At 43.6% G+C, this 72,089-nt stretch overlaps 1 protein-coding gene and 2 pseudogenes across 1 annotated transcript; 2 read left to right on the top strand and 1 right to left on the bottom strand.

Annotated features, from left to right (window-relative positions):
* Window positions 1-27,337: 27,337 nt before the first annotated feature.
* Window positions 27,338-28,840, bottom strand: LOC132693353 (elongation factor 1-alpha 1 pseudogene; annotated as a pseudogene).
* A 4,422-nt stretch (window positions 28,841-33,262) lies between these two features.
* Window positions 33,263-36,598, top strand: FGFBP1 (fibroblast growth factor binding protein 1). Its single transcript, XM_060655391.3, has 3 exons — window positions 33,263-33,278; window positions 33,656-33,767; window positions 35,464-36,598. The coding sequence occupies exon 3, from the start codon at window positions 35,484-35,486 to the stop codon at window positions 36,243-36,245; it is 762 nt and encodes a 253-aa protein (XP_060511374.2). The 5' UTR covers window positions 33,263-33,278; window positions 33,656-33,767; window positions 35,464-35,483; the 3' UTR covers window positions 36,246-36,598.
* A 17,000-nt stretch (window positions 36,599-53,598) lies between these two features.
* Window positions 53,599-54,249, top strand: LOC132693354 (peptidyl-prolyl cis-trans isomerase A pseudogene; annotated as a pseudogene).
* Window positions 54,250-72,089: the final 17,840 nt, after the last annotated feature.

Raw genomic sequence — 72,089 nt, 5'->3', positions numbered from 1 at the left:
AGGGTTGGGGACATAGACAAGGATGTAGGGATCAATAACACCAATGAGGAGAAGATGGCATATGAGCTGGATTTTGAAGGATGAGCAAGTGTGTGCCTGGCAAAGCAGCACTGGAAGGGAATTCCAAGTAAGCGGAACAGCAAGATCAAAGGGTGGAAAAGAGCAAGCAAGTGAACCAAGTATTCAGGAGATGTTGGGCGAGAGGTTGAGTGTGGCCAGATTGGAGGGTGTATGCATGTGTGTGGCTGCAAATGAGTTTTGAGAGCAGACTGAGCCAATAGGGAAACAGCTACATAGCCTGGTCTCATATTTTGCCACCTGTTTACAAAGATCAAGGCAGAATTTGGGATGGCAGGAAGGCTGAAGGTCAATGGGAAGCTCTTGAGGGGAAGTTCCATGTTCTCTGCCAAAGCTTAGAGACACTTCTCATAAAAAAGCCTGGAGTCCATGTGTTTCCTGCTAAATTTGCTTTGTGTTCTAACCTACAGTCTTTCTCCTTTGGCAAATATCACATCTAACACCTCAATATCCAGGGGAACTGAGGCCAGAGGGAGAGTCACTTGGTCAAAATCAAATTGGTGACAGAACTGGGGCAAACTCATCAGTGCTATTTAAATTCCCCCAAAAAAATTGCCTTTAAGTTTTTAATACATAAGACTTTCTTATTCACTTTGGTTAATTCAATATCTAGTCTCGTGCATGGCACACAGTAGGTGCTGCATAAGTGCTTATTGAAGGAGTGAATGGAAGAGTCGGTAAGTGAGGGTTGAGAGCTAATTTGGCTCAGAAAATGGTGAAAGAAGTTTTTGACATTCAAGACTCAAGTCAAGGAGAAATGTGAATACATGGGCTGCTGGTCTAGTGATTCCAGGAGCCAGAAGGATTCTTGATCTCCCTAAGCAGGGAGGCATGTGTCAGGGTGGAGGGAGGGTCATCCTACAGCCCTGCATTGCTGAATTACTTCTCAGCACTGACTCACCTGTCCTTGTCATACAGGTTCCCACCAAACTGAAGCCATGAGGATCCATAGCTTCACCGTGCTCTCTTCCTCCTCCTGGCTCTCAGGCATTCTCAGTGGAGGGCCAACAGGAATTTGGGAAAGGGCAAAGCAGCATAGCAACCAAGGATCCCTCTTGGCAAGCCCCCAGTATGTGCAAGGGATCTGGCAACAAAAGTACATGGTCCTTATCATGACTGTCACTCCATACCAGGTTACATGCAGTTTGATTGTGATGTAGCATGAAGAAGGCACTGCCATGAAAACTGTTTTCTCCCAATTGGACTACAAGTTTTCCCGTGTCCTTGCTGGTAATCCAGCTTCCTGCATGGAGTGTTTTAAACCCAAGATGATCTACTGGAGACAAATTGCTCATTCCTTGAGCCACCAGAATAACATCTATGAGGACTCAAAGCATGTTCTGAGGTCCAGCCAGTATGTGGTGGTAGGTTTCCAGAATCCAGTCTCAAATTGGTGTTATCCAACTATATCTACAGTCCCAGCTATGATCATGTGGAGCCTAATCCCTGGTGGCCTATCATAGTCAAAAGAGCTCCCCCAGCAAGTTTTAAAAATGTGAAACATTACTTTCCCAAGAAGCAGATATAGACTATTCCGCCCTTACCTAAAAAGGTGATTTAAGTCCTAAAGACCACCCCCCACAGTGCCCATTTGTAACTGAAGAAACCACAGAGGAGTTGATTGAGGAAGACACCATCACTACACAGCAGACCATGATCAAAGAAAACCACCCCAGAACAGACCACCGCTCCAGAAGTTACTGCCACCAAATCCAATTGTAGGCATAATTCAAATATCAAGATCAAGCAGATTTTCCGTAGATAATCTTCCAGACATACCAGAGTATATATGAGAAGACAGTCCACTAGAGACGCCTGAATTACTATCATGAATCAGAGAGCTCCTTCTGCAAGATCTTCAGCCCTTTATTAAAAGAACAAATAATTGTAATGAGGTCAAAGTAAACGGAGACTATTAGGAGTTGTCATGTTATTATTCCTCTATAGGCTGTAAAGCTCTCCAAGTTCCCCATGAGATAGGAACTTTTATGCTATGGGAATATAGCAGATTTTTAAACAGGATTTGTAATTTTCTGTGTTTGAAAATTGCTGTCACACCTCCTTGTGTGTGATTTTCAGAGGCTGTTTACTTCAGTACATGTTTTCCTAACCCACAAAGTTGTGCATTTAAAGGCACTGAGGATGAGTCTTTGTGCTCAATCATCATAGTGATAATTTCAGTGTGATACAATTTCTGTCGAATTAGTAAAGAAAATACAGCATTTTTCAAAAAAAATATAATTATGGCTGGTGCACCTGGGTGGCTCAGTCGGTTAAGCGTCTGACTTCAGCTCAGATCATGATCTAACAGTTCGTGAGTTTGAGCCCCATATCAGGCTCTGTGCTGACAGCTGGGAGCCTGGAGACTGCTTCGGATTCTGTGTCTCCCTCTCTCTCTTCCCCTCCCCTGCTTGCTCTCTCTCTTTCTCTCAAAAATAAATAAACATTAAAAAATTTTTAAATACATAATTATGGTTTTATTTGGTTGCTCTGCATATGGTTCCAAATGAATTAATAGACAGGTACCATATTTCAAGTGAAAAAAATTTCTCAGGAGTGACTTCCTATTTCTCTAAGTCACCCCAAAAGTGACACATTACAGAATCCCTATCTTTATACTTCGAAGCACTGTTGAAACACTGAGGTGTTTGAAGCTTACTGAGCTGTAATAATTAGGATCCTTGATTTCAAGTGGTACACCTGTGGTATGGAGTGATTAAGACACTTCTCAGGATCTCACAGATGATAAGAGGGAGTCAGAATTTGAGCCCAAGAGGTCTGTAAGCCAAGTCAACAAGTTGGAGGAATGCCTGCCATTGACTCAAGTCAAGGTCCATTGCCACCTTCAATTTGTGGAACCCCTGACCCTAGGAAGCTTTTTTCTGATCTAGGGGGGTAGGGTCCTGGGTGAGTACAGTGTCCTGAGTTTAAGGTTCCTGAGGCAGGGTGGAAAGGCAGCATGGGAAACTGGAGAGAGGAGGTAGAAACTGCTGGAAGACCTCAGGTTGAACCTCACAGAAGAGGTGATATTAGAGCTAGAATTTGGAAAGAGTACCTTTAGGTAAAAAATGAGGAAGAATGGAGACACTTTAGGCAGATGTGTGAAAACAGAGATGAGAAAACCCTAGAACATGGGAGAGGCCATCGCTGGAATATGGTGGGATGCAGGGATAACATTGCTGTTAGTAATTTACATCTCACTATAAAGTATCTCAAAGTGTTTTAATTCAAGAGTTGGGGAGAGAGGATGATGTGCCCCCCAAATGCTTCATCACAATTCCACAAAGAACAAAAAGTGAGGAGCAGGAAATGGTGAAAGCACTGTTCTGTAGAGTCCTTGTGGTGGCAGGGAAGATGGTAGGTGAGGTGGAAGGCTGGACTTTTACACCACCAGCCTACCAGAACTAATGCTGAGGGCCATCAGTGGCCAATCCAGAGTGTGACAGCCTCACAGTGACATTTCGATGTCATCAGCAGCAGCAGCAGCAGCAAAACTACCATTTACTTCTCACTTGCTATTTGCCAGACATTGTGCTAAGCTTTTTCCATGGAGTCTACATACATTCATTCATTCGACACATAATTTATTGAGCACTGACTGTGCCAGACTCTGTTCTAGGTGCTAGAAGTACAATAGTAAACAGGAGATGGATGCTTTGTACCCACAAAACTACCAGTGGGGAAGGTGATAATAAACTCAGATATATACAAGTAATAGAGAGAAAAAAGTAAAGGAGAAAGCAGTAAAAACAATGGAGGGTAGCCAGTATTAGATGCAATGGCAGAAAAGACCTCTCCCTAGAGGTGACTTTTGAGCCTACCATGAGTGAAGTGAGGAATCAACCCAGGTGTCTCTCTAAGGTAAAGATGTTCCAAACAGAGGGAACAATCAGTGCAAATGCCCTGAAATTAATTAATTAGTTTACTTATTGTTTAGTCTGAGCTCCTACTATGTGCCAATCACTGTTCTAAGAAGAGGAAATAGCAGCAAGCAAACAAACAAAAATCCCTCTTTTCATGGTGCTTATAAACATTATAAGCATGCTCCATGAATATAAGCATGCTCATGTTCTGCATGTTCAGAAACATGAAAGGCTGCAGAACCATTGTAGGAGAGGGTCCAGGACCTCTCCACACCACAGAGAACTGAACCAACATCCCTGATCCTCCCCAAGCTTCTCCTAGGCACACCATAGGAAAGACATATTCCTTAAACTCTACACAGACTGTCATCCCTGTGGTTCCCCTCTTACACTCATACATCTCTGTCCCATATAGTTTAGAGATAATAAAAGATGGTTTAATGCTTCCAGGGGTCATTAAATAATAACCCTGGTCTGGTCTGGGTGATGGAAACATTGGAGAACCAACCAGACCAGATCCAAGGATTTCTTAAGATTCTTCCAGTCCATAAAGGTGATGATTCTTCTAGTTCACTCATGGTGTTTGGCCACTGGCAGAACTGGGAGGAGATTTGTTTCCTATATGGTGGAGTCATCTAGACTTGGGCTGCAGTTTTGTCTCTAATACTTCCTGCACAGCATCACTGTGCCAAGTACTTAACTCTTCTGAACTCCAATGAACTCATCTCAACAATGGGGACAATGAAACCCACCTTTAAGGGCTGTTTTAAGACTCACATTGGTCAATAAATCTCAAGCACCTAGTACCCCACTGCTTGCTCAGGAGATGTTCAACACAAGCGACTGTCTAAAGTTCACAGCACAGAACCGGTTGTGGAGGGAGAGCAACATTTCCTGATGTAAACTCTTTAAGTTAATGGGGATCTTTTCTTAGTACAAAAGGGAATGGAAACCACTATATTGATAACCTACTACATGCCACAGTGGCTTTGCCTCTTCTCTTATATAATACCCCCAACAACTCTGTCTGGTAGGTGTTATCATCCTTGTTTACTAGATGAGGAAACTGAGGCTCAGAAAACCTGAACAACTTACCAGGGTTACAAAGCCTGAAGTGGCAGAGCCTGTAAGTGAGAAACCAAGGCTAGAGGTCCCCCAGGCCTTTCTGTGTCTGAAGCTCATGATTTTCTCCACTTGGTAGGAGAAGAATGAAATTTGTGGTTTTAGATGTGGACCAAGCTGTGAAGTGAACAGGATGCCTCAATCTCTTCCATGAGTATATCCCTTTCCATTTTCGTACAAAGAGAAGGTTCCATAAACTTAAGTTTCCCTTCCTGCTCAACCTTCTCATCACGTCCCATCTTGAAAGTTTCCTCTAAAAACACAGTACAAAAAATAAATAAAAAGAAAGCTAAAACACAAACTTTGCATTACCTTGTACAATTTGGCACTCCATATTTTTTCTCTGAAGACTTTCTGAATATGAAGTGAAAAAGACAGTGTGTGTGTGTGTGTGTGTGTGTGTGTGTCCCTTAAAGAATAATTCCCCTGGATACCAAAAGATTGGAGGTTTTCAGGTAGGTAAGAGGTACTGAAGGATGGCATGTCTGCATCTCTCAACGCTGCCCAGTGTTGGAGAGGTCTCTCCTCCCTCCGAAAACCACATTTCAGCACTGGCTTTGCGCAGAAACCCACAACCACGGCAGTGCCAACACATCTCACTGGCCATCCATCAATCCGCCTTCTTCTCCAGCCTCCCTATACAATTGTTTTGGGCCACACAAGCAATAGAGGCCTGTCGTCTAGCTCTTGGTGGCTGCGGACAAACCTTGGCACACCTTGGCTTGGACAGTATGTCTCCACTCCTGGCCTCTGTCACCACGTGGAGTCATGTCCTGTGTGTCTTGTATCCAGATTTCCCTCTTCTTAGAGGGACAACAATCATTGGACTGGAGTCAATCCTCATCTACTACAACCTCATCTTAATTTGATTACATCCGTAAAGTTTCTACTTCCAAATAAGGTCACATTCACAGGTTCCACACAGACGTGAAGTTTTGGGAGAAAGTATTCAACCCAGCACAGTCACCCAAGAGCAATAGCAAATAGCCAAAAAGAGAGAGAAGTGAGCCTGAAAGAGAGCAGCTCTAAACACTCAGAAAGTAAATTAAGTGAACAAAGTTGGAAAGGGCAGACAATAAGATTTTATCAGGCACATGCAAAATAGTGACTCACTTTCCCTTAATTTTATATTTATCTTTATCTAAGAACACATTAGGAATCTACTGCTTATGTACTTTAGTTGTCTCTCCATTTAGTCAAGTGATGCCCATATTACACAATGAACTTACGTATGAGAACTTTTAAGAACTACTGATGCTTGGGTCCCCTCACCAGAGATTCTGAAGTAATTCGTAGACACGTGGATTTTTAAATTTCTCCAGGTGATTCTAAAGCACATCCAAGGTTGAGAAACACTGCCCTAGATTAATTAAATCAAAATCTCTGGAGTGTACCCCCAGGCAGTGGTATTTTCTTTTAATTTATAGGTGATTTCCACATGAAATCTGTTAAGAAATACTAATTCAACCTGTACATGTATTTTGTCCTTTTTATATTATTTATGATCTGCTATGATGTATCAGACTACGTCTAACATCCTAGGAACTCAGAGTCAGTGGTGGGACCAAGACAACACATTTGATGAGTGTGTAGAGATACAGAAGTATGATGGGTGAGGGATAGAGGGCAGAGGAGGTTTACTGCCATTGAGTTTCTAACAAAAATATACAACCATCTATTATGACACACTTATCAATCCTGTTTATTAAAAAGGCTTTGTAACTTTCACTTGTCCCTAATATAATCCTCATCACATCCTTATGAGGTTAGCAGTTTTATTCCTAATTATAAACTACACTCTAGCAATTTAGAGAGGTGTGAGTCGTGTAAAATCCAACAGATCGTGAGGTTTTACACTAAAAAGGGGAATTAGGTCTGCCCAATTCTATAGCTTGTAGCTTTTAATACATAAACATCACAGTCTAGCATGAGTTTGGGCACCGACTGCTTTATGCCCAACTTCAAACTCACTAGAACAACTCTCAAGGAAAAAAAGTACAAAGAAAAACCACTCTATAGCTGCCTGGTATTTTTTTAAAGATGAAATGCACTTTAAATCAGTGCTACTCAAAGTGTGGCCTGAGGAGCAGACACATCTGCATCACTTGGGCAGCTTGAAATGCTGCTTCTCAGGTCCCAACCCAGACATACTGAACTAAGGTCTTTGAAGGTGAGACACACAAATGTGTATTTTAACAGCTTTACAGGCGAGTCTTAAGTACAATGAAGTTGGCCAAGCAATATTTTAAATCACCCTAAACAGAAAGGTCCTAATCCTTTTAAAAATTAGTATTTGTCCCAAAGCTGTGGCTCAGCCCAATCAAAAACGACAGATTGCTGACAGAGCGATCTATGCATATATAACTTTCGTACAAGAAAAGGGAAAAGGGGGAGGAAATCCTAAGAGTGTTTCCATGGGAGAGCTTTACAGGACTAACCACCATGATCAAAGCCCACTCTCAGTTGGAAATGTCTGTCTCCATTCCCATCTTCCTGTATACAAGTGTTTCCGCTCCATCTTGTGCCTTTCCTGAACTACTGCTCTGCTTCCCCAGGCCAAAGCACTTGTTCTATCACTTCTCTCTCTTCCCTAAAGAAGCACCTATTTCATAATCTTCTCCCCCAACAAGATCTCAAACGCTTGTACACAAGGCTTATATCTTAAATTTCTTTGATGCTTTACCATTAGAGGCAGTATGAACAGATGCTAGATTCAGAACCACGTTTTAAATGAGTCTCCCATGAGAAATTACACAAAATCCTAAGTCTTGTTTCCTCTTCTGAAAAATAGAGAGATGATTGCACCCACTTCATTGGGTAGATGTGATGGCCTACGTGATGTTGGGCACAGAATAAGGCTTAATAAATATGGGCCAATACCACTTTCCTATAGTAGGCTTTCGATAAATAACAGATCGAGGTTCTCTGTGATGTAGTGAAGTCCTTATTATTGGAATTACTGGAAGATTCATAGGTTGGCTAACCTATCATGACATATAATGAAGAAGTGTCCTCATTCAATTCAGAAAGGAAAGGGAAGGGAAGATGGCAGAGTGGGAAGCACCACATATCTATCTGTCTCTCCACCCAGTCAACAATTATATTAGCAGAATCTGTCCAGTGTACTATTTTGACACTCTTTAGTCTATTGAGAACTTACAAATTCTAGGGGATGGCTTGGACAGTCAGTTGTGATTGATTGAAATCAATTTCCTCTCTTAGCTGAGATTTCCTCTCATAGCAGAGGCTATGCATCTTCTACCTCAGTCTTGTGGCAGGCAGGTCTAAACATGTTCATGAGCCAGTTTGCATGCAGCTTGTGACTATCAGTTGGGAAATAAGGATTCTATATTCCAAATATATGGGTTTATGTTTTGATCACAAATTGCTTCTTCTAATTACAGAGGTACAAACACAGAGACACCAGCCATTATTTCACTTCTTCCCCATGGTTGCAATTCACTGCATCTCTGGCTTGAGAAATTTCCAGGTGCTTAGAGAACCAGTGCCTTTTTTGTATTTTTTCATTTTTTCATTTTTCCCTTTTTCTCCTTTTCAAAGCCAGATATTAAAAACTAGGACATTCCAAAGCAACCGCACATATAAGAGGAAATTACAAAGTCATTGGCACACCCAGTTAAAGATGTAGATTCAGAAAAGAACTGAGAAGATCTTAGATTTACACCCCAGGCTGATACATGGCATGAAGACAGGCCACAACATTCAAAAAGAACAACAATAAAAACAGCAAGCCTTGAGAAATGAGAATAATCTAGATTCCACAGTTACTACATTATTAGATTGAAATGTCCAATTTTCAACATAACAACAACAAAAAGGCATATAAAGAAACAGAAATTATGTCCCATTCAAAGGTGGGGGGGGGGGGAATAGGCAACCAAAACTGTGCCTTAGAAAGAGGAGAGGACAGATATCCTAGACAAAGACTTAAAACAGTTGTCTTAAAGGTGCCCGGGAGCTGAAGGAGGTTATGGAGAAAGTCAAAACAATATATGAGCAAAATAGAAACACCCAAAAAAGTGATATAAAACCTTTAAAAAATCCCAAATAATTCTACAACTTAAATATAACTGAAGTGGGAATTTTGCTGGAGAGAATCAAGGCAGATTTGAGTAGGTAGAAGACAGAATCAGCAAACTTCAAGATAGGACAATTGAAACTTCAAGATAGGACAATACTCAACAATTGAAATTGTTGAGTATTAGAAACAGGAATAAAAACTATTTTCAAAAAGTTAACAGAGACTAAAGGACCTATGGGATCAACAAGTGGACAAACATACCTTGTGGGAGTTCTAGAAGAAAAGGAAGAAAAGAAAAAAAGAAAAGGAAGAAAAGAGGAAAAAGGCAGAGAGATTATTTGAAGAAAAAATGGCCAAAATGCATTTGATGAATGACATGCATACAAACATCCAATAAGCTCAACAAACTCCAAGTAGGATGAATTAAGAGACATACACTTAGACACATTATAATCAAATTGTCAAAAGACAAAGACAGATCTTGAAAGTAGCAAGAGAGAAGCAATTTTTCACATACAAGGGATCCTCAAAAAAGATTATTTACAGATTTCCTACCAGAAACTTTGGAAGCCAAAAGGCAGTAGGTTGATATCTTTGAAGTGCTAAAAAGAAGAAAACAAACACCCTGTCAAGCAAGAATCCTATATTCAGCAAAACTATCCTTCAAAAGTGAAAGAGACATGAAGACTTACCCAAATAAACAAAAGCTGAAGGTGTCCATTACCACTAGATCAGCTCTGCAAGAAATGTAAATGGAAGTCCTGCAAGTAGAAATGAAGGACACTAGATGGTAACTCCAAGCTATATGAAAAAATAAAGATCTCAATTAAGGTAAATAATCGAGCAATTATAGGAGCTAGTATAATTGAAAGAAAATTGTAAGTCTACTGTCAGTTTTTCCTACATGATTTAAAAGACTAGTAAGTTTAAACAAAAGCAATTATTTGTCTAAAATCTAAACAAACATTTGCAAATAGTATGTGTGATAAAGAAGTAGTATCTAGAATATATGAATATTCAGAGCCAGAATGCATAGAGAACTCCTAAAACTCACAACAACAAAAGAACAGTACAACACAAAAATGGGCAAAGATCATGAACAGACATTTCCCCAAAGAAGATACGCAAATGGCCCATAAGCACGTGAAAAATGTCCAGTATCACTAATGAAAACCACAATGATTTACAACCTCACAACCATTAGGATGGTTACTATGTCAAGAAAAGATAGAAAATGACAAATGTTCATAAGGTTGTGGAGAAATCAGAACCCTGTGTACTCTTCATAGAAAGGTTAATAGTACAGTTCTGTCAAATACAGTATGATATTTCCTAAGAAATTAAAAATTAGAATTACCATATGATCCAGAAATTCCTCTTCTAGATACATGTTCAAAATACTTGAAAACAGGATTTTTGAGCATTATTTATAATGGCCAAAATGTGGGAGCAACTCAAATGTTCATCGACAAATAAATGGACAGCAAAATGTAGTATATACATGCAATGGAATATTATTCAGTCATAAAAAGGAAATTCTGACCTATGCTACAATATGAATAAACCATGAAGACATTTACTAAGAAAAATAAGGCAGGGGCAAAAAGGCAAATATTGTATTTTTCCACTTATATAAGGTACCTAGAGTGGTCAAAATCATAGAGACAGAAAGAGAATGGTGGTTTCCAGGGGCTACAGAGAGGTGGAAGGTATTGTTTAATGGTCATAGGTTTTCAGTTTTGCAAAAAAAGGAGTTCAAGAGATAGAAGTTGTGATGGTTATATAACACTATGAATGTATTTAATACTACTGAACTGTTAAAAATGTTTAAGATGGTAAATTTTATGTTATGTGTATTTTACCAAAATTTTTTAAAAATTAGTTTTTATGTAAATGTAAAGGAAAAGAAATTACATTGGAACAACTAGATATATATGAGGAAAAAAATAAAAATTTAACATTATTTTAAAAAAATAAAAATTTAAAAATAAAAATTTACCTCACTCCACACATAAGCGTTAACTGAAAATGAATCATATGCCTAAATGTAAAAGGTGTTCCTTCCCCAGGAGTTAGGTACGTGCTTTCCCTTCATAATTACATAATCTGTTTGTCCTAATCTAGCAACTACTACATCTCCCTTTGCCAACCCATGATTCACTCACCCTCAGACTTTTCATCCAGATGGGTCAGAACCATAGGGGCTAGGGCACCATAGTAGAACTTCCATTGTTCAATGGAATCACCTATTGCTTCACAACTGAGCCAATGTAAGAGTACTCCAGGCTTTACAAATTTTGTCTACTGATTATAATTCTCATGCTGTGTGATGCTTTATATCCAGTTACCAAAACCAGGTAGTGTAGAAGCAACATCCTCTCCATGTTTTCACCAATGATGACACCTGATGATGAAAAGAGTCATGCTTCCCACACTTTAGGGTTAGTTGGAAAAAAAAAAAAAGAGCAGTGGTTGGGTTATTAGGGTGGATTCATGGATATGAAGAGCCAATTTTCCCATACCCCAGTATCTTCTGCTTTAATCCTTTCCAAGCAATAGCTTCAAAGGGAATGTTCCTTATAAGCATCACCTGAATTAATGCTCACACTGTCTGGCTATATGAGTAGTGTGCAGTACTGATAACATGGTTTATCTAGAAAACTCCTCCAATCATTTCTTTTAAAGTTTATTCTACTTCTCGATGATGCCACCAGCGTCAGAATGAAAAAGAACATGAAATGTCCATTGAATTAGCTCACTGTCATTAGCTCACTGTCAGAGCCTCTTTGCTATGAATGGAATGACATCATGTGACCAGAAGTGATTCCCATATCTAAAATATATGGCACAGTTTAATTTCCAGTGCTACTCTGGTGTGGCCAGAATCCACCCCATGCACCGGGATGGCAACTCCTTATAGGGTTGTTAAAAGCCGAGAGATGCCAGAGTAGCCACATGATGGCAGTAGAGGACAAATGTGTTCAATTTGCTAGACATGGGCGGGGCCAAGCAGAGACCTGAGTCCTGGTTCACCTTCAGACAGACAGATCAACTGCTGACAGGAGCCAGACCTGATAAGCCATTTCAGTCTCCTTGGCAAGAATAGGGAGGCCCATCTTTACAGCCTGTTGGGTTATGGCAGATTAGTATGCCCAGTCCAATAATGGGTGGAGATACTGATGCTGCCACATTGCTCCAGTGAGTCTGCTCCAAGCTTGCACCTTCCCATGGGCATCTGCCTGGGGGCACAGAAAATGTCATCCAAGCTTGCAGCAACAGCTTTCCAGAGCACTTAATTCCACAGAGGGGTGCCTACTGAAACTGTTATTGTCACCTACTGACAAGATTGCCATGCCAACCAGAGCCTAAGAAGAGGGGATAAAATGCTTTCCTGGTAGTTGAGTGTTGCCTAAGGGCTGTGGCTTTGAATTTAGCTGCTTGGCTGATGGGCTTCTACCACAGTAGGTCTTACAGAATTGTCATTGGCTTTAAAGGGCTGCTGCTACACCGTGGACACATCATCTTATAGGGGATGAGCCTTCAGTGACCCAGGCCCAGGCATCCTGAGACCTTCCTGGGAGCCATCTCCAGGTAGCAAAAAGCTCCCGTGTGAGTGATCAAGGGAGATACAATGGTCCCTAAAGATGAGGCACTATCCCCTTGTGTGAAGAGCACTGTCTGTGGGACCTGACTTGCTGTTCTGGAATGTTCCATTTCCATTTTTTATGAGAAATGTTTGCCTTCCCAGAAGGCAATGGGGAGGGAGCAATGCAGGATGGGGACACCTGGACACAATGATAACTGGCAGTCCTCCCTAAAGCCACTCGCTCTCCACAAGTGCCCAATAGTGGGCCACAGCAGTGTGTCAGGTACAGCACAGCAGGGAGCCATATGGGCAGGAAGTCAGAGCCCAAGAAGTGACTCTAGGCAGAGGTGCCTCCACTGCCAGAGGTGCCACTCAACACACTTCCCAGAGTCAGAATCCTGGATTCCAGCATGGTCCTTGGGGTTTACAGGCCCCGGGGTAGGTGACCTGTGGTGCTGCCTTTAACACACCTGCTACTCAGGTCCCAGGAAAACTTGGCAGATTTTCTGGTCCATTTGTACACAGGGCTCAACCTCAACAAAATACCAGGATGAAGCACATATTGACTCCTCTCCCCAAACAGTCGAACTAAGTCCAGGCTTCCCACTTGGCTTGTGGGGGCTGTAGGGGGAGTAACTTTTCCTTTCCTGTATCAGGACCAGATCTTCAAGCCTCAGTCCACAAGTCCTCCTAAGACTGATTAGAGGCTGGTCCCTCAGGACTCTTCTCCTAAGTGGTTTCCACCTGCTCTTCCTGGGAGCCCATCAGCTTGAGGTCATCAGTGCAGTCACCCCTGAGGGAGGAAGACCTGTCCCATTACTGGCCCTGCCTTGGTGGCACCGAGTGTGAGCATCCAGGGTCCCTGTGGCAGGACAGGAAACATGTTTGCTGGTCCAGATGAGCTTGCACACAAATGATCTTTGACACTTTGGGCCAAAAAGATCGAGCAAAAGACATTAGCCATATTCGAGACAGAATCCGCCAAAATGCGTAATCTGTTTAGCTGCAGTCACAAAGTCTGACAAGGCCATGGTTCTAGAGAAAGCAACTGAATTTAGCTCATGATAATACACCATGGAAACCCCCATATTGGATTCTTGTGAGGAAGAATAGACGTTTCCGTGTGTGAAGCCTCCACCGTTTGGGTGCTACTGTTATAGCAATGGGCGGTACTCAGCTACTACCCTCTGCTGCTTCACAGACTCTAGGACCTCGTGAGTGGCGCATAATCTGTCTGGGCTTTATATAGGAACATCAGTAAATATTTGTCAAATTAACTGAATTGATAAATTTAAACTGATGACCTTTAACTACATTATCTCTGATACATATTCCTTCTCTCACGTTCAATGATCTAAACAGTATTTGAACATTGGGCACTGGGACAATTACTGACCTTTTGAACCACCATCCCAGTATGTGAGGAGCATTTAATAAATGTCTGAGAGAGGTATAGGATCATGGATAGATGTTACTGCTTTGAATAAAATGGCTAAGAAAAGTATAAGCATGAGAAGTCCCTTGCTATTTGTCTAGTTGCAAATATATTCAGGTCTCTGAGTTCCAGAACGATTGCAGTTTATAATCAGCTAAAGAAACCCTTTGAAAGATTTTTTTTTAATTTTAATTCCAGTATAGTTAACATAAAGCGTTGTATTAGTTTCAGGTGTAGAATGTAGTGATTCAACTCTATACATCACCCAGTAGTGTTCATCATGATACGTGTATTCCTTAATGCCCTTCATCTATTTTACCCATCTCCCACCCATCTCCCCTCTGGTAACCATTTGTTTATTCTCTATAGTTAAACAGCCTGGTTTTTTGGTTTGTCTCTTTTATTTCCTTTGTTTGTTTTGTTTCTTAAATTCCACATGTGAGTGAAATCCTATGGTACTTGTCTTTCTCTGACTGACTTATTTCATTTAGCAGAATACTCCCTAGCTCCATCCAGGTCATTGCAAATGGCAAGAAATCATCCTTTTTATGGCTGAATAATATTCCATTGTGTATACATAACACATCTTCTTTGTCCATTAACTTATTAATGGACACTTGGGCTGCTTCAATAATTTGGCTATTTGTATAATGCAGCAATAAACCATAGGAGTGCATATATCCCTTTGAATTACTGTTTTTGTATTCATTGGGTAAATACTCAGTAGTGCAATTACTGGATCATATAGTAGTTCTATTTTTAATTTTTTTGAGGAAACTCCATACTGTTTTCCACAGTAGCTGCACCAGTTTGCATTCTCACCAACAGTGCACGAGGGTTTCTTTTTCTCCACATCCTCACCAACATTTGTTGTTTCTCACGGTTTTGACTATAGCCATTCTGAGGTGATATCTCGTTGTGGTTTTGATTTGTATTTCCCTGATAACAAGTGATTTTGAGCATCTTTTTATGTGTCTGTCGGTCACCTGTATGTCTTCTCTGGAGGAAATGTCTGTTCATGTCTTCTGCCCATTTTTGATTGGATTATTTTCCTTTTTTGTGTGTCGAGTTGTATAAGTTCTTTACTTATTTGGGATACTAACATTTATTAGATATGTCATTTGCAAATATCTTCTCCCATTCTGTAGGTTCCTTTTAGTTTTCTTGATTGTTTCCTTTGCTGTGCAGAAGCCTTTTATTTTGAAGCCATTATTCCATTTTGAGTTTGTTTTTATGTATGGTGTAAGAAAATGATTTAGTTTCATTCTTTTGCATATAGCCATCCAGTTTCTCCAACACCATTTGTTGAAGAGACTGTCTTTTTCTCCATTGCATATTCTTGCCTCCTTTGTTAAAGATTAATTGACCATACAATCATGGGTTTATTTCTGGGCTTTCTATTCTGTTCCATTGAGCTATTTTGTCTGTTTTTGTGCCAGTACAACACTGCTTTGATTATTATAGTTTATAGTGTAAGTTGAAGTCCAGAATTATGATACGTCCAGCTTTGTTTTTCTTTTTCAAGATTGTTTTGGCTATTTGAGGTCTATTGTGGTTCCACAAACATTTTAGAATTGTAGTTTCTAGTTCTGTGAAAACTGCTGTTGGTATTTTGATAGGAATTGCATTAAATTTGTAGATCGCTTAGGATACTATAGATATTTTAACAATATCTGTTCTTCCAATTCTTGAGCATGGAATGTCTTTCCATTTCTTTGTGTCATCTTCAATTTCTTTTATCATGATCAAGTGGGATTTATTCCCAGGATGCAAAAGTGGTTCAGTATTTGCAAATCAATCAACATGATACATCCTCATTAACAAGAGAAAGGATAAAAATTATATGATCATTTCAATAGATGCAGAAAATGTATTTGACAAAGTACAATATCCATTCATAAAAACCCTCAACAAAGTAGGTTTAGAGGGAATATACCTCAATATAATAAAGGCCATATATGAAAACCCCACAGCTAATGTCATACTCAATGGTGAAAAACTGAAAAATTTCCCCTAAGGTCAGGAATAAGACAAGGATGTCCACTCCCACCAGTCTTATTAAATATAGTATCAGGAGTCTTAGCCACAGCAATCAGACATGAAAAAGAAATAAAAGGCATCCAAATTGGTAAGGAAGAAGTAAAACTTTCACTATCTGAAGATAACATGACACTATATATGAAGGACTTTTTCCTGCCTGTGGAGCTCAAGTCTGATCCTGGTGGCATCTGGGAGGTCTTGTGACTGGTCCTTTAATAGTATTTTTTTTTTTACATTCCCCTGAAGTCATATATCTATCAATACTTTAGAAAATAGAGTTGGAAAAGACTTCACATTTAAAGACACTGATCATGTCTTTTTTTCCTTTCCATTTCTTTTTTCCTAATAGGTTTTTTTTCATTTTTATTGAAATATTGTTAACATATAGTATTAGTTTTAAGTGTCCAACATAGTGATTCCACAATTATGTACATTACAAAATGCTCAACACAATAAATGTAGTTACCATTCTGCAGCTATACATAGTTATTACAATCTTATTGTCTGCATTCCCTATGCTATGGTGATCATTCTTGTGATCTATTTATTTTATACCTGAAGTTCAAACCCCTTAATCCCCTGCACCTATTTTGCCTATTTCCCCAAGCCCCCTCCCTTTGGCAACCACCAGTTTGTTCTCTGTGTTTGTGAGTCTGTTTTGTTTATTTGTTCATTTGTTTTGTTCTTTGGATTCCACATATAAATGAAATTATATGGCATTTTGCCTTTCTCAGACTTATTTTACTTGGCATTATATCCTCGGTCAATTCATGTTGTCATAAATGGCAAGATTTCTTACTTTTTAATTGCTAAGTAATATTCTATTGTGTATCTATATACCGTACCTTCTTTATCCATTCATCTACCAATGAATACTTAGGTTGCTTCCATACCATGGTTATTATAATTAATGCTGCAATAAACATAGGGGTACAAATATGTTTTCAAATTAGTGTTTTTATTTTCTTTGGGTAAATATCTAGTAGTAGTATTATTGGGTCATATGGAGTTTCTAATTTTAATTTTTTGAGGAACCTCCATGTTGTTTTCCATATGGTTGTACCAGTTTCACCAACAGTGTTTCAAAGGTTCTCTTTTCTCCACATACTTGCTAATACTTGTTATTTTTTTTTGTCTTTTTAATACTAGCCATTCTCACAGGTTGTGAGGTGATATCTCATTGTGGTTTTGATTTGCATATTTCCCTGATTATGAGTGATGTTGACCATCTTTTCATGTGTCTGTTGGCCATCTGTATGTCTTCTTTGGAAACATTTTTATTCTCTGCCCATTTTCAATCAAATTATTTGGTTTTTGGTATTGAATTGTATGAATTTATATATTTTGAATATTAACTTCTTATCAGATATATCATTGGCAAATATCTTCTTCCATTCGGTGGGTTGTCTTTTCTTTTTGTGATAGTTTCTTTCACTGTGCAAAAGCTTTTTAGTTTATTTTTCCTTTTGTTTTCCTTGCTTGGGGAGATATATCTAGAAAAATACTGTTAAGGTCAATGTCCAAGAATTTATTGCTTATGTTTTCTTTTAGAAGTTTTCTGGTTGCATGTCTTAAATTTAGGTTTTTAATCTATTTTGAATTTATTTTTGTATATGGTATAAGAATGTGATCCATTTTATTCTTTTGCAAGCCCAGTTTTCCCAACACCATTTATTTACAAAACTGCCTTTTCCTCCTTGTATATTCTTCCCTCTCTTCTTATACATTAATTGACCGTATATGTATGATTTATTTATGAGCTTTCCATTCTGTTCCATTGATCTATGTGTCTATGTTTGTGCCAATACCATACTGTTTTGATCACTACAGCTTTACTATAGTTTGAAATCTGAGATTGTGATACCTCCAGCCTTGTTCTTTCTCAAGATTGCTTTGGCTATTCGGGACCTTTGTGGTTCCATACAAATTTTAGGATTATTTATTTTAGTTCTGTGAAAAATACTATTGGTATTTTGATAGGGGTTGAGCATGCTCTATTTTTCCATTTATTCATATCACTTTCAATTTCAATTTCAATTTCATTCATGTCTTACAGTTTTCAGAGTACAGGTCTTTCACCTCCTTGGTTAAATTTATTCCAAGCATTTTATTATTTTTGATGCAATTGTAAATGGAATAATTTTCTTAATTTCTCCTTTTGCTAGTTTGTTATTTGTGGATAGAAATGCAGCAGATTTCTGTATATTGATTTTATGTCTTACAACTTTACTGAATGCATTTATCAGTTGTAATAGTTTTTGGTGAGTCTATACTGTTTTCTATATATACTATCATGTCATCTGCAAATAGCTTTACTTTTTCCCTACCAATTGGGAAGCCTTTTATTTCTTTTTCTTATCTGATTGGTGCAGCTAAGACTTTTAACACTCTATTAAATAAAAGTGGTGAGAGTGAACAACCATTTTGTTCCTGATTTTAGAGGAAAAGATTTCAGCTGTTCACTACTGACTATGATGTTAGCTATGTGTTTGTGATATATGGTCTTTGTTGTGTTAAGTATGTGCCCCCCATAGCCATTTGTTGAGAGTTTTTATCATGAACAGATGTTGAATTTTGTCAAATGCTTTTTCTGCACATTTTAAGGTGATCATATGAATTTTATCCTTCATTTTACTAGTGTTTTGTATCATATGATTGATTTGTGAATATTGAACCATCCTTACATCCCTGTAATAAATTCCACTTGATCATATGACTGTTTCTTTTACTATTTTTTGAATTATTTTAGTTAATAATTTATTAAGGATTTTTCATCTATGCTCACCAAGAATATTAGTCTGTATTTTTCTTTTTCTGTAATGTTTTTGTCTTGTTTTGGTATCAGGGAAATGCTGGCCTTGTAGAATAAATCTGGAAGCATTCTTCCTTTTCCTATTTTTTGAAATAATCTGAGTAGGATAGGTGTTTCCTCTTTTTTAAATGTTTAGTAAAATTCACCTGCAAAGTCATCTGGTCCTGGACTTTTGTTTGTTGGGAGTTTTTTGCTTACTGATTCAATTTCATTACTAGTAATTAATTTTTTCAGCTTTTATTTTTCTTCCTGTTTCAACATTGGAATATTGAAATATTATCTATTTCTTCTAAGTTTTATATTTTTTGGCATTTATTTTTTGTAGTCTCTTATAATCTTTTGTTGTGCTCGTGTAACTTCTCTTCATTTCTGATTTTATTTACTTGAGTCTTCTCTTTGTTTCCTGATGAGTCTGGCTAAAGGATTATCAATTTTGTTTCTCTTTTTGAAGAACCAGCTCTTAGTTTCATTGATCTTTTTTATGTGGGTTTTTTGTTTGTTTGTTTGGTTGGTTGGTTTTGGGGTTTTTTTTAGTCTGTAATTCATTTATTTCCGTTCTGATTTTTATTTTCATTCTTGTATTAAATTTGGGCTTTGTTCTTTTTCTGGTTCTTTCATATGTAAAATTAGATTGTTTATTTGAGAATTTTTCTTTCATGAGGTAGGCCTGCTTGCTATAAACATCCCTCTTAGAAGTACTTTTGCTGTGTTCCAAAGATTTTGAACCATTGTGTTTCCATTTTTAGTTTTCTCAAAGTATTTTCTCATTTCCTCTCTTATTTCTTCATTGACCCATTGGTTGGTTAGTAGTATGTCATTTAGAATACATGGGCTTGTGGGTTTTTGAGGTTTTGGGTGATTTTTGTTTGTTTGTTTGTTTGTTGTAATTTGTAGTCTTCTGTGTGTGATATAAGGGATCACATCCTTGAATACTGATGGCCCAGTGCTTAATGAAAAAGGAAAAGAGGAAGATCATTTGGTTCCTGCTCTTCCTGAAACACCTGAAGAGGCTTCTCACCTGGACAAAGTGTTTGGGTACTCCTGAGTTCTCCTGCTTATCAACGCACTAAGAGCCTTCTCTTACAACTAAATTGTTTAAAAATAAACCTAACCAAAGATGTAAAAGATCTGTATTCTGAAAACTATAGAAAGCTTATGAAGGAAATTGAAGAAGATATAAAGAAATGAAAAAACATTCCGTGCTCATGGATTGGAAGAATAAATATTGTTAAAATGTCAATATTACCCAAAGCATTCTGCACATTCAATGCAATCCCAATCAAAATTGCACCAGCATTTTCTCAAAGCTAGAACAAGCAATCCTAAAATTTGTATGGAACCACAAAAGACCCCAAATAGCCAAAGTAATTTTGAAGAAGAAGACCAAAGCAGGAGGCATCACAATCCCAGACGTTAGCCTCTACTACAAAGCTGTCATCATCAAGACAGCATGGTATTGGCACAAAAACAGACACATAGACCAATGGAGTAGAATAGACATTCCAGGATTGGACCCACAAACGTATGGCCAACTCATCTTTGACAAAGCAGGAAAGAACATCCAATGGAAAAAAGATAGTCTCTTTAACAAATGGTGCTGGGAGAACTGGACAGCAACATGCAGAGGAATGAAACTAGACCACTTTCTTACACCATTCACAAAAATAAACTCAAAATGGATAAAGGACCTGAATGTGAGACAGGAAACCATCAAAACCCTAGAGGAGAAAGCAGGAAAAAAACCCTCTGACCTCAGCCACAGCAATTTCTTACTTGACACATCTCCAAAGGCAAGGGAATTAAAAGCAAAAATGAACTATTGGGACCTCATGAAGATAAAAATCTTCTGCACTGCAAAGGAAACAGACAACCAACGGAATGAAAAAAGATATTTTCAAATGACATATCAGACAAAGGGTTAATATCCAAAATCTATAAAGAACTCACCAAATTCCATAGCCAAAAAACAAATGATCCAGTGAAGAAATGGGCAGAAAACATGAATAGACACTTCTCTAAAGAAGACATCCAGATGGCCAACAGGCACATGAAAAGATGCTCAACGTCACTCCTCATTAGGGAAATACGAATCAAAACCACACTGAGATATCACCTTACGCCAGAGTGGCTAAAATGAGCAAATCAGGAGACTATAGATGCTGGCGGGGATGTGGAGAAATGGGAACCCTCTTGCACTGTTGGTGGGAATGCAAACTGGTGCAGCCGCTTTGGAAAACAGTGTGGAGGTGCCTCAAAAAATTAAAAACAGATCTACCCTATGACCCAGCAACAGCACTGCTAAGAATTTACCCAAGGGATACAGGAGTGCTGATGCACAGGGGCACTTGCACCCCAATGTTTATAGCAGCACTTTCAACAATAGCCAAATCATGGAAAGAGCCTAAATGTTCATCAACTGATGAATGGATAAAGAAATTGTTGTTTATACACACAATGGAATACTACGTGGCAATGAGAAAGAATGAAATATGGCCTTTTGTAGTAGTAACATGTAGTAACATGAATGAAACTGGAGGGTGTTATGCCAAGTGAAATAAGTCATACAGAGAAAGGCAGATACCATATGTTTTCATTCTTGTGTGGATCCTGAGAAACTTAACAGAAGACTACGGCGGAGGGAAAGGAAAAAAAAAAGTTAGAGAGGGAGGGAGCCAAACCATAAGAGACTCTTAAAAACTGAGAATAAACTGAGGGTTGATGGGGGGTGGGAGGGAGGGTAGGGTGGGCGATGGGCATTGAGGAGGGCACCTGTTTGGAGGAGCACTGGGTATTGTATGGAAATCAATTTGACAATAAATTTCATATTAAAAAAATAAAAAATAAAAAATAAACTCAGGATTCTGCCACCATTGCTTTCTTTTATGTAGACCCCAGACCCTCTGAGGTTGACTGGGACCCCCTATTAAGGGAGGCTGCCAGTCACAACCGAAGCTACTCAAGACCACCAGGAGCTTATTGGGTAAATACCCAGAGAGGGGGAAAAATGGTCCTCCAGACAAGAGAGGAAAAAAAAAAAAAGACAATTTTAGTCTTCTGGAGATATGTCATTCTAAAATATTTTGTTTAAGAGAAAAAAGAGGGAGTAGAGTGAAAGGGATGATTAATTTGCAGGCAGAGCTGCCACAGGGGGAGGATGCTACCTGAAGGCACTGGCCCCTCTCCTTTCCCCTTTTTCTCCCATAAGCCAGAAACAGAAACTGAAAACTGTGGCTGTAAGCAACTAAAAGTTTAAACAAGCAAACCAAAAAATCCCTAAGTATAAGTAGAGAGAGAAAAAAGGGTAATTAAATAAAAAATATATATGTATTGTTATGTATTGGTGTAATGGGATTTCGAACCCATTTGTTCATGACAAAGACAGAAAGATGAACTTGTTTTTAGAAGCAAAGTTGTTCCGATACAAAAATGAAGTAAGCCGTATGAGATTGTTATCATCTTATCCTTTGCCCTTGATAAGAAGTCAGCAGCTCACGTGGTGAGGGGCCCCACTGGGGTTCTATCAAGAAAACATATGAAGAAACCATTATGGCAAGGGGACACTTTAACTCAACACCAAGAGTTTGTGAGGACAATCTGAGAGTGTTTGGTCTGGGCAAGGCTACACTTTGCTGATATGAGAGAGCTTTCCAAAGACATGGGGCAATGAGTTCCTGCCACAGTAAAGGCCACTATTTACCTGCAGTGGCAAAAGCCTCACAGCAGCCTGGCTCTAAAAAGACACTTTTGCCTGTCAACACCAGCACCATTGTTCCCTAGCAACGTGTCTAGCGATGAGAGACTTTTACTTTGTACTGGCCGTTGAACTTCTCTCTCTAATACCAACTAGTATAAAGGTCCACCCCAACTAAATTCGGACTTTATTCCTTTCATCGCTCCTTGCCTGAAATGACAATATGATTAATCAGTCATTGGCTTGGGGTATGTTATTTCTTTACAGCCTATTAAAAGACATTATCCTGTATGCTTATTGCCTTGTAAAATTCTTGCACCAAACTTGAGTTAAATCATTGGCAAAGACAATCCCAGTCTCTGGAAGTTAATCTGCCTCTCAAAACAAAACAAGGGCCAGAGACTTATTTTAATTTTAATTGGATAAGTGGCTCTATCTTCATATTTGTTATAAACCATTGGCCCATTGCCTAAAAATTGTCCCCTTCAGGTTCAAGAACTCGGGATTCTCTTTTCTCACGGATACCCAAAACATCAATCAAAATCATGACTCTGTGTATACTAAGGCCACAACACCAGGCCATGCCAGGGCATTCTACATTCCCGTCAGAGTTACAGGCTTTACAAATACTAAGACACACATTTTATTTCTCAGAATACACAATGCCAGGCTCCTGGAAATAAATAAATGAATAAATAAATAAATAATAAATCTGCTATGTCCCTGACAGTTCCCAGGTAACCAATGTAATTGAGAGACACTTCTCAAATAACTGGTTTTACTATTCCAGACTAGCAACTAAACCTCTAAAAGAGCTTCTATTTTGTACCAGGCCTTAATCTATTTTAACAGATTTTCTATCTCGCCCCCAGCCCCTAAGGTTTGGAGGTCAGATCCAGGGCGCATATTCTTCTGAAACCCATACGCCATACATTGTTCCAAAGTCAAGTGGTTGCTCATGTGACATAGGACTGATTTGAACCTATACTTGGACGGAACACAAAACTGGTCTAGTGCAGCTGTATACCTTCTATGGATGGTGGTTTTATTACTCCTGGTCTCGGGGTTTTCCTGGGCATAGTCTAGAGGTCCAAATACCCCAAATAAGCCAATTTTTCAATCAAACATGGAATATGCTCAGACCCATATCAATTCAAGTGGGTTCCTACTTAGAAAGACATCCCTGTCCCACATCCCAGACGACATCACCTGGCCCAGCTCATCCCTGGAAATGACACGGCCTCAGTTGACATCACCCTACCCAAGACTTCACCTTAGACTCCAATCCAACCCCTGTGCCACAGACAACTTCATTTTAATCTGAAATCTATGCCCATGGGCTGCCTATCCTAAGGTACAAATTGAACACGGTACATTTTTTGCTTTTCTTCCTTTGATATTAGGGATCTATTGTGTTTCTGAGCTCATGTGTTTAGCTCATGATCCTGTTACACTCCTTGCTCTTTGCCAAAATGAAACCCCTCCCCTCGTATCTAAAGGGAAGTCTGGTAAAGGTTACTACTGCCTGTGCCATTCAAGAAATTAATGAAAATTATGGCTGTCACCCGGAGATACCTGCCTCTTGTCAGTCAATCCCATGACCCACTGGGTAAAGGACCACCCACTCTTCAGTGCCTTCTCCTACTATCCCCGCCAGCTTAGCACCACTGCCTTTTGCCTTGGTCTCCAATCATGATCACCATACGAGTCCTTCCCCTTAGTTACACATAATCCCACTAATATTTACATATACTTTACTAACTTATCAGTTCATACCCTCCAACAACATAACTGCTGGACTTGCCACCTTGACCCAAAAAATGCACCGAGATATTATTGTCAAACTTACACTTTGTAACAGCTCCTAATTCCACCAAGGTATTGTTGTTAGAGACCTCCCAAAACTCTAGATCTATTTTCTTGGATTATGCCATATAATAAAAAGCATATTTATGGGCTGGCCTACAAGGACTCCATATACCTCTACTTGTGTTCCTCCATACTACTTTCATAATAAAATATTTTCTTTGCTATTTGGGGCAACTTATGCCCTACTCCCTAAAAGTTTCCATGACCATCACACCAAGATTTCTTTAATATGATGTCAAAATATCAGATGATAGATTGAATTAAGTATGCTTTAATATTCTGTATTTTATGACGTTTTGATATCTTGGAGGGCATTACAAACTTGAGGATGGACTGCCCCTCCCAGGGCTAGTTATTTCCTGATGACAACAACTGGAAGAATACTTCTCATGTGCAAGTTAAGCCCTTCTTTTATCCCAAGCAAGATGGACCCTCACATAGCAAGCTCATATTCACCCCACCCTAAATCCACCCAAAGCCAAGTACCTGACAGCTAGGAACACCTGTAGCCCCCAAAGCCCCCCTGAAATTATTCAAACTGGCCATTCCAAAACTGTTTACTTTGCCCAGCCTGACCTTTCCCCTGGAAACCATAATAAGGGCTCTGGCTCCAGCTTCCCCCTCCCTCTTGATTCTACTTCCTGACCAAACCAGATGCTTCCCTGTGTGGCCCTGCGTGGCATGGCATGCCCCCTTCTCTTGGGAAATGTAAGCTATAATTTTTTCTTTCAATTCCATTGGCCTCTCCTACAGCCATTTAGTCACTCCCATAAATTAAAATCTCAAAGGTACACTTTGAGACAGTAGTCCTACACAACACTTACCTTCCATGAGTTATAAGAAACTTCTAATGAATTCCCACTTTTGTTTCTGCTTTTTTCAGTTTTCTTCCTATTATTACAATCAGAACAATATGATAAATGCAAAATTCAATTAGAACTAATAAGTATGTACTAAATGTTTTCTAAGCTTCATATTTGAGCTCTGGGCTAGAGATGTCACTTCCCAGGATGACGGTGGCACGTACATGAATGAACCACAACAAGGTGACAAATCAACTATAATAATGGTGAAGTCTGTGAAAAATTTTAAGAGAACCCAGATGAAAGAATATTGAAATCTGTCAAGGGCTCAGGGAGTCAAGTACTGGGAGAATTTGCCAGGTAGATAAGTGTGGGATGGAATCTTAGGCAAAGAGCAGTTGGGCAGAGGTAATGTGTCCTGAAACAGCCTGATATGTGGGGAGAAGAGTGGATAGTAAGATACAACTGAAGCCCAAGGACATGTGTGTATAGTGTAGTGGGTATTGACCTTGAAGCTGACTGGGATCGAGAAGGGAAAGGCCACATATATCAGACTCAAAAATTTGGACCCCATTCTATAAGCGGATAAAAAACTATCAGAGGCTTGAGGCTAGAAGTGACACTATGTCACCACCATAGCAATCATCAGATAGTGAGCCAGAGACTAAGCTGGCAGTCTCAAGAGTAGGAGACTAATCACACTCATCTTGCATTCCCCACCATGACTAATATTGCATTTTGCATAGGGTGGTTACTGAGTGATGATTGAATAAATACTGTTCTTTTTCCTCCAGCTCTTGAGTGTCTCTTAGCCAGTTTCAGGCTCTTAAGAAATTCTCTCTGCCTCTGGCTAGGTTAGATGTCCTCACCCAGATCACCCCAGCTTTCCCTCCAATATAGCAATTACTCTTATATTGTCATGATTGATATCCTTGTCTTCCCCCCATTGTTTGCCATCATTTTAATGAAAAAGACATGTCACTCTGAGCTGCATTCCAGCCAGTGACAGAGAGAGCCTGACACCTTAGACGCTTCGTGAGTGCTCTTTGTGTGAATAGAAGAATGAAGGAATGACAGAATGAATGAATGATTGCATGGCAGAATGAATGATGTTTGGTTAGAGGTCAGCCCTGTACTTCCTAGAGCCAACCAATGTCAGCATGTGAGAGTGTTTGGTTCTCTGGGCATGGGTGCCATTGACCCCAGGTGCCTTAAAGTCCTTTTCAGAGCTGTTTTCCGATGACTTTCATCTAAATATCTTCACCTCTTCATGTGACAGAAGCAGCAATTCCTTTGCCCAAGTTCATGGTGACTCACAGCAGTAACACAGAAAAAGGGAAGCTTGTCTTCTCCCTTTGCCAGCTTTCCAGCGTGGCAACTGGCACGCTTTGTAACAAACATCAGTTAGAGAATGAAAATTTAAAAGGGAGAATTTTCTGCCCCGAGATACTGAGGTGGCAGGTGTGTATACATGTGTATACCCACATGTGATATAGGTGTGTGTGCATGTGTGTGCATGTTTCATAGGTGCACAGCCATCTGTGTACTTTGGCAATTTTATCCAAAAGGATCAGACTTTTTTAAAAGATGTTTGTGATGTTTTGGAGTGGTATTCTGTTTTTTTTTAAAGGTATGAAGAACACGAAAATGATCAATGAACTTTCCTTCTATGGAATATTTGTTATAAGACACTAAAAAAATTTTAAGGAACATATAAAACATTGAAACAGCTCTGTCACTTAAGGTAAAAGCCCTTAACTATTATTATTAGGTCTATCTATTAAAAATTTCTGTTCCTCTGCCAATTTTACCTACCACGAACAGCAATTTCTTTTGGCTTAATTTAATACAAAACCATGAGTTACTTTTTAGATGGATTCAGAAAAAGAACCAAGTTTTGCACATGGGTCTCAAAATTCTGTGACAGGATTTTGGTCATTTCCATTAAAAAGTACTGACTAAAAACTAATAATTTAAAACTGCCACACACACACGCTCACAAATGCTCCACAAAACATTCTCCTTTCTTTTTGAAGGTTTTACAATACATTGTCATCATTAACCAGTCTCTTACTATCAAACTTAAATGGCCAATTGACACAAACATTTCTGAGACCATTCTTGCACCACTGATTAAGACTAGGGTGTCAGGTATGGGGGATAATATTAATTTAGTCTTCTGAGCTTTCTGGGAAGACTTGGTGACCTTGCCAGCTCCAGTTGCCTTCTTTTCCACTGTTTCGATGACACCCACAGCAACCATCTGTCTCATGTCACAAACAGCAAAACAGCCCACAGGAGGATAGTCAGAGAAGCTCTCAACACACATAGGCTTGCAAAGAACCATATCAATGATGGCAACATCACCAGATTTCAAGAACTTGGGACCATCTTCTAGCTTTTTTCCAGAACAACGATGAATCTTTTCCTTCAGTTCAGCAAACTTGCAGGTAATGTGAGCTTTGTGACCATCCAGCAGAGGTACCTATCCAGCACTGACTTGGCCTGGACGATTCCAGATAATCACCTGTGCCACGAAGCCAGCTGCTTCCATTGGTGGGTCATTTTTGCTGTCACCAGTCACATTGCCACAACGAACATTTTTGCAGATATATTCTTGACATCGAAGCCCACGCTGTCCCCAGGAAGAGCCTCACTCAAAGCTTCATGGTGCATTTCAACAGATTTTACTTCACTTGTAACATTGACAGGAGCAAAGGTGACCACCATGACTGGTTTAAGAACACCGGTCTCCACTCGGCCCACAGGGACAGTACCAACACCACCAATTTTGCAGATGTCCTGAAGGGGCAGATGCAAGGGCTCATCAGCTGGACGAGTTGGTCCAGAGCTTCAAGTAGAGTGGTTCCATTGGCATTGCCCTTTGTACGGTGACTTTCCATCCCTTGAACCAAGTCATGTTAACACTCGCTCCAGCATGTGGTCACCTTTCCAACCAGAAATTGGCACAAATGCTACTGTGTCAAGGTTGTAGCCAATTTTCTTAACGTAGGTGCTGACTTCCAGGGGCTCAGTGGAATCCTTTTATTAACACCAACAATATGTTGTTTCACACCCAGTGTGTAAGCCAGAAGGGCATGCTCACAGGTCTGCCCATTCTTAGAGAGACCTGCTTCAAATTCACCAACACCAGCAGTGACGATCAAGACAGCACAGTCAGCCTGAGATGTGCCTGTAATCATGTTTTTGATAGTCTCTGTGTCCCCGCACACCTATGATGGTCACATAATACTTGCTGGTCTTGAATTTCTACAGGGAGATATCAATGGTGTTACCATGATCACATTCAGCTTTCAGTCTATCCAAGACCCAGGCATACTTGAAGGAGACCTTGCCTATCTCAGCAGCCTCCTCAAATTTTTTGAAGTTCTTTTGTGGATCCCACCACATTTGTAGGTCAGATGACCAGTAGTGGTAGACTTCTCAAAACTACACGTTCAAGGGCGATGATGTTGAAATGAGTCTTTTCCTTTCCCATTTTGGTTTAGGTTTAGTGGTGGCTTTCGTGACACCTGTGTTCTGGTGGCAAACCCACTGCAAGAAAGCTAGGATTAATAAACTTTAATAGATTGTCAATTTGCATTCATACCAAATGCTATCCCTTATCAATTCTGCAGGTTCTTATTTTTCTAAAGTAAACCTTTAGCACTATGCACCACCTGATTTGCTAAATAGGAATTCAGAAATCCCATGACTAATGAGCAGTTTAAGCTTGGAATGCCAGTACTGTTCAGCAGGTCTAAGATGAATGTTTTTTGCCACCTAATTAGCTTTCAGCTGATGTTGTTTAGCCAACTTCCTCCTTTTCTGCCATTGATTAAGTTTTCAAAGCACATGATGTGACAGATTAATATCACTTTGATGCAGCAACTCGGCATTTTGTCTAAACATGAGGTCACTTTTGACAAAGGGACTGATTTTCTACCAAGTATGGCCTGGTATCACTGCGGAGTTAAGATTCAGCTCAGAACAAAATCGCACCCAGTAATAGAATGATGACTGCACTTACAGGTGCCAGCCCCCTATGTCAAAGAACCATATTGCAGTACCAAACAAATGAGAGTAAAAAGTAAAATCAGATTTTGAACTTAAAACCACCTGCCAGTGACCAGAATGCATGAGGCATGCATTCAACTACCAGCCTTAATCTGTGGGTATCACCAATTATGTTCAGACTTTATGGACTCCCCCCCATGGAAACCTGACATCCATCATTTAAATCTTTGATGAAAAGAAGAATGACATAACCCCAATCATGAGAAAAACCCCAGGCAAGCTCCAAAAGAGACACAGTCTCAAAACACCTGTCCAGTCCTCCTGAAAACTCTCAAGGTCATCAGAAAAGAAGGAACAGCTAAGAGTCATCACAGGCGAGAGGAACTTGAAGAGTCATGATGTTAACTGTCATGTGGAATCTTGGCTGGGATCATCCATTAGGGGATGAAAACTTATGTTCACATCCAAATCCCCACATGAATGTTTATAACAGCTTTATTCATAACTGCAAAAACATGTCAGAAGAAACCGATATGTCCTTGGTAGGAGAATGGATAAACTGTGGTCCATCCAGACAATAGAAATATTATTTAGTGCTAAAAAGAAATGAACTATCAAGCCATGAAAAGACATGGTAGGAGTTTGAAATCATATTAGTGAGTGAAAGAAGCCAATCTGAAAAGAATAAATTTGGTGTGATTCCAACTGTATATTTGTGAAAGGCAAAACTATGAAAACAGTAAAAAAGATTGAAGATTACCAGGGGATGGGGGCAGAAGAGATAAATAGGCAGCACACAGGATTTTTAGGGCAGTGAAAGTACTCTGTGTGATGCCATAATTGTGGAAACATGTCGTTATACATTTGTCAAAAGACATAGATTTACACCAAGAGTGAGCTATTTTGGAAACTGTAGACTTTGAGTAGTTATAATGTGCCAAGAAAGGCTCATCAACTATAATAATTGTACCTCTCCAGTGGACGATGTTGTCAAGTGTCATTAGCTGTGTCAGAGAGTGACAGGGTATATGTGGTAATTCTCTGGGAATTTTTCTGGAGGGCTGGACAAAGGATGAAGTTCAACCAGTAATAATATATCTATATTGGCTCAATGGTTTTATAAATGTAGCACTATAATGTAAAAGATGAATGATAGAAAAATTTGGGTGAGAAGTGGAGCAAGAGAACCAACTTTACAATTATTTATAAGGCTAGGGGTGCCTGGGTGGCTCAGGCAGTTAAGTGTCCAACTCGATTTCTGCTCAGGTCATGATCTTGCGGTTCATGGGTTCAAGCCCTGCATCGAGCTCTGAGCTGACAGCACTAGGCCTGCCTGGGATTCTCTCTCTCCCTTTCTCTCTGCCACTCGCTTGCTCAGGCATGTGTTCTCTCTCTCTCTCATAAATAAATAAACTTAAAAACATACCAATTATTTTGTAAGGCTAATAATATTCTTATATTTGAAAATACGTGAATTTAGAATGAGAAGAGAAAAAAATGAGAGTTTACAATTTACCAAAGTTTGAGAGCATTAATTTCTTTTTAATAAGAACATTGGAAGTGGCCTCCATTTAATTCTTCTCCAGTGGTGTGCCAGGCATGTGCTCTGCCCACCTGAGCCTCAGCTCCATGTCTATACCTTGAAGATCCACATGTACTTCCTCCTAGGGTTCATGTGGGAAAAAGTCAATGAGCCTCACATATTTCTCCAGGAGTCAGTAATCCCCTTGGTCCTGGGAGCATGGGGAGCTGGAGGGAACTCGTTGTGGATAGCCTTCCTGGGGCCCCAAGCCTCTCCAGTCTCCCCAGGGCACTGTAGTACAAGTGTAACATTTTCTGAGTATATCAACATGTGAAATAATAGCTCAGCCTCAGCACAGTGCTGGCACACTGTATACACTAACTGGCAATGATGGTCTATTTCTCTCCACGAACATCCATGAAAGGGTGGAGGGCATAACTAAGGATGAAGGGACCAATGACTCCAACAGGGAGGAGATGACATTTGAGCCAAATCTTGAAGATAAGCAGGTGTGTGCCTGGTAAAGTAGGACTGCGGGCATTCCATGTAAGGGGAACAGCAGAATCAACAACTGGAAGGAAGAAGCAAATGCACCAAATATTCAGGAAATGTTGGTGGGGGGGGGGGGGGTGTTGAGTGTGTCCAGAATGGAGAGAGAGAGAGAGAGATAGTGTGTGTGTGTGTGTGTGTGTGTGTGTGTGTGTGTGCGTGTGTGTGTGTGTGTAAATGAGTTTGGAATGACAGGCTGAGCCAAAAGGGGAAGAGCTACACAGCTTAGGGTAATATTTTCCATCTGGTTGGAAAAGAACAATCAAGGCAGAAGTTGGAATGAGATCACAGGAAGGCTGAAGGTCCATGCAAAGCTAGTGAGGGGATGTTCCATGCTCCCTAGCAAAGGCCAGAAACAATTCTCAGAAAAATATTCTGGGGTCCATGTTTCCTTATAATATACTTCATGTTCTGACCTACAGTCTCCTTCCAGAAAGAACATGGCTGCCACCCGAGGATCAAGACAAATTTCTTGTTTTGTAGCTCCCTGGGAAACAAAGCAGTTTCATTTTTCCTATTTCCAAATAATCCCCCTAAATACCACATTGTGAGCGTGTGTATATGGAGGTCATGGTTTAATAAGGTGTATGGGGATGGATCTTGGGGTGATCTTGTTTTATAAGAAGCTTGGAGTTTGGGGGAAATAGCCACCTCTGATGGAATTCATGAAGAAACTCTTTGAACCTCTGAGTGAACCAGTCAATATCCCTATCTCTGTGACCTTGGAATTCCCAAACAGGTGGATTTTGAATGGAAGCCAATCATAGTTATGACCTTTGGTATCTTTATTGTGGGCCAGGACAGTGTTTTTAGAAAATTTCTATTAGATGCCAACCCAATTTCATATGTACACGTCTGGGTGTTAATGTACCTCTTAGAAGTACATGAAGTCTCCTCTTTTATTTTTACAAAACTATATGTGAAAAGAATTCATGAGGTCTGAAAATACTGACTCTCATGCCAACATGTTCTTAGTCAACTGTTGCTGTGTGTTAACACTTAGATATCAGGAACCATCCAGTTTGTCACACTCCCTACTGTTTCTATTATCCCTGTCCCAAAGGCAAGGGTCAATTGGCATTTACTATCACTCTGGTGTTATTGTTTCTTTATACCTGACTTATAAAAATAAATAAATAATTTTTTGTGCCCGAATAACATGAAAAGTGGGGTGACAACATGTAGCAATGTCCACACCTTCTTTATGACATGAGTCTCCTTCAATATACTTATTATAAAAACCAAGCATGTCTGTTTTTAACGAATACAACTTGAAACCCCAATATGAGCCAAACTTACTCTGCTTCACTTTCTGTGAATAGCTCAACCCCATAAAATACTTAGCATGTAGCCCCATATAAACTACTGTTATTGTCAGCAATCTGTAGATGAATAAATGGAGATTCAGAGAGGTTATTGTTTGGGGTAGTAAGGTCACAGAGCTAAAAGAATGCCATCTCCGGATTCCACATAGGTCATTCTGGTACGAGACCCTGCCAATAGAAGGCCAACCAGAGAGAAGTCCTTTTGTGGGACCTGAAAGTGAATATTTTCAGCAGAAACCCCCCAGACCAGGAACACACTCTCTATCAGCCTCTCAGAGCCCATGGATTCCTCTGCCCACACAGTAACTTCAGGTGCCTCAGTGAAAATGGGCTCAAACTGAGATGGCTTCCCCAGCCTCAGTTAATCATTCACCAAGTATTTCTTGAGAGAGACAGGTAGGAAAGTTCACACAATGCATGCTGGTAGTCCCAGGGTTCAACTCTGGGTTCCTCATCCTCCCAGCTCTGTGACTTTGGACAAGCCCTGAATTATCAATATACTCCAATTTTCCAGCTGTAAAGCAGTAAGAATCCTAGTTACCATATCTTGGGGGTGGGTGTGATGGGAATTCAGGGAGAGCTTTAGGTAAAATGGGCAGCACAGGGCTTGGAAGCTATGATAGTTTTTGTTATTGTTTATCACTCTCCCACAGATACTGCTACTGGGGTCCTTATCCCATCAAGGAGGGTCTCTGCAAGGCTGAGCTGTCCTCCTATCCTGGGCCTGGGGGAAAGGGGAGCACTTAGAAGAAGCAAGTGTAATGCTCTGCATGTACCCCACTCGCATAGGATTACATCAACCACTTTCCTTGCAGGAACTGGCTCCCTCCCAAGGGGCGTGGCTGGGAGGCGTGCGATAAAGATTGACAGGTGTGTGTGTTATAAAATCCCTTTCTTCCAGGGCTCCCTAAAAGAAGGGCCTTCCGTGGCTGGCACTGCAGACGAGACAGCTGAGGGCCAGCAAGCTCACTCTCACATCTGGGATTGCATTGGATCTGCATACTGAGAGCAAGGTAAGAGCCTGGCTCTTTTAAGAGTTTCATTCTCCACCTTTTTTTCCTCATACCCCTGAGGACATCAGGAGCCTGGGCTATGGATCCCATCAGGGACACATGGAGGCAGAGTCCCAATGCTCTAATAAACAAGGGGGTATTCACGTGGTATACCTGGGCCCCTGTCCGCCCTTCATTCAGGAGACCACACACCTGTGACTGTCTCCCTCTCTCAGTCTTAAGGAGAGGCCACATGCCCAGGGTGGAAATAAGATCTCAACCATTTTCTGGGCCTGCTCCTTATACAAGAAAAATCTGTGTTTTCTTTTAAAACGGAGCAGGGACAATATGAATCATCTTATCATGAACGACACCAAATGAAACCCTGAGTAATCCATAACTTTTCTTATTTGTTGTCAATATTTTCCAAAGGACAGAGTAAAGTTGAAAGGCAAGAGGTGAGCAAAGTTGGTCGTATAAAAAGACCAAAGAGATCAGGTCTGGCTTCTTTCCCAGCCTTTTCACTTGCCCAATATAGGATATTGAGCAATTTATTTGCCAGGATGAGCCTGAACTGTTACATCTGTTACCTGGGGGTGATTTATTTTTACTTACCAGAGACAGCTGTTGAGTGGATTAAACAAGGTGAGAATCAAATAGTGGTTGAGGGCATAGCACATAGTAGGTGTCAAGTAGAAGCACTATTTCTCTTCTCCCCTCAAGATTTTTTTGTAATGCTAACCTGATAAAATCCATGCAGTTTAGTGTAGCATTCAAGGTCATCCTAGTTATTCAGTTATTTATTTTTAAAAGCATTGGTCAAGAGCTTTCTACATGGTCAGCACTGTGCCACAACAAGGCTCAAGAAATCGATTAGGTATCACCCTTCCCTTCAACTTCCTAGTCTAAATGCTGTGGTAGAAATTCACCCCATCCATCTGGTTTACTTTGTACAGTCAAATTGGATTACCTCTGCTCCTTCATGCCTTTCCTTAGGCTCTTACTGCCCCCTCTCACAAACCCATCTATCTCAGAGTGGCCAAACGCCACACATCTTGAACTTTCGGCCAATCATCACCTTTCATGCCACTTTCCATGTTCTTTCTCGTTGTGTGATCACCTGAGTCCATGTAGAACTGGGTTAGAAATCCAGCACATGGAGCGAGAGGCGACTTTGGCAATTATTTCATCTAACACCTCGATATCCAGGGGAACTGAGATCAGAGAGGAGAGTGACTTGGCCAAGATCAAGTTGGGGGCCGAATTGGGCCAGACTACTTGTTAATGCTATTTAAATTCCTCAAAAAGTTTCTTCTAATCTCTAAGATGCGACCTCCTCATTCACACTGATAAATCCAACATCTAGTCTAGTGCATGGTATATAGTAGATGTTCCATAAATGCTTGTTTAGTGAGTGAATGAAGGAGTGAGTGAGTGAGCAAATGCAGGAGAAAAGGACTAGTGAGCGAGGGATAAGAGTTCATTTGGCTCAGGACGTGGTGAATGAAGGAAGGAAGAGTAGGTTTTTGACATTCAGGACTCTGGTCAAGCAGAAATGTGAACAGATGGGCTGCTGGTCTAGTAATTCCAGGGTCCAGAGGATTCTTGACCTCACTCTTAAGCAAGGAGACACATGTCGGGATGAAGGGAGAGTCATCTGCAGCCCTGCATTGCTGAACTATTGCCAAGCGCTGATTCACCTGTTCTTGTCAAACAGGTTCCCACCACACTGAAGCCATGAGGATCCATAGCCTCACCCTGTTCTTCCTTCTTCTGGCTGCTCAGGTGTCACTGGTGAAGAGCAAAAAGGAAGCAAAGAATAGACATGTCAGCAAAGGCACCACAGAGAAGTTGCATACTCTGGGAGAGCCCCAGATTGAGCCACCCAAGCGCCTGACCAAAGGCAAATTTGTCACCCAAGACCATGCCAAATGCAGATGGGAGGTAACTGAGCAAGAAAAGGGCATAGTGCTGAAGGTCGAGTGCACCCGACAGGACAACAAGTTTTCCTGTGTCTTTACGGGCAATCCAACTTCCTGCCTAGAGTCAAACAAGAAGAATGTCTATTGGAAACAAATTGGCCGGAACCTGCGCTCTCAGAAGGTCCTCTGTGGGGATGCCGAAACCATCCTGAAAACCAGAGTGTGCAGAAAGAAGTTTCCAGAATCCAATCTCAAGCTGGTGAATTCCACCCTGATTTGGAACAAGAAACCCAGCCAGGAGTTAATGGAACCCTCATCCAGGGAGCAGAGCAAAGCCAGTGAAGCCTCCCTCATGGAGCCTAACAAAGCCAAAGGGTTATCCCTTAAGGAGCAGATAAAGGTCAAAGAACACATCCCCTCTGGCCCAGCAGAGACCCAGACCACAGCCACCAAGGATCCCAAGTGTGCAGAGGACCCAGACTTGATAAAGCAGAAGATGGCCCTGGACTACTGTGGGGAATCCTGGAGCTCCATCTGCAAATTCTTCATCACCATGATCCAGGACAATACATGCTAATGAGATCAAAAGAGAACAGAGTCCTTTAGGAGGTGCTATGTAAACCTCTTTAGCATGTGGTAAAGCTCTCCGAGTAAGATGAACATTTGTGCTGTGAGAGTGCAGTAGAATATTTAAACAGATTTTATAATTTTTGTTTTTGTGTTTTGGAATTTGCTTTATATTCATTTCCTTAAATTTTACTTTCAGGGGTTGTTTCCCTCAGCATATGTTTCCATGGCCCACAAAGCTATGTGTAGACGAGCAGCAAGGACCATTTTCTGAGTTGAATGAGCCAGAGTGATGATTTCAGTGCAATGCACTTTCTGGTGAATTAGCAAAGTTAATAAAGCTCTGGATGTTTTTCAGAAATATGTTCAGACAATTTTTTTGTTTCTTTATGTCAACTTTCAATGAACTCATAAACAGTCCCCGTATATCCGTGGAAAGAAAATATCTAAGTAATGATGTTTTGTTTCCCACCCATCCTAAGTCATCCCCAAAGATGAGCCATTCAAGAATCCTTATCTTTGTCTTTTCATCCATTGGTCCGTGGGGTTTGTGGCTAACTGCACTGTAATAATTAGGATCCCTGATTTCAAGTGGGACAAATAAGGCATGGAATAATTAAAAACACAAATCAGGGTCTCACAGATGGTAAGAAGGGAGGCAAGATTTGAACCCAGAACTTCTGTACAGCCAAGTACACAGCTAGAGGAATGCCCTCCACTTAGGTCAGGGCTGGACATTACTTCTTGCTATATTTGGGACCCCAGATTTTGAGAAGCTCATTTCTGGCCTGGGGAAAAGGGGCTTGGTTAAGTACAGTGTCCTGTGATGAAAATTCCAAAGGAAAGAGGAAAAGGCAATGTGGAAAACCAGAGAGAGGAGGTGAAAGTTACTGGAAAAACTCTGGTTGAACTTCACGGAGGAGGTATTATGGAGCTGGAATTTGGAAAGAGTATCCTTGGGTAGGAAATAGGGCAGAATGGAAGCACTTTGGACAGATGACAGCATGTGTGAAAGCAAAGAAACGTAAAAATCCTAGAAGCTGGGACAAGACTTGTGGCTGGAATATGGTGGGATGTAGGGATGACACTACTGTTAGTCATTCACATGTTAGTAAGAAGGATCTGAAACTGTTTTTATTCAGGAGCTGGGGAGAAAGGAGGATTGTAGCTCCAATGTCTTGTCACAATTTCACTAAGAGCAAAAGGAGCAAAAATGGTTAAAAAAAAACCCTGCACTTTAGAATCTCTGAAAGTTATAAGGAGGAATGGCATGTGGGATGGAAGAGTAGACATTTACACTCACCAAATTACCAGGACCTACACTGAGCATTGTCAGTGGCCAATCTAGTGTGACAGCTTCAGAGATACGTTTGAATGTCATTATTCACATTATCACCACTAACATCTCTCTCCCACTTGCTATGTTCCAGACACTGGGCTCTTTCCATGGTGTCTGCATACATTCACTCATTCACTCCTTCATTCAACATGTAACTTATTAAGCACTGACTCTGCCAGAGTCTGTTCTAGGCACTGGAGATACATCAGTCCACAGCGTGATATTCTGCATCGTCCCCCATGCAGCTACCAGTAGAGAAAGTGATGACAAAATCAAAAACATACAAGAGACAGGGAAAGTAAAGGAGAACAGGGTAACAGTGATGAAGGGTACCCAGTCTTAGGCAAGACGGTAAGGGAAGACTTCTCTGTGGAGGTAACTTTTGAGACTAGACGTGTATGAAGTGAAGAAGCAAGGCTGGTAACTCTCTGGGGTAAAGAGGTTCCAAGCGGAGGGAACAGTCAGTGCAAATGCCCTGAAATTAATTAGTTTATTTATTGCCTACTGTGAGCTCCTACTATATGCCAGACACTGTGCTAGGGCTAGAAAATGGCAGCAAACAAAAAGGAAAAAAATCTTTCTTTTTCATGGTTCTTATATTCCAATGACTAGCTCGTGCTTGGCACGTTCAGAAACATCAAAGGTTGCAGAACCATTGCAGGACAGAACCCAGGACCTGATTTATGAACCTTACCCCCATTTGCAAGAGAACTGAACCACCATCCCAGTCTGTCCCAAGCTTCTCTTAGCCACTCCATAGGAGGGACACAGGTTGTGAACTTTCTGGATCTTCTCCCCTACTCATACACTTTGGTTCTACATAGTCCTGTTGAACACTTCCAGGGGTCATTAAAAAATAACACTATGTTATGAGTGACATAAACATTGAAGAACTGACCAAACTAGATTCAAAGACTTTTAAGGTCATTTACAGCCCAGGAGGTGGTGGTTTTTCTTGTTCACTAATGGACTTTGGCCACTGGAAAAACTGGGAGGTGGTTTGTTTCCAACATGGTGGAGTCATCTAGACTTGGGCTGGAGGTTTGCCTCTAATGCTTCCTGCACAGCATCACTGTGCCAAGTATTTAACTCTTCTGAACTCCAATGAACTCATCTCAACAATGGAGACAATGAAACCCACCTTTAAGGGCTGCTGTAAGACTCACATTGGTCAATAAATCTCAAGCACCTAGTGACCCACTGCTTGCTCAGGAGCTGTTCAACACAAGTGATTGTCTAAAGTTCACAGCACTAGTTGTGGAGGGAGTTGAAAAGGTTCTTGTCCTTTAAAAGTTAGAGTTTATTTTTTTTTAGTACAAAAAGGGAATAGGAACCAGTATATTGATAACCTAATATGTGCCAGTGGCTTTGCCTCTTCTTTTATGTAATACCCCCAACACCCCCGTCTAGTAAGTGTGATCCATCCTTATTTCCTAGATTAGGAACTTGAAGCCCAGAAAAGCTGAGCAACTTTCCAGGGTCACAAAGCATGAAATGGCAGAGGCTGTAAGTGAGAAAGCCAGGTCCAGAGGTCCCCCCGCCCTTTCTGTGTCTGAAGCTCGTGATTTTCTTCGCTTGATGGGAGAAGAATGAAATTTGTGGTTTTAGACTTGGACCAAGATGTGAAGTGAACAGGATGCCTGTCACTTCCATGCACATATCCCCTTCCATGCTCTACAAAAAGTAAGTTCCAGAAGCTAAAGCTTTTGTTCATGCTCAGCCTTCCTTCATAGTCATATCCCAAGGCTTTAAAACATCCCAATGTTTTAAAAACACAGTAAAAAAAAAAAAAAACAAATTTAAAACACAACAAAGATTTTTCATTAGCTTCCATCCAACTTGCCACTCAATATTTTCTCTCTGGAGACTTTCTGAATGTGAAGCAGAGAGGCCAGCTTGTGTGTGTGTGTGTGTGTGTGTGTGTGTGTGTGTGCACACTTAAGATACGATTCCCTCTTAATAGCAAGAGACAGGACACTTTCAGATAGGTAAGAGGTGTTTCAGGATGGCATGTCTGCATTCCCTAAGCAGCTCAGCAATGGGATTGTCTTGTATTCCTTATAAAACTACCTCTCAGCAGAAAGAGAGCCTCTTCCCTGCCTCCAGCACTGGCTCTGTGTAGTAATTCACAACCATACCAGTACTGACTTGAATCTCTGGAGTCCGGCCCATCTCACCTGGCCTCCTACCCATTCACCTCTTTCCCCAGGCTCCCTCTGGAATTGTTCTTGGCAGAACAAGGAAAGGAGGCAAAAGTGTTTGGAGCCGACAAACGCGAGGATAGCCGTCATCTGTGGTGTTGGTTCTCATAATGCCACATACACAGTACTCCCCGTGAAATGTCTCTCATGAAGTGAGACTTCATGAACAATGTGCAAGAAAACACCCATCAGGAACCCTGCTAAATGAGGGATCGGGATGAAAAATGGAAGAGATTCCAGAAAAAGGGTGTTTCAGAATCTCATGAACTTGATGTGGGTTATCCAAGGGGAATTTTCATCAAGGCAGTTGGATATGTGGGAAATCACACAGCGAAAGTGGTCTCATCTATCACTACAGCCCAGCACTTAGGTCACCGGCCAGCATATAATCGATCCTCAGTAAATACTGGTTGAGTGAATAAGACAGGAGAGAAATCAGGGCAAGGGCAAAGATTATGGGCTTCAGAGTAAATGAAACTGGGTTTGAGTTTCTAGTTGTGTGACCTGAGACAGGTTATTTTTTCTTAGTCTCAGATTCCCTGTTTATAAAAGGGGTCTGAGTATCCATCCAATAGGAATTAGACATGATTTAACTAAAGTCTAAAGTGAGATCCTTACAACATTAGATTTTCACTAAGATTTGGTTATAAGTGAATGAATGAATGAATGAGCCAATTAGTTGAGAGAGAAGACAAGGAGGAAATGTTCTAGGAAGGCTACATGAGACTCAAGACTCACTATGCCGGCCAAATGGAGCCTGGCTGCTCCTTATCACCTCCCAAAGACCACCCTCTACCTAACGGCCCTGGAGGCATCCCACACACATGGACGGAAGCACTTTCCAAGAAATAGGAGGAAGAAGAAGGCAAAGCTGTTCTTTGGGGCAACCTTTGAGACTTTCACAACCTGCCTTTCAGGGACCCACCACGGTGCTACCCCTTCGTCTCACACACGTCTACAGCTTGAGTGCTGCAAGCCTCAGTGCACCACTGGCTGCCTGTGTCCTGTCCCTGGGGGGCGCTGTTCCACATGCCATGTGCACACCAGTGATTCCCACATTTGCATCTCCAGCCAGACCTCTCTCTTGACCTCCGGACTCATTCAGCTTCACTGGTTGAATACCCAAAAGGTGCCTTCAACATCATATACCCAAACACTCTGCCGATCTTCCCCCCACCTCCCCCACTAATTCTTACCCTTCCATGTCCTTCCCAACTTAGTTTATGGTAACTCCATCCCTCCCATGAGTCAAGTCAGAACTGTTGCTGGTCATACTTGACTCTTCTCACTGAGCTCATCTAATTCATCTGCCATCTCCACCTGCAGAGGATAGTCTGAAACAGAGCATTTTGCCACCTAATCGCTGCCGGTCTGGACCAAGCCCCAACCTGTCCTCTGGATAATTGCAGTAGGGTTCTAACCCATCTCCCTGCCGCTGGCCTTGCCTCCTTGGGTCTGTTCTAGCACAGCAGCAGTGATATCCCGTCCAAAGTACTTGTAGGAGCACCCCCTTCTCGGCTAAAACTACCCAGCTCATCATCTCACTCAGAGTAAATGCCAAAAATTTTCACAAAGCCTTACAGAAGGCTATAAGCCAGACCCTCACTACTTTCGGACCTAGTATCCTGATATAATCCCTGGGGTGCTCTGCTCCAGCCATCCTGGCCTTGCTGTTCTTGGAGTTCACTCTGTACTCTCTTGCCTTAGGCCCTTTGCACTTGCTATTCTCTCTACCTAGAGAACTCCCTTCCTTCAGATGTCAACTCAAATGTCACCCTGGTCCTCAATTTTGCTTTATTTTCCCCATACCACTTCTCTCCACCTGACAGGTAACTATATTTACCTGTTTCACTTGCTTATCGGTTTCTTGCTGCCTCCCCTCAGAATATAAGCTCCCTGAGAGCAGACTTTGTTTTGGTCACTGCTGTTCCTCCAGCATTTTGCAAAAAGTGTAGCTCTAGATACCTGTTTAACTCTAGGGCAAAACCTTGGTTTGCGAGCATAATTCATTCCAGAAACGTGCTTGTAATCCAAAGCACTTGTAGAGCGAAGAGAATTTCCCCATAAGAGATCATGGAAACTCAGATGATTAATTCCACAACCCAAAAATATTCATATAAAAATGATTACAATACTGTAATATAATACAAAAGAATAAGAAAATACAAAATATAAAGAAAAATAAACACATTAACATGTACTTGCCTTTGAAAACCTTTGTGGCTGGTATGAGGGAGACAAGAGAGAGGAGGTTAGTGCGTAAAACGACTTTCACTTTCACTAACGGAATCACTGCTATCTATTGGCTCAATGGAATCTTTTTCTTTTTGTGCAACTTTAACAAGGAGTCTATCCAATGACAGTTGCTTCTGCCTCCTGTTGCGGATTTCATGGAAATGTGACATCGCATTGTCGTCAAATAGATTCATCGCTCGCACTGCTACAGCCTTATTCACGTGGTGCTTTTCTACAAAATTTTGCACGGTTTCCTACATTTTACACATCTCCCTAATCTCATTTGAAGTGAGGGATTCCTCTGCCTTTTTCTCCTCCTCCTCTGCAGACGAGGTGCCGACATAGACTTCTTATAAAATCTTGCAATTTCGGCCACTCGCCCACCTCGTTCATACCTCTCGATGATTTCCTTCTTAACTTCCACTGTAAATCATCTCCTTCTTCTTACCACCTTTCTTTTCAAACTTTTTCTGCATGGGGGCCGTTGTGTACTCTCTCATAGATGGTGACCTCACTCCAGTATTAACAAACTCTTGTCATATACTGTTATTTAGTGTAACTGGCAATTAGAGGAAACAGCAGAGGAAAGGGTCTATATCCGCAGGCATCACCTGACCTAAAACGAAGCAAAGCATTCCTAAGCTTCCTCTTGTATGGAAAAGCAAAGGACTGTCCAGAGGTGCTTTGAAGGGACAAAAAATACACCACTGCCAGTTGTGGAAACCTTCCAACGTTCTGAAAAATCACTGATTTCTGCCAAACACTGTGGTCTGAGACTGAGTATCCGAGCACAGAAGATAATCACCCACAATCCCACAGAGAGAGAAGAACCATTGGCTCGGTTGTGATCATGTGATACTTGGCATCAGGTACTACTCATATTGTAAGGCATCGCTCGTTTCTCAAGTTAAAATTTATTAGAAATATTTGCTCATCTTGCAGAACACTCGCAGAGCAAGTTACTTGCCATCCAAGGTTTTACCGTATGTTTGAAAAAACAATGTAACCACAAGAGAATCAAGAGACAAGTTGTCTGTCTGTCGGACAGCCCTCGGCCTCAGTTCCCGTTCAGGTGAAAGGTGATTGAGGTTACAGTGCTTCCATTAATAAGTCTAAGTGTCCTTAACTGGAGAATAATACTTAAGAAACTCTTATGAATTAGATGAGTCAATAAAGGGGTGCCTGGGTGGCTCAGTCGGTTAAGCGTCTGACTTGGGCTCAGGTCATGATCTCACAGCCCGCATCGGGATCTGTGCTGACAGCTCAGAGCCTGGAACCTGCTTCGGGTTCTGTGTCTCCCTCTCTCTCTGCCCCTCCCCCACTTGCAATCTGTATCTCTCTCAAAAATTGCTGGAAGCCGAGCTACCCAGCCTGAGGGGCAGGGCCGGGGCTGTGGATGGATTGGTGACTGCAGGGCGGCCCGCCGACAGTGAAGCTTCTGTACTCCTGCCTTTAGGTAATTTGGCCTTAAAACTACCTGGGGTATTGTCTGTCGGGGAATTGCCCTCGGCAGGCCCCCTGGGAAAAGAACCATTAGGAAGAAAATAAGGTTCCGCAAGAAATTGCGTGGCCTTACGTTTAGCCCTTGCCATCCCCTATGGAGACTCCTCTACTTACAGAAAGGATAGCCTCATCCCTTTGCCAGCAAAGAGGGCCTGTAAAGGAGAGACATATGGATTTGAAAGCCCTACTCTGACAACTAAGGAGTGTATCTCTGGGCACAGGTGACTTCAACCCCTAGGCCCACCTGGCCCCCCGGAGGCATTCCAGATGATGACTGAACCTAGTGGGTTAAGCTACAGAATGGTTCATTGGTTCCTAGATGCATTGTCTCTCTCGGAATGTATGAGGCACGGGTTTCTAAGGTTTTTTCCGGCCCCTTTCTGGCACCTCGGACCGAGGCAAACACATGGTTCTTCTGGCCTCATGGGGTTAGGAGGTCATGTCCCTGTAACTGTTCCACTTGAGGTGTTGAGAAATGGAGGGCCTTTCACGAGAACAGCAAAGCGAATGCTTTGTACATTATAGATAAACGCAGATGCATGATGGGATAATGTGAGAAATTCATCTATAATCAAAGGGTATGCGGGAAAGTTAGGGGAAAATCGCCGTGTTATTTCTTAAAGGTTGTTTACACATAGGAACATTCTCAAAATTAGGTAATGTAGGAAAACATAGATGGCGTATGTTCCAAGGAAATCGCTAGCAAATATAATTTCACGTTTGCTACAATAAATCGGCCAGTTCAACACACTGCTGTTGCCTGTGTCCATTTTATTTTAGTTTTAGATTTTTCTTTTAGTTTTTTATTTTCCACTGTTTTATTTTAGTTTTATTTTATTTTCACCAACGCCGTTCTTCCTTCGGGAACCCCTGGACCTGCTGGAGCTGGACTCGGGCAAAAAATAAATAAACATTAAAAAAGAAAAAAGGATAAGTGAAAGAACACATCGGTGTAGCGTGGACCCCAGATAATCTGATTGCTGAGAACAGGAAAGAAGCTTAGCCGGCAGAGGGGCCAGGACAGAGTGGGGGTCTGCAAGGAGAAATCAGAGAGGACCAGAGCAGGCTGCCTTCTCTGGTAGGCAAGAAGCAAAGGGCCCTGTTTTCCGGAAGGGGTGCCAGTTCTGCCCCGTGGCTCAGAGCTCTTGCCGGGCTTACCATCTCCTCCAGGTGAGTTGAGGGGGGGTGGGGTGAGAGGCTCAGAGGAGCTGTGCATTTGCAGGCAGACCGGCTTGGAGGCAAGAGCCTGGGCGCTGGTTCCTGAGATATGGATTTGGATCCTGACTTTGCTGCTTACTAGCTGTGCGACCCTGGCATGTTCCTCAACGTTTCAGAGACCCCGCTTCCTTCATCCAGCAAGTGCAACTGAGTGCCTTCTGTGTGCTGGCCACCAGGGGCAACGGGATAAGTCACCAGAATAGCCAGCGTTTACGGAGCGTGTACCGCAAGCCAGGCTCTGCTCTACCCACGTGTATTATCTCCTTTAATCCTCAGAATCCCTCACAAGGAGGCACTACCCTTCTTCCTCTGAAGGAGCCGAGGAAGTTAGGAAACTCGCTCGAGGTCATAGTAAGTATCAGACGTGGAAGTCAAGTCGAAGCGTTCTGGCTGCAGGGGCCCTTCATTTGGCCACTAGAGCACTTTCGAAAGCTGGAAGCTCCAGTGTAAACATGCCCTGGGGCTGGAAGCATGGTGTAGGGCCAACTGGTGGGGTGGGAAGTGCAATCCGCTTAGGCAGCAAGTGTAGCCAAAGGAGGGGGAGGAGTGGTCGCAAGGTCAGAGAAGCTTTCCCTAAAGACATGATGGTGGAGATCAGACCTTTAGGGAAAGGGGGTTCCCTGCGCAAACCAAATGTGCACAGAGAGTGGCCCCTGCGGAGCTTGGAGACACTCTCTCAACCGTCATCATAAAAGGACCAAAACATTGCTCAGCAGTCCTGGCCACACGGGGGTCTCTGATTCAATCCCTTGTCTCCTGCAGCCTCGCCTGCACAAAGAGGCAGCACGCCTTTAGGTGTGGGGGTCCTAGGTGCCCTGGGGACAGACTCTCCCCTATTAGAGAACAACTGGACAACAGGGAAATTGTGACACATCCTCAGGGTGCACAGTGCATTCCACACTGCGAGGGCCTGGGGTGGAGACAGAAGTGTCCAGGTGAGAATGCAGCAGGTGGTCCGCAGGGGTTTCCACGCGACGTGGAAGAGGTGACTTGGCTGTTACTCTGTCACTCCCAGTGTTGAGAATTATCCTGTTTTATTTCAGCTTTAAATGCAAACCAATGACTTCTTCTGGCACTCCGCCAAAGAAAGTCCATAAGGGCATTTTGTTTTTAAATAATAATTTTTCAATGTTTTATTTATTTTTGAGAGAGAGAGTGAGAGTGGGGAAGGGGCAGAGAGAGGTGCAGAGGATCCAAAGCAGGCTCCGTGCGGGGCTTGAACTCAGGAACTGTGAGATCACCACCTGAGCTGAAGTCCGATGCTCAACTGACTGAGCCACCCAGGCGCCCCAAGGCAATTTTGACTAAAATGAATTTCTACAAAGCAGGTACTGACCCTAGAACGTGACCGCCATGTGCAATATGACTCGGCAATGGCAGTGGTGTGCTGTATGCAGTCAGAACTGCCTTCCAAAGTCAAGTGACAGCCCCCATAATGACCAGCAGGGGAGGGGGTGTGTCTGCTGGACCACAGAGGGTTTCCGGAGCATCTAGGGTGCTCAAGCCTCAACACCTTCTGCACGCCCTTCTGGCAGCACAAATGCTCTGGAATTGTCTTTCCCAGAACTGGGCAGGGGGGTGTCTCTGAGCCAAGTACTGGGAGCCCCAGGGCAGGCTGGGGTTCAGCAAAAGCAGGAGTCCGAGAACCCAGATGGGTTCCAGGAGGAGCCTAAGAACCCAGAAGAAACACACCACTGTGGTCCGGGAAGCTTGAGCCTGGAACCTCGGACTCTGGGAACGAGGCAGGGCCAGACACAGAAGCAGGTGGGAGGACCAGACAGGGTGCTTTCTGATACTAGGAGCTGTGACTCCCAACCCTGCCTGCAGGTCAGGATCACCCGGGGAGCTTGAGAAAACCGCACTGCCCGGGCTGTTCCCAGACCAGTGTCATCGAAGCACAGGGATTTTTCAAGCTGCGCAGATGATTGCGATGCCTGGTTAAGGTTGAGATCTGCTCCGCCCAGCACTGTTCACCGTGCTTTCCCTGCATGATTTCATTTCATCTTAGTGACCGCCCTGTGGTCAAGACCGTCCTACAGATAGGGAGCCGGGGATGCAGGGAAGTTCACCATTTACCAGGGTCAGAGTGGGAATGAGGCAGAGCCTAGAATCTCCCCCAGGCTGCCTGCCTCCAGAGCCCACACGCACAGGCAAAAATACCGGCACGAAAGCAACTGCCACATAACGGAAAGAGCGAGGACCTTGGTTTGAAACCCACTCCAGCCCCCTAGTGCCTGGGCGGGGTGGGGGGAGGTGCTTGGGGAGGTCAGTTCATTCCTCTGCTTCTTTCAGTTTCTTATCTGCTGAATAGGGGGATGTTGTCACTTTTACAGAGCACTGGTGATTTAATGAGATGGTGTTTGTGAAGCTTCTTATAATCTTTCCGGCGCATCATTTATTTCTTGGTTCTTTATCATTATTAGACTACAAAAATGGGTCAGCAGGTGGGATGGCAGATATCAAGAAGAGAGCATCACTCGAAACAGGAGGCATCATGTGCTGAAGGGCAAGCAAAGGCAAAACCGAAGCCAATCCCAGGCGGGGGGACCAGTAGTCTGATAGACAGAGGCATGTAAGAGGGGACAAGGCCAGCATAGCCAGGATCATGTGATGGGGCCATGCCAGGCAGTGTCTGTCCCTGTCATCCACAGCTTCTCACCCCTGAGTCCCCGATCACAGGTGCCAGCCAAGTGTGGAAGCCACTGTGGTCGCCCCCATCTCCCTTAGCACCCACTGTTCTCTTCCCTCCCTCTGTCCCCAAACTGCTCATTTTCTCCTAAGCCCTGCCTGGCAAAGGTTGACAGATAATTGGCATTTGCTAGAAAGAAGCTAAGGTGTGACCCCCTTCCTCTCCTTATCACAATGAGTGCACGCACACCTTCCATCCAGGGCAGTGTCCATTTGAAAGGGGCCATTAAAAAAAAGAAGGGGCTGGGGTGGAGGGGGGCAGAGAAAGAATGTGCTAGTCATTTTTGGTAATTCCAAAGTAGTACATCATAACAAGAACAATAACAAATGAACCAGAAAGTGCACACAAGTAAGGAAGAAAGAACACAGCCCCATCCATCAAGAGACAATACTGATTGGGGTACCTGGGTGGCTCAGTCAGTTAAACATCCACTTCTGGATTCCAGTTCAGGTCATGATCTCACAGTTTATGAGGTCGAGCCCCACATCAAGAGCTGGGCTCTGTGTTGACAGCGTAGAGCCTGTGTGGGATTCTCTGTCTCTGACCTTCCCGGTCACCCCACATTTCTCTCTCTCTCTCTCTCTCTCTCTCTCTCTCTCCTCTGCCTCTCTCTCTCTCAAAATAAATAAATAAACTTTAAAAAGAGAGAGAGAGAGACAACACTGATCATACTTGGGTATGGATCCCTCACATCCTCCCTTAGACACATGTAAAAATATTTTCATTGGATTACAATATCTCATGCTTTTATAACTTGTTTTTTTTTTTTTTTACTTAAATTGTCATGAACCAAAAAAAGGCATGAACATCTCTGATGATAGACTTGTTTCTGCAACATCTTTTTTAAGCTTAAACAGTTTGCGGTATGTGATATATTAAAATTACCGTAGAACCTTTCCACTGTTGAAAAATTAGATTGTTGCCAATTGTTTATTATAAACAATGCTGTTAAAAACTATCCTTAGAGGCGCCTGGGTGGCTCAGTCTGTTGAGCACCAAACTCTTGATTTTGGTTCAGGTGATGATCCCAGGGTCATGGGATTGAGCCCCACAACTGGCTCTGTGCTGAGTCTGGAGCCTGCTTGAGATTCTCTCTCTCTCTCTTTCTCTCTCTGGCTCTCTCTCTCTTCCCCTCTGCCGCCCTCCCCTAGTCTCACTCACTCTGTCTCTAAAACAAACAAACAAAAAGCTATCTTTAAAGATATTTATTTGTCTTTACATTGAGGAACTTGTTTTCTTTAGGATAAATCCCTGGAAAGTAGACTGCAATGCCCAAGATTTGGCTTTTGAAAGACACTTTTTACTATTGAAAAATTCAACATTCACAAGGAAGGAGATGGGCGTAATGAATGTCTAAGTATCCTTCACCCAGTTTAAACAACTATCAACCCAAATCTCATTTGGTCTACACGATGTCCCAATTATTCTCCCCCCTGGATTGTTTAGAAGTCAGTGACAGACATACATCATTTCATTCATAAACATTTCAACACATATCTCTAAAAGATAGGGCAAGAGCACACTCATTTTTAAAGCTCTTGGAACATATTGCCAAACTGCCTACCAAAAAATTTTGCAACTGTTTCCATTCCTACCAACAGTATAAGAACATGGCCATTTCTCCTCACTTCTGCCAACTCTGGGTGTGCCGGTTCAGCGTCCAGTTAAGGGGTGGGGTGGCAGGAAGGAATCAAACACACAAAACTAAAGCAAATAATTCCATAGAGGTGATTTAGAATGGGGAATTAGTTACAAAGATATTGGAAAAGCTAAAAGGACAGACAAGGCATAGTGAGTCCAGGAGCCAGGGCACCCATCTGGAGCTGGGACCCTGGAGGAAGGAATCCTTCGGGGGAACTAGCATCAGTGACTACTGGGAATGACAGCAGAAAGAGAGAGAGAGAGAGAGAGAGAGAGAGAGAGAGAGCGAGCAGTGTCCTGGCTTCTTCCCTCTCTCTGCTCCACTGGCCAATCCTAACAGGAGCCAGTGGGCAAGGGAGTCTAGAAGACGAGTTTGCTTCAGCCCCCCATGCCTTCGCTTCTCTTATGTTGGAGAGAATGTAAATTGTATAAGCCATTTTGAGGGGAATTTGTCAGGATTTCTCAAAATTTTAAATCTTAAGCCCTTTAGTCTAATAATTTCCCTTTCAGAGATTTAAGCTACGTCTACTTACACGTGACAAAGATGCGCATGTGTGGATGCTTGTACAGCATTGTTGATAATAGCAAAACACTGGAAACAATGGACATATCCATAGGCACAGTTTAAAAACATGAATGAGCTACCTGGAATGACTTCTAAGAGATGCCACTAAAGAAATAAAGGTTTAATGAAACAGCATGCTTATCAGGCCTCCATATGTTTGTAAACTAATGTAAAGACATGTGTGTAAAGCATGTCTCAAATTGTATCCAGTGGTTTCTCAAGTCATTAGCAGCAGCTATGGCCTTTGGGGAGAGGAAGCAGGTGGTTGGGATAGGAGAGCGATCTCTTTACACTTTGTACTTTAAAATTCGTTCACTGTGCTTTGGAATAATCTAAGCCACATGACATTGCCAACATTCCGTCATTTTTGACCCACAAAACAGCAATTTCATGTGGTTTATGGTACTATTCCTTTATGAATAAAAGAAGTAACTAATTTTAAATGGTCAGGAAGAGCTATTATATTGGAATGCGACTTTGGAGTTGACATTTTCAGTAAGAAGGTGACCAGTGATATATCACCCCCTCCAGTATCAGGGCGATTCGTTGTCCTTTCAGAGTTAAGATGAAATTCAGGCAACATCCCATGAGCTCGATTCTTTCAGAAGAGTCTCCAAGAATGGCTTCTTGATTCTCAAGACTCTATGGACTGTTAAATGCACTTAAGACGAAGGAGAGTTGAGAGCCAGGCCAGGTCTGCTCTCCCGTCAGCTCCACATGCTGCCGAAGGCACAAAACAAACCCAAACTCGGAAGCCAATCATCCCCCCACCACTGATTGAGGTGGGAGCTATCTGTTCCCAGGGCTTCTGTGCAATTTTTTTTTCACTTGAAGAGATAAGAAAGAAACTTAAGCAATCTCGGCAGCATCTGATGAAAAACAGCCCGAGGCTCTTCACATTCCAGAGCCTGCCAGGGACTTGGATGGCCTCTCACAGATGGCTGAAATTGTTCTGATTCACCAGGAGCATGTCATATGGGTGGGTGTTGTAGCTGGGACACCACAGCCCTGAGGCTATAACTATAACATCAGGAAAAGCAGGAGACAACCGAGAGCCTTAGCACATTAGCTCATAACATCTCCCTCAGGAAGGTGCAGGAACTTGTGCCATTTTACAGGGGAGAAAAATGAGGTTTCAACAAGTCCAATAACCTAGAACCTAAGTCCGTCTTACTCCAAAGCTCCTTCTCCCAACGGTCACCCTGGATGTGACAAATGTCAAAGATGCTAGCTGGTGACAGATGATGCCGGCTGGGAGAGGCAGACGCCGGGCAGGTGTTGTTTGCTTGGCATGGACTGCTCAGAGACCAGGAAGGGTGGTGGGCAGCACATCTGGTCAGGTCACTCCCTTGCTTCAAACTCCTCAGTGGCTCCCCATCGCCTTCAGAATAGAATGCAAATGTAGGGCAGCATACAGGAGGTGCTCGGCCCCACCTGCCCTGCCAGTATCCCCTCTTCCCACGACCTTCAGCTCTTGCTAGATAACCGTCCAACAAAATCCAACCACTTTCCCTTTCCAGAGTGCCCTGTGCCCTCTCAAGCCAACTGCCTCTGTCCACTGCCCATGCTTGTGTCTGCCTGGAGGACCCTCCCCCTCCACTGCGCCTGTGGCCAACTGTAAGAGTCCTTTTCTAATGCTCCTCCCCGCCCTCTGTTCCCTTCCCGTCTCCAGCTGAGCCAGGATTCCTTTTCTTGACTTCTGGTGCCCTTGTGCTTCCCTCAAGTCTGGCATCCCTCCTTTTCCTCTCTCTTTTTTAACTTTTCCCTTCTTCCTCCCATCTTTTATTCCTTCTTTATTTCAACAATTTTGCATTGAGCACCCACCCTATGCCAGTCATTAAATCACATCTGGGCGACGAAAGTTGACGAAGTAAAGATCCTTTTCTTCATAGAACTGATTCTCAAGGGCAAGAGGCAGACATCGGCTAAAAGCTCACAGCGGACATTGCTACGTGCCTGGCATGGCATTATGCATTCAGCATGTGTTACTTCACTTAACCAACACTGCAATCCTACAAGGGAGGGACTTTTGATTTTCAAAGGGAAAAATCGAGGCAGGATGGGGGTTTGAACCCAAGCTATCTGTCATTAAATCCGATGCTCTTAAATATCAAGGTAAAAGACGAGTTTAATAAGAAAGCGACAAATACAATGAAAACCCACAGAACCTTAAACCCAGCTTGGACACGTGGATGCCTTCTCAGATGAGGTGATGCCTCAGGACTTAGACACGGGGTTAGCATGGGCAAGGGCATGGTGGTAAGTGAAAGCGTGGCTCCATGGAGAGCCTCAAGCAGCGGGATGTTGCTGGGGGGCAATGCCTACGGATGGAACGGAGAAGATGAAGCAGTGGCCAGCCTACAGAAAGCCTCATCTGCCACCAATCGAGCAAGTGCTTGACAGATACAGGTGTAAGATGCAGGGCAACAAAAGGGAGTTTAATGAAGGGACTATTGCAAGATGTTGCCAGAGTTGAGGGAAATCACCAAGGAGTAGTGGGATACCTGGGCCAGCAACTCCGAGCCAGGCAGCCAGCACTCACCCAGAAGGAGCAAAAAGAGAGGATTTTACTAGAGCCCAAGGTGGAAATGGTGACTTGGACCCTAGAGACTCCACCCTTCCCCCTCCCCACCATCCCCCCCCCCCCCCCCCACTGGATGTGGAGCCTTTGGTAAGAGAACCTCTGGCCAGTCCAGAGGGAAGCAGGAAAATATCCAGCTTCTTTCTCCTCTTGCCTCCTGACATCTTTCTGGTGCTTCCCCATGGCCAAACCCAAGCAGAGGCCAGAGGGTGAATGAGCCCAGCTGAACCAGTCTATGAGGTCAGTCTCCTAGGTCAGAGAAGGGTAGAGAAAGGTGGCAAGTCGATCTGGAAGGACAAATGGAGACCACCCAGCACTTCCAGGTTAAGGCGTTTTATCCCATTAGTGATGAGTGCCATTGAAGGGTTTTGCATAGGGAGGCAATCTGGTCAGATATGGGTTTTCACAAAGACCTCTATGGCAGTAGTTCAGTGGACAGAGCTGCAAGCAGTGTGGCATGAGCTAGGGAGACCTGCTGGATCAGAGAAAAGAAGGGCCAAGGTGAGAGATGGTGAAGAATAAGAGACAGAGATAGAAGGAGATGGAATGTATCCAGGTGAAAGATGACAAGGAACTGGAAAAGGGCATAAATAGAATGAAAGAAAGAGATTAAGCTTCGATTTTAAAAACAGAAAGATATGGGGTGCCTGGGTGGCACAGTCGGTTGGGCGTCCGACTTCAGCTCAGGTCACGATCTCGCGGTCCATGGGTTCGAGCCCCGCGTCAGGCTCTGGGCTGATGGCTCAGAGCCTGGAGCCTGCTTCCGATTCTGTGTCTCCCTCTCTCTCTGCCCCTCCCCCCTTCATGCTCTGTCTCTCTCTGTCTCAAAAATAAATAAACGTTAAAAAAAAACTTTTTAAACCAGAAAGATAGAAATTGGTGGTTCTTAGTGAAGACAAAAGCCAGGATCCTCTTGGATGACCAAGATTCATTCAGGACAAGTTGAATCTAAGTTGTTTATGAAAAATCAAAATGTAGATATCTAGCAGATATTCTGATTTGCATCCAAATACTGATTAGTCTCTATCTACAGCTTTAGATAGCAAAGCCATCAGTAGGTAAATTCTAGTTTAAAACCATGAGAGTGAATAAGATGTCCCAGGAAAAGGGATGTCCAGAGAAGAGAGCCAAGTTGTCTGGGAGTATTAGCACCGAGAAGCAGGTGGAGGAGAACCACTACAAAGGAGACAGACAAGGAGAAAGACCAGAGAAGACAAGGAGAGCCAGGAGAATGAAGCTGCTGAGAGCAGAGGCTAGAGGACCAACACCATTAAATACTGTAGAAAGAAAAAGATAAGCGCAGCTGCTGGTCAGAACATAGTAGGTCATGAGTGTCTTCAGAAAGAGCAGTAATGGGCCTTGCAGACGCTGCCACCCCAGAACCACCCACGCCGCCCAGGCATGGTCAACCCCACTGTGTTCTTCAACATCGCCGTGGACGTGGAGCCCTTGGGCCGCATCTCCTTCGAGCTGTTTGCAGACAAAATTCTAAAAACAGCAGAAAAATTTTGTGCTCTGAGCACTGGGGAGAAAGGATTTGGTTACAAAGGTCTCTGCTTTCACAGGATCATCCCGGGATCTATGTGCCAGGGTGGGGATTTCACACGCCACAATCACACTGGTGGCAAGTCCATCTACGGGGAGAAATTTGATGATGGAAATTTTGTCCTGAAGCACACAGGTCCTGGCATCCTGTCCATGATGAATGCTGGACCCAACGCCACCGTTCCCGGTTTTTCTTCTGCACCACCAAGACGGAGTGGTTGGATGGCAAGCACGTGGTGTTTGGCAAGGTGAAGGAGGGCACGAACATCACCAAAGCCATGGAACGTTTTGGGTCCAGGAGCCGCAAGACCAGCAAGAAGATCGCCATTGCTGACTGTGGACAAATCTAATAAATTTGACTTGACTTTTATCTTAACCACCAGAACGTTCCTTCTGTAGCTCAGGAGAGCGCCCTTCTGCCCCCATCTGTTCGAAATCTCCTATAATCTTTGTGCTCCCTCTGCAGTTCCATGGTCCCTTGTTTTCCTCACTCCCCTCCAAGTTCAGTTGGATTGCAGAGAGAAGTATATGATCATGAAATAAAAGCTAAACAACGATAACAACAACAAAAGAGCAGTAATGACTGAAGTTGGTGAATGGAGTGCCATGGGTTGAGGAATGAAGTGAAGAGGTGGGCACTGAGAATGTAGATTCTTCTGCTTACAAGTCTGAATGAGGAGGGAGAAAAGTAGAATGATACCTAGAAGGACCACCAGCTCAGTGTGGAGCTTTATGATATGAAATAGGCTTTAAAAAAGAACTGGTAGAGAAGGAGAAGCAGAGAAGAGGGAGAAGCTGGTCACACTTCAAAAGAGAGATCGCTGATGGAGCCCAGACCTGGAGGGACCAGGGCCAACCACCCTTTACACTCCTTGCCTGATTATTTGTCCAGACCCCCAACAGGAAAAGATGCTTCTCTCTGCAACTTGCAGGAGGCTAAGCTTCAAAACGTGAACTCATCCAACAGAATTCAAGGCACCTTGAGCAACATAACGGTCTTCAGTGAGGAAATTTTCCAGATATACTTAAAAGACACATACCCATAAACAAAACCCCCAACCCTATCAGGCTGAATGAAGGCCTCTAGTGAGAGTTGTTGGACTAGAGCCAGACAGGCTGGAAACCAGCAATCTTTATGTTTAGATGAATTGAACATTTGAACAGCACTGGTGTTTATTAGCTCGTTTGATTTGGCTTGTAAGAGTCTACTGTGATGTGTGTTATTTCACTTTTTATCTTGAGGGGGGTGGAGGTGGGAGGAGTCTGTTTCTTTCTCAGGGCACTTCTTTTGGTCTCCAGTTGAATTTCTCTCCCAGAACAACTAAAGGTTTGGCCACTTGCAAAAAGAGCTGAGGAAGAGATTCTTGCTTCACTTGGGCGAGGTCTCAAAGACCATGTCCTCCAAAGCTCATCCCTCCTATCTGGCAATAGGACTATTTGGGGCCCACAGTTGGCTGCATCAACCAAGAAAGTCACATAGAAGATGTGTGTGTATACACACACACACACACACACAGTGGAATACTACTCGGCAATATAAAAGAATGAAATCTTGCCATTTGCAACAACACGGATGGAATAAGAGGGTATATTGCTAAGTAAAATAAGTCAGTCAGAGAAACATAAATATTATATGATTTCCCTTGTATGTGGAATTTGAGAAACTCAACAGACGAACAAAGGGGAAGGGAAAGAAAAATAAGATAAAAACAGAGAGGGAGGCAAACCTTAAGAGACTCTTAAATATGGAGAACAAACTGAGGGTTTCTGGAGGGGATTGGGGGAGGGATGGGTTAAATGGATGATGAGTATTAAGGAGGGCACTTGTTGAGATGAGCACTGGGTATAGTGTGTAAATGATGAATCACTGGGTTCTACTCCTAAAGCCAAGACTACACTGTATGTTAACTAACTTGAATTTAAAAAAAAAAAAAGATAAAAAGATTTTTTAAAAGTCAACTGCATGCTGATTGGCTCAGAACACACTGAAAGACAAAACAAGAAATGTCATTTGGGGAAGAGGGTGAGGGTAAAAGGGGAAAGCAAAGAGCCGGTATTTTCCTTTAAGAAGGAACAAAACACGCTCACTCCTTGGATCCCAGCTTCGTGTTCCCCATCGGCAGGGGCAAAATCCCCATGAACCTCATCTGTAAAATGGAAATTTATTCAATTAAAAGTGTCCCCTGCAGTGTGCCAAACACTAAGCTGGGCACTTAGAGGACATCAGTGAACAATAATACCTCTCCTTCTGAATGTTCTAAGTATATGAGATAGTGTCTATAAAATTACTTGGTGGCAATTTACGAGAGGTGCTGAATTAGAGGTAACTGCAGTGATGGTGGTGCTTCTCATACATGGAATATAATGAACAGGATGTGGCAGAGGAGGAGGGTTCACAGAATCATTGAATGTCTCATCAGCTGGGCTGTGAGTTCCATGGAACTAGGAATCACATCTGCCTTCTTTACCTCTCTGAATCGCTAGCACAGTCCTTGACACAGAAATATCAGGTTATTAACAAGAAGTCATTCTCAATTGATCATTGCCAATTAAGTTGCCAAATACCGCCAAAGTTTGTGTTCTTCATCTATAAACACCTCACGACCTAGAGTCCTTCTGACAGCTAGAGATAATGCAAGGCACTGGATACGATGCCTGGTCCATAGAGGCGCTCAAGAAAGCCAACCCATCCCCAGGGGTCTCTTCCTACTTGTAGACTAGGCCCAGTTGTTGAATTTACTCACCTGATGGCCATGGGTGGGAGAGTCTTCAGAGCCCCTCGAGTGACTCCCCACATGGATAAGGGAGGAATTAGGCACAGTGATGCGAAAGGAGGTGCCCAGAGCCACTGACTCAGTAAGGATGCAGGAAGCTGAGGCTAGTCAATGCCCATGAGGTAGGTCTGGTATAGTTAGGGAGATAAGCTTCTCACCAGGGAAACAGTTAAATCCATGTGGGGGGAGAAGAGTGTGAATAGGAATACAGGAGCAGGCAGTGTGGAAAAGCAGGGACTTCAGCTGGGCTCTGAGAGGAGTGTGGGGAGGAGGTGGGGAAGGATTTATAATCAGGGAGAACATCTTGAGCAAGATCTCAGAGGTGACAGTGGTTGTGATCATTCCAGGGTTTCAGAGGAGAGCAAAACCGGGAAAGAGACAAGGCTAATTGACCTACGCATGCCCGCCAGGGCTCCCCACCCTAGCTTACTTCACCTTTCCCATAAATTTATAGGACAGACTATTGTTATTGTTGTCAACTGGGACTCCTTGGCAAACACCAAAGTTGGTATTTGAATCAGGTCTGTCTAATGACAAAGTTTCTGTGTCTTTCATTCTACCCATGTGTCTTCCTGGAAGGGCCAGGTGTGGCCCCCTTGGTGATGAGGTCTCCCACTGGAAGCAGGGAGGTCTGGTTCTACCCCTGAAGAGCAGAGTGACCTGGGTAAGAGCCTCCCTCCCACTCCCCTCCTGCCATACGAGGTGTAATGGTTCCTGTTTTGTAAATGGGAACAGTAATTCCTACCATATGCCTGTCTCACATCAGCCCTGGGCGTTTCTTCTGTGAGGTTCTCACCCCAGAGGACGGCTTGGGGACCTGCCAGGGTGGTCTTACTCCTGGAAAAGAAGAGTGTGGCAAATGAGGCATAGATTTTTAAAGCTTCCACCCAGTGATACACTCATTTCCACTCTTTGGCCAGTGCAAATCCAGCAACCACACCCAAGTTTAAGAGGCAGGAACATGCCCTCTTACTGTGTATCTGGGTGAGAGAAAACTGGAAAGAGTAATGACTACCATAGGAAACTCATACCTGTATCACTCAGAATGTTTTGCAAGAACTTTTGACACACCTGAGTTCTTTCCATTTTTCAAACTCTCCAGGTGACTTAAACCCTCGGGATGGAGAATGTAGATGGGATTCTAGGCAATGGGGGGCCCTTTCAGATTTCCAAGAAGGAAAGGATAGAACTGCTAAAGTTTGATCAGTCAATGAAAACTACCATCCAGGTGGTGCTGGAGATCAGTGGTGATGGAATGCAGGCTACATTTACAATGGGACAGCCTGGAAAGATGGGAGCTGTGGAAAAGACACTGGAATAATCCAGGTCCATCCTGGACTTGGGATGTGGTGATGGGAAGATAAGGCAAATCCACGGAGACATTTTCATGCAGTAAACACTAATTGAGCACCTACTATCTATCAAGAACCGTGCTGGGCACCAGAGGCAGGGGATGGGTAAGGAGTGAGACTCAATGCTCAGAAGAGTAAACCTGAAACATGCCATTGATGAAGGGTCTACCTTTTACTGAGGGTGTCATGGAGAGTCCGAAAAGAGTGCTCTGTCGCATGTCACAGAGAAGAACGTACTCTGCAATCTCCATCCAACCACGCTCTTCTTCCCCTACCTTGTGCTGTGGCCACAGGGGCCTCACTTCTTTGTTCCAGGGCTCCAACCCCTCCCCTCCCCCATGCTTCTAGAACTCTTCCTTCTTTTTTCCAAAATGAGTTCATTGTCTCTCTGAGCCTCTCAGAGGTTGCAGGCTGGCACACACCGGGCAGGTAGTCAACCCCCCCTTAGAACTCACCCTCTTTAGAAGACGAAATACAGTGAAAATCACCATCAGCTTTCTCGGTCTTCCCAGTTGCCTTCCCTGACCCTCTTGTTGGGGGACAACTGTGGCTTCAGGCAATCTGTTACCTAATTCCCTCTCAGAGGGCTCTGAGAAGACAAAGCAGGTCATTCATTTGTGCCTGGCCTCACCTCGCTCTCTCAGGCACCCTCCCCTCTTCCTGTTGGCTCTGCTGGTCATTTAGAACTCTCCCAGCTGGGCCAGGCCGGCCTCCCCGAGGGTCCACAGGCTTCTCCGGAGAACCCGGGGACTTGTGACTTTCTCTGCTTCTGCACACTGGTGCTGGATTCCAAGGGGCTTGGGGAAGGGGACAGAGACGCCTACTGGGAACCTTACTGACCTTTCTCCTTCACAGATGCTCTCTAAAAACTCAGCTCACGATGCCACAATGATGAATATTGATAAATGCTCTTTCTATGGGGCGCCTGGGTGGCTCAATGGGTTGAGTGTCCGACTTCAGCTCAGGTCATGATCTCATGTTCCATGAGTTCGAGCCCCACATCGGGCTCTGTGCTGACAGCTCGGAGCCTGGAGCCTGCTTTGGATTCTGTGTCTCCCTCTCTTTCTGCCCCTTCCTCACTCATGGCTGTCTCTCTTTCAAAAATAAATAAACATTAAAAAAAAATTATAAATGCTTTCTAGCAATGGTAAGTATTAGCAACGACTAAGTATTGTCCACATTTTAAAATATATACATAAACAAAACAATGCTGACACGCTATACTAATGAATAGTGTGCCTTCACCCAATGATGTGGGGATGCATTTCTTACCACTTCCCATCAGAAAGAGGTGAATGTGAGCAAGGTGCTGTCTCTCCCAGCCCCAGATGGGGTGAGGGCTCAGTTTGGAGCAGGGCAGTGGTGGTGGAGAGGCTGTACGGGACAGACAGACAGCACTGGTGACCGTTCCTCCCCTGGGGAAACAAATAGAATTAACTAAATCTGAAGCAAGTCCACTGACCTCCGATGTATCCTTTTCCTGGAAAACAAACAAAATGAAATGACTATGAAAAAGGAGAAAATGCTCTGCCTACGGAAGTTCTCACAGCCAGGCTTCTTGCTGGGGAGGTCGTCCGGGCTGAGTGCTGTGTTTCTGCTACAGAATAGAGAGGCAACACTCACCCCTGCTGCGCTGCAGTGCAAACCACATAGGACAGCTGAGACTCCCGTCCCAGAGGGCGTGACAGGACTTTGGACATCTCGCACCTTCCATCAGCTGCTCATGGCTGCAGAGCTTGGCTGTGCTCCGCAGCCCAACCTCTCTGAGGGCATCATAGAGCCAAGGTCACCGCCCCACTATATTAATCATGTTTTTTATTTTCTACACTCACTGACACTTTGACATCTTCAAGCCTTGCTGACCCAAGAGGGACTCCTCCTCCCCTGGCTAGCCAGTTTCTAGAAACATCAAAGGACCCACCACCAAGGGCTCCTTTTACGTGCAAAGCCCACACCCCAAACATCTCCTCCCTCAGGTTCTCACAGGACTGTTTCACTACTGGCTAATATTCCCTTGCATTCATCATCCCAGGCCAGGCATCATGCAACTCAGGACAGCCCCTACGCCCCAGAGCCTGCTGAAGTTATTCAGACTGGCCGATTTCTGAGCCTGCTTAACCTGCCTTGCACATCGCTTCTGCAGAAACCACAATACAGACTCTTGCCATGAGTTCCTTGCGCTCTCTCTGCCTCCTGATCCACCCTGGCGCCTCCCTGAGTGGCCTCGAATGGTATGATGTGCCCCCTTCTCTTGGGGAACTGGGAATAACAAACTATTTTTTCAATGGCAATCATCTTCTGGCCTGCGGGCCTCACTGAACCGAAATAAAGATGAAACCTACATTTTAAAACACCTGCCTTGGGGGGCCCCTGGGTGGCTCAGTCCAACTACAGCTCAGGTCGTGATCTCCCAGTTCATGGGTTTGAGCCCTGCATCGGTTCACTGGCTGCTGTCAGTGCAGATCCTGCTTTGGATCCTCTGTCCCTCTTTCCCTCTGCCCCTCCCCTGTTCAGAGTCTCTCTCTCTCTCTCGTTCTCTCTCTCTCTCTCTTTCTCTCTCTCTCTCAGAAATGAAAAATAAACATTTTGAAAAATAAAATAAAATACCTGCCTTGGGCCAAGGGCTGGAAGTGGTGTGGACGGTGTTTGAATGTTGCTTAGTTTCTCTTGGCTGAGGACAAAGGGTCTTTGACTATTTCCAGTCCTTGAGTGTGCTGAAACTTCTGTCTCTCTGAGATTAACACACTGAAGGCAGGGCCTGGGGCACAAGGTGAGTCACTGGCAATTTGACAGTCCTAAAACAGAGACAACTAACACTAGTTAGGGCTTCTCATGCGCCTGTGTTTTGCAGTGCGGCTTGTCTGTATATTCTTTCCATAAAACCCCACAATCTCACACGCCGGGCTCTGTGCTGACAGCTGCCCAGAGCCTGCTTTGGACTCTGTGTCTCCCTCTTTCTCTGCCCCTCCCCTGCTCATGCTCTGCCTCTCTCGCTCTCTAAAAAAATAAATCACACACACAAAAAAATTAAAACAAAAAAATCCTACAGCCTCCTTCAATTAAGGTGTCCATAGCGCAAGTTAAGGAGCATAAAGGTCTGGGTCAGAAAACCCACTCTTTCCCACCTGCCCCACCACCTTTGCTCTGATACCAATACCACACTCATAACATTTCTGACACTGGATGTGGGGGGTTCTCCCCATCAAGCAATCCTGCCACACCCGTGGGTGCCCTACAACTTTACTCCCACTACGCAGAGACAGCATCTGATCCCACAGGTAAGGGCTCAGTCCCATGGGACTGCTCCCACCCCCTCCCCTCCCCCCCTTCATGCCAGTCACAAGTACTAAGTCCCAGGGTACCCACAGCTTCTGTCCCATTCGGCTACAAATCGGCAGGTTCCCACAACCCCCTCGTTGGGCTCCATTTATTTGCTAGAGCAGCTCCTAGAACTCGGAGAAACACTGAGTTTCCTAGCTTCTTAAAGATATGATAAAGGACACGGGTGAAACACCACATGAAGAGACCTCACATAGGGTGAAGTCTGGGAGGGTCTCAAGCGCAGGAGTTTCTCTCCCCAGGGAGGTGGGGTATGTCACCACCTGGAAGCTCTCAGAACCCCATATTTTTGGGATTTTTTATGGAGGCTTCATCGTGGAGGCATATTCGCCATCAACTCCATTTCTACCCCCTCTGCCCTCGCTAAAAAATGGGAGGTGGGGCTGAAAATTCCAAGCTTCTAATCATGGTTTCGTCTTTCTGGTGACCAGCCCCATCCAGGAGCCCACCAAGAGTCACTTCATTAGAACACAAAACGCTCCTGTCACCCCGGAAATTCCGAGGGGTTTGGGAACTCTGGGTCAGGAACTGAGTCATAGACAAAGGAACAGAAGATGCTCCTAGGATCTGGGGAAGTTACAAGGGTCTCGGGAGCTCTGTGCCAGGAACTGGGGCAGAGACCAATATACGTATTTTCTATCATCTCACCAGGTCCAACCTACAAAATTGGAATCCTTGTGAATAAATGTGTTTGAAAATAAATTCTATACATTTCCGCTCTCTTAAGTTCATTCAAAGGGGGGTAGGGCAGGCCGTAGAGCAGGCAACCCAAATAAGAATATTTAAGCTTTTAGTGAAGGCTGAAGCATGTATTCACTTGTCAGTACATACAAGCTTTAGTGTCCAGTTAATACCTATTTCAATGGTTGAAGAGACATAGCTTTCTGGAAAGTTAAGGGATACTAATTTCTATTCGTATAATTGAGAGTCGGGTGTCTTTACTCTCTCCTGTTCTCATGTGCAGGAGGGGTGGGCAAGGCTTAAAGACAAGCTAAGCGCCCCAAGACTGATGGCTGGAAACTTACGCAGCAGGGCTCCGAAACTAGCTCCATCGGGCTCCCGAAGATGATTTCTTAACCTCATTCCTGTCCGGACTGAACAACCAACATTGTCAGGTCAGTGATCTCTGGTGACCAGCGTGTTACCAAGTTTTACCGAGAGCAAGGCTGACCGGTATATGCTGCTGGAATGGAGTGAAATGCCACGGAACTTGCCCAGTAACAGAGAGTCGAGCTCCAGGCGGCAGATCCCATGATACGCTTCTGATGCAGTGTGATGCCACATCGTTGCTCATTTAGGGAGAGTTTACTCCACAGACATGGACGCCAGGAACCTCGGAGGATTCCCACACAACCACTGAGACCTCCCCACTTTCTGGTGGCCTGAGATGTGCCTGTGCGACTAGAAGGCGAGGTTCTATTCCCAGCGGCTGCTGACGAGCTGTGTGGTCCTGGGCACGTCATTTAAGCTCTGTGCACCTTAATTTCAGTCGACTCACTTAGAAATGACTCATTGAGGTCCTACTAAGTAGCAGGCCCGAGCTAGGTTACGTAGTGTTAAGAGTTCAGGTTTTGGAGACAGACAGACTGGATTCACATTCCAGCCCACCACCTTTCTAATTGCGTGGACTTGGGACACTCCCTTCTCTTATCTAATTAATATGAGCCGGCAACCCGGGGCTGCACGCTTTCTCCATCACCCCAGGAGAATGGGTTAAGCATATATCACGCATCATGTGTTCAACCCTGGGGAAGGTAACAACGTAGCAAACCAGACACAGGAGAGTGCTTACCACACCCAGACACTGTTACAAACTGTCGGCATATATTCATCCAGTCGAGCCTTCCGACCGCCCTCCACTCTCAGTATCCCTGCCCTGCAGCTAGGATTTGGGGCACAGAGAGATTAACCAACTGGCCTAAGGTCACACAGCAACTAAGTGACAGAGGTGGATTCAAACCCAGTCGCCTGGCTCCAGAGTCCCTGCCCATCGCCCTGCGTAGGTTCTGGCTTGCTGTGACCTCTCAGAACTTCCACAACAGATCCCCGTCTGGTTTTCACTACCCTTGTCCCCTTGTATGGTCTTTCCATGCAATAGTCAGCCCACATCCTTGTTCCCTGCGGGACACCCTCCACGCATCCCCACCACCTTCAGGGGCAAGACCAAACTCCTCCAGAGCCCAAAGTCCTGCCAGTCCTGACCCTGAGCAACCTGCTCACTGAGACATACCTCCCCACCCCCTGCCCACTGCCACCACACCAGCACCTTGGGACCTTGCACGTCCCTGCTTTTGCTTACCTCCCCTCCCTGCTCTCCTCTCCCCTGCTCCCCACCTCCCAAACCGGGCCAAGCACAGTGGATTTCCTGACATGACACTTACTAGGAGTTTTTTTCATTGGTTAAATGTCCAACTCTTGATTTCGACTCAGGTCATGATCTCACAGCTGTGAGATCAAGCCCCACACTGGGCTCTGCATGGGGCTCCACACTGGGCTTGGAGCCTGCTTAAGATTCTCTCTCTCTCTCTCTCTCTCTCTCCCTCTCCCTCCGCCCCTCCCCCTCCTTCTCTGTCTATAAATAATAAATAAATAAATAAATAAATAAATAAATAAATAAATAAATATGTTAAAAAAATAACTCCACTGGGGCGCCTGGAGTCGGTTAAGCGTCCGACTTCGGCTCAGGTCACGGTCTCGCGGTCCGTGAGTTCGAGCCCCGCGTCGGGCTCTGGGCTGACGGCTCAGAGCCTGGAGCCTGCTTCCGATTCTGTGTCTCCCTCTCTCTCTGCCCCTCCCCCGTTCATGCTCTGTCTCTCTCTGTCTCAAAAATAAATAAACATTAAAAAAAAAAAAATAACTCCACTGACTTTCTGAGAAGTATATAATATATATATCAAATATACATATAAATATATATTTCAAAAGTAATACATTCACATGGTAGATGAGTCTGCTCGGGCTACCATACAAAGTACCACAGACTGAGGGGCTTAAATAACAGAGTTGTGTCATCTCACGGTCCTGGAGGCTGGAAGTCCAAGATCAACGTGTCAGCAGGTTGGTTTCTCCTGACACCTCTCCTCGGCTTGTTGATGGCCACCTTCTCCCCACATCCACCAAGCATATCGGGGTCTCAGTCTCCTCTTCTCATAAAGAGAATAGTCATGTTGGGTCACAGCCACCTATATTATCTCATTTACATTTAATCACCTCTTTAAAGACCCTGTCTAAACATAGTCACATTTTCAGGTACTGAGGGGTTAGACCTTCAACATAGGAAATTTAGGGAGGACACAATTCAGCCCATCACACAAGGTCAGACAGACTCCAGCAGAACAGAAGATGCAAAATAAAAACAGAATGCGGGTTGTTGGTTTTTTTTTTTCCTCTTTCCTATGGCTTTCCCAAAAGGAACCGCTACGGACAGTTTCTTGAGCTTCCCACCCACCCGATCTATAAAGCACAGACCAGCATATCCACCTCCTCCCCCATTAAACCCATTTAGAGAAAGGGATGATGAGTTACATGGTTTTGCATCTTGTTTTCTCCACTTACTATATCTTGGCTATTTTTCTGTAGCAACATATACAAACCTGCCTCTTTCTGGGCTGCACTCATTCCAGCACATTCCTTTCTTGAACCCAGCCCTGGGGATTGTTTCCTGTGCTTTCTCGATGACAGACAAAGCTACCGTGAACACCGCCGCACCTGTCTCCGGGTAAGCTTTTGGGATCCCACGGGGTAGAGACCTCGGCCAGGGGATATTTGCAGTTTCACTTCATGGCTTGTGCCAACTCTCCACCTTTGAATAGCATCCCAATTTATGTTCCCATCAGGAGTGGATGGGGGAACCCACTCGACAGGTGTTAACTCAGCTTGAAAGCATAGTTCCAGGCTCTTTGTCGGTCCTCTGCTAACCCCTGACCCCTTCAGGCCAGTGGAGCGGTAGCCCCCTGACACCCCCCAGTGCCCCTCCATCTTTGTTATGCTGCCACCAAAGGCAGGTGCTGGCAAGTTCCCAGTTCCCTAAGGGCAGAGTAAAGCCAGTTTCACCCCTGCAAGCACCCAGTGCCTGGATCCCAGTAGGTGCTCATTAGTTGTTTGAATAGCTGACTCCTTATAGCCCTGTGAACCTAGGCTGGGGAGGGTGGTTTTTCCCTGTGTTTCCCTAGGCCTGAGCATAGCACCTGACGTGGGTCAGGAATTCAAGGAGAGGATTCTGGAATGGAACACGTTCCCAGGAAACCAAGTCAATCATGATGAGCTAACTCTGCTTGTTTCCACAGCTGACCTCTCTGTCCCATGAGAGAGTCAGAGAGGAAGAGGGAGGGAGAAAGGGAAGGAGGGGGGCAGGGATGGAGAAGAGATAAGGAAGGGGGTAGGGGAAAGCAGAGAGGCAGGTGAGAAAGGTGGGGATAGAGACTGGGGGAAGGTGAAAAGGGAAGTTGGAGGAAAGAAGGGAAAAGAGAAAGAGGTGAGGGAGAAGGAGAAGGAGGGAAATGGAGAGAGGGAAGGGAGAGAGCTAGAGTTGCAGAGAAATAGGTGAGGGGTGACAGGTGGCCCAGTGGTAGAGGCACTTCTATCTGCCCTGGGATCCAGCAATCTCACTACTGGGTATTTACCCCCAAAACGCAAAAGCACTAATTCAAAGGGATACATGCACCCCTGTGTTTACTGCAGCATTATTTACAATAGCCAAGATACGGAAGCAGCCCAAGTTGCCATCAGTTGATGAACAGATAAAGAAGATGTGGTATAGAGAGATACACAATGGAATGTTACTCAGCCATAAAAAAACAGAATGAAATCTTGCCATTTGCAACAACATGGATGGGGCTGGAGAGTACAAGGCTAAGTGAAATCCGTCAGTCAGGGAAAGACAAATACCATATGATTTCACTCAGATGTGGAATTTAAGAAACAAACAAGCAAAGGGGGAAAAAAGACACAGAAAGAAAGCCAAACGCAAAAACAGACTCTCAATTATGGAGAACAAACTGATGGTTGTCAGAAGGGAGGTGGGTAGGGGGAGGGAAGAAATAGGTGATGGGGATTAAGGAGGACTCGTGAGGAGCACCGGATGATGTATAGAATTGTTGAATCACTAATTGTGCACCCGAAACTAATACAACACTGTATGTTAACTAACTGGAATTAAAATTAAAACTTAAACAAACAAACAACAAAGCAAAACAAAGCCAAACATTCTAAAGATGGCTGTTTCTCATCACAAGAAAAAAATGTCACTGTGTATGATGATAGATGTTAACTAGACTTGTGACCATTATTCGTGGTATATCATCATAATAGATACACCGATACATGTATCGAATATGTATCAGATATACATTGTAATATATACATATATCGAATGGCTATGTTGTGCATCTGAAACTAATATAGTATTACATGTCAATTATATTTCAATTGTAAAAAGAAGATGCTTTATTAACAGAAACTTACAGTCTTTAAAAAACAAAAAATGCAGGCTAGCAATTCAGTCCCTTCGGAGGCAAAGAGCTGTGGGTTGGAAGCCTGATTCTGCCCCTTGCGGACTCTAGAGGTCTGGGTAATTCTTAGCCTCTCTGGGGCTCAGTTTCCTCATCTATAAAGTGGGAATTTAAAACACTCCCTGCGTTTTAGGATTGTTGTGAGAATCCACTGGGTGAGCGCGTAAGATACTCATCACAGCGGCCAATGAAATGCCTCTTTTATAGGGAGGGTTCCCTCTGGAGGCGGCCACCTGTCGGTCCGGAAACCTTTATCATTCTTTCTAAATTCGCTCTCCTTTCCCACCAAGCTGACTCAGTCACCCACTTGGCAGCGGGGGGGGGGGGGGGGGGGGGGGGGGGCTCGGTTCGCACCTGGGGAAGAAGGGAAGCAGGGCAGGGGCCGCGCCCCCGGCAGAGCGGGCGCCCCAGGCCGGCCGCGCCCGTCCCCCGCCCCACCGCCTGATGTCGCCCCACGCGCGCCGGCCAATCAGCGCGCCCGCCGCCCTCTCCTGCCACCTGGCTGGCACCTGAGCCTGCAGGGCGGGGCGGGCGGGGTGCGAGCGCCCTTCCGGCCGCACCTCCTCTACCTGCGCTCGCTCGCCGGGCAGGCCGCCGGAGCCTCGACGTGCCCACCTTGTTCTTGCCCGCCCCGTGCCTTCTGACGGCCTCTTTTCCTTAATTCCTGCGGGAGGGGTGGAAGGGAGGGGAGGGGAAGGAGAGACAAGGAGTCACTGGCAGGTAGGGCAGTTCTTACCAGGTTGGCCTTGAGCTAGCTTTTATTTTATTTATTTATTTTTTTAAGACCCAAACTGGCTTTTTCCGCTTTGCTGGCAAAAGATTGTCACGGGGAGGTGACTTCGCAGAAGAGGAAATGCAAACCTGGGGGAAATCTGCAGGTGCAATGAGTGTGCAGTGAAAAGAGGGTGTCCTGGGTGAGAGCCCCGAGGCGTGATTGGCAGGCCACCCCCACCCACTTCTGCCGTGAATTTCCTTAGAGCCAGGAGCTTCCCCTGAGTTTTGAGGCCCTTCTTGAAGATAGTTCTAGGAGAAGACATAATGTCTCTGTTACATATCAGTAATTGATTAAAATCTCTTAAGTACTTACAAAGTAGGCGTCCTACTAAAATGCTTCTTATGTTTTCTTATTTAACCTAGGAGGTTTGTATCATTGCCCCCAGTTTGCACTGAATCAAACAGGAAAATGAGGTCCAGGGAGAGTGACAGAACCAGAAGCGAAGTTATTGGTACAATCACTCTGCTTTTCCCCCTCTGACTTCATAATGGATAGGTTGGCATCCAGTTGAGAATCAGAATAGAGATACTAAATTTTCTTACCAGACACAAAAACAGGGCAAGAGAAAATACCCATTTTGATGATGACTGTCCAGCCCATTCTGTCTTCATTAGCAGCTCATCAGAAAATGCCATGATTTACTTATTCATTCCTCGAATGAATATATGTTGAGTCCTTCTATGAGCCAGGCACCATATTAAGGCAGTGCAGTGATCAGACCTAAATTCCTGCCCTCATGGACCTGATATTCTAGTGGGGCAGGGGTTTGGGGGAGCCAGGCAGTAAGCAATAAATGTAAGAAAATCATGATTTTATTATATAGTAAAGTAAGTGCTGGGAGAAAAAGAACATGATACAGAGGGTTGGGATCGTAGGGTAGGACTCATTGAGAGGGCAGCAAGGGTATGAGCTTGCTACTGTCTTAGGGAAGAATTTTCTAGGCAGAGGGAGCATCCAGTGCAATAGTCCTGATGCTGGAGTGTGCCAGGAGTTAACTAGGAAGCTAGTAGGGCTGGATAGAAGGGAAGGAGTGAATGAAGACGAGAGAATGACAGATATGAGATCTGGGGAGAGACAGGAGGGACAGCTCACATCCTGTAGCATCTTGTCATTACAAGGACTGACTTTCACCCTGGGTTCCACGGGAGGCCATCAGAGTGACATGATCTGACTTTCATTTTAACAGGATCCCTTGACCTCTATGTGGAGAATAGCAGGCAAGCAGTCACGGGTAGAAACAGAATACCCAGCACTCGAGCTGAGAGATGTGGGAGCCGTGAAGGTAGAGACAAGAACTCGAATTTTGGATCTCTTTTGGTGATAGAGTCATTAGGATTTGGCGATTGCCCGGACACGAACAAGAGGAGTCCACGGTGATTTGAAGGTTTAACCAAACAAAGAAGAGAGCCACCATCACCTGAGGCAGGAAATGCTATGGAAGGAATGTCAGGTTAGGAGTTCACTTTTCTCAGTGATCATGCCAACAAGTGATAAGGCACAACCACATTGGGTGTGGGGGCTTTCCCCGTGCCCCAGTGTGATGTTCCATTATGTGACTTGGGCTTTCACAACACCATATGCCCCCAGGTTCCTTCCCGCCAGCCTCGCCTGGTAAATTTCTACTTCTGTTAAAAACTGAGAACAAACTGAGGGTTGATGGGGGGTGGGAGGGAGGGCAGGGTGGGTGATGGGTATTGAGGAGGGCACCTTTTGGGATGAGCACTGGGTGTTGTATGGAAACCAATTTGACAGTAAATTTCATATATTAAAAAAAAAAAATTAAAAAAAAAAAAATAGTGATGATACCAAAAAAAAAAAAAAAAAAAAAAGAAAATCTTAAAGAAACAGCACCTTTCTATGAATCCTCTGCTGAAACCAAGTGCCTGGTGTCCGGCCTCCCTTCTCTGAACCATCTCAGCCCTATAGTCCACGCCACCCAGTATGACCCTGGATTATATGCTGTCATTTGTAGTTTGCTACTTCCCTGAGGTTTGCTAGCTATGGTTCTTAAAAGGTCAAGGCTCACGCTTTATCTTTTTACCACCGAACGCATGACGATGGCTCATAAGGGGACTTGATCAGAGTGTATGGATTGAGCTACTTCACACATTGTGGTGAATGACCATCGCCATATTGGATAGGAGTCACATGGGTTCGTGGAGTCAACATGTCTCTAGTTCAAACGTCTTGTTATCAGATGAGAAACTTGGGTCCCAGAGAAACCTGGGTCCCAAGAATAAGTGGTCCAAGGTCTTTTAAGGAATGAGAGAGCCAGAACTAGGGCCTATTTGCTCTGATTTTTAGACTGGTGCTCTTTCCCTCACACTCAGAAACCTGGCCTATCTCCTAAAATAGACTCTAGTTCGAGATTCCAGTTGCCTAAGAGTGGGTAAAAGAAGGTGTTTTTTTTCTTTTTTTTTTTTTTTAATGTTTTATCTGTTTTTGAGACAGAGAGAGACAGAGCATGAGCAGGGGAGGGGGAGAGAGAGAGGGAGACACAGAATGTGAAACAGGACCAGGCTCTGAGCTGTCAGCACAGAGCCCGACGCAGGGCTCAAACTCACGGACCGTGAGATCACGACCTGAGCTGAAGTCGGACGCTCAACCGACTGAGCCACCCAGGCGCCCCAAAAGAAGGTGTTTTGAAATAGACACTCTCACACTCTGTTGGTTGGGACTATAACTGCCACAACCTTTTTGGTAGTATCTAATCAAACTTATAAATAAACAAACCCTTTAACTCAGGAAATCCCTTTCTAGATATTTGCCCTAAAACAGACTCAGATGTGTGGGAAATGCCATTTATGCAAGATTAGTAATTACTTCAGGATTGTAGTAGCAAAATCTGGAAAGAACCTAAAAGAACATAAATAGGGAGATAGCACAATAAATCCTTGTCATCCATGCAAGGTGTGCAATTGTAAAAGGAATGTGGGAGATTTTACATGCTGATATGAAGTCAGGTCCAGGCAAAATATGGAATGGTGTTTGTATAGGATGGTCTCATTTGTATAAGATATAGGCATGTCTACATAAATATGTTGTGGAAACAGAATATTTTTCTGGAAGGATACATAACAAATTGATAACAAGGAGATGAACTGACAAGACAATCAATCTCCTGTTTCTAACAAGGAGAACTAGGGAAGGAGGCTTATCTTTTACACATTTGATTTTTTTCAACTTTTCTACTGCCTTTTTTAAATTAATATAATCAGTTAAAATTCACATTTTTAAATTCATATAATTTAAATGCTAAATATTGCAAAAAAATTTTGTCAGCCCCTGCTTTTTTTTTTTTTTTTTTTTTTTTTCTGGCAAATGACCTGGATGAAGAAGTTTGCTGTCTCCCACGGAAGTAAATCTGTCAGTGACCATTTCCCTGAGGAAGCTCACCGATTTTGACTGTCACCTGCATGTTCGTTCTTGCTGGCGACTATTGGCAAATGGGGAAATGACTCCACCAACTAGGTGCCCTTGAGAGGCCAGACCTCAGAAGGAGATCAAGAAAACAAGCTTCTACCTGTAATCTCCTGCCTGTTTCCTCCAAAACTGGGCCCCAGGCTTGGGCAAGGGTGATTCACCGACTTCTGTAGGAGGAAAGAGGACGTCGTATGGCAGCTACCAGCCCTGACCTAAGGAATCAGAATCTTTGGGGTAGGGTTCTGGCAGCTACATTTTTTTATCCCCTCCCCCGCACACCCAGGTAGCTCTGTGCCCACATGGCTTTGCTAACTGCTCTCCTCTCCGTTATTGAACCCCCTGAAACTTGGCTTTACTAGTAGAAGGACAGTTTCCTAATGGGGCTTTTGTTCTGATGACCCACGAAGTATCACCTGTGAACTTGTGGTAGGCATGACACGGATCCCCACCAAAACGCCCGTGTTCTAGTTCCTGGAATCTGTGCATGTGTTATCTTCCCTGGCAGAAGGAGTTTTGCAGGTGCGTGCTTACCCTGAATATCCAGGTGGGCCTAATCTAATCATGGGAGCCCTTAAAAGAGAACTTTCAGAGGGAGAGGTGACTGCAGAAGAATGGCCAAAGGGATACAATGTGACTTTGAAGGTGGACGAGGGGGCCATGGCCAAAGAACGTGAGCAGCCTCTAGGAGATGAAAAAGACCAAGAAACTGATTCTCCCTGAGAACTTCTGGAAAGGAACACAGCCCAGCCGACACCTTAATTTTAGCCAGTGAGACCTGAGTAGGACTTCTAACCTCCAGAACTGCAAGGTAATGCATTTGTGTGGTTTTAAGCCACACAAATTATTTGTAATAATTTGTTACAGCAGCTATAGGAAAGCTAAGTATTCGGGGAAAAAGTATTTAATGTGAATCTAGTCAAGTATCTGTATATCATCAGGAGTGCAGGAAATACAGGGGCTTAAGGAACAACTTAAATGACACCGGGAGGAAACACTAGACAAACTAGGAATATAGCAGTTTCTGGGGGTGCCTGGGTGGTTCAGTCGGTTAAGCGTCCGACTTCAGCCCAGGTCATGATCTCACAGTTCATGAGTTCGAGCCCTGCATCGGGATCTGTGCTGACAGCTCAGAGCCTGGAGCTTGCTTCGGATTCTGTCTCTCTC

This window comes from Panthera onca, chromosome B1 (assembly GCF_046562875.1).
Source record: "Panthera onca isolate mPanOnc1 chromosome B1, mPanOnc1 haplotype 2, whole genome shotgun sequence".
NCBI lineage: Eukaryota > Metazoa > Chordata > Mammalia > Carnivora > Felidae > Panthera > Panthera onca.
Note: the sequence above shows the minus strand (reverse complement) of the source record. Positions and strands in the feature narration are given on the sequence as shown.

Bases quoted from the DNA above. Each gene is read 5' to 3' on its own strand.
- FGFBP1 (XM_060655391.3), top strand. From the start codon at position 35,484: ATGAGGATCCATAGCCTCACCCTGTTCTTCCTTCTTCTGGCTGCTCAG.